The sequence below is a fragment of the Nelumbo nucifera genome, chromosome 2 (assembly GCF_055504915.1).
Source record: "Nelumbo nucifera cultivar China Antique chromosome 2, China Antique-T2T, whole genome shotgun sequence".
NCBI lineage: Eukaryota > Viridiplantae > Streptophyta > Magnoliopsida > Proteales > Nelumbonaceae > Nelumbo > Nelumbo nucifera.
In genome coordinates this window covers 112,979,813-113,051,901 of record NC_142650.1, presented here as the reverse complement: position 1 = coordinate 113,051,901, position 72,089 = coordinate 112,979,813, and the positions used below count along the sequence as shown (strand labels likewise).

At 36.8% G+C, this 72,089-nt stretch overlaps 1 protein-coding gene and 2 long non-coding RNA genes across 5 annotated transcripts in view; 2 read left to right on the top strand and 1 right to left on the bottom strand.

Annotated features, from left to right (window-relative positions):
• The first annotated feature begins 1,712 nt into the window (after positions 1 to 1,712).
• Positions 1,713 to 2,529, top strand: LOC148802827 (uncharacterized). The gene is made up of 2 exons (XR_016082781.1): positions 1,713 to 2,037; positions 2,169 to 2,529. It is a non-coding gene; the product is annotated as an uncharacterized LOC148802827 (long non-coding RNA).
• Positions 2,530 to 52,646: 50,117 nt separating this feature from the next.
• Positions 52,647 to 53,594, top strand: LOC148802826 (uncharacterized). The gene is made up of 2 exons (XR_016082725.1): positions 52,647 to 52,769; positions 52,895 to 53,594. It is a non-coding gene; the product is annotated as an uncharacterized LOC148802826 (long non-coding RNA).
• A 14,214-nt stretch (positions 53,595 to 67,808) lies between these two features.
• Positions 67,809 to 72,089, bottom strand: part of LOC104585924 (cycloartenol-C-24-methyltransferase-like) — a 7,898-nt gene continuing 3,617 nt past the window's right edge. For all 3 annotated transcript variants that reach the window (XM_088897387.1, XM_088897388.1, XM_088897389.1), the window contains exons 6-14: positions 71,999 to 72,054; positions 69,938 to 69,992; positions 69,551 to 69,598; positions 69,299 to 69,382; positions 69,046 to 69,162; positions 68,870 to 68,953; positions 68,615 to 68,740; positions 68,333 to 68,430; positions 67,809 to 68,153 (exon numbers count right to left, since the gene is read on the bottom strand). In XM_088897387.1, the coding sequence (XP_088753513.1) occupies positions 68,063 to 68,153; positions 68,333 to 68,430; positions 68,615 to 68,740; positions 68,870 to 68,953; positions 69,046 to 69,162; positions 69,299 to 69,382; positions 69,551 to 69,598; positions 69,938 to 69,992; positions 71,999 to 72,054 (759 nt within the window). In that variant the 3' untranslated portion in view covers positions 67,809 to 68,062. The remainder of the gene's footprint in view (positions 68,154 to 68,332; positions 68,431 to 68,614; positions 68,741 to 68,869; positions 68,954 to 69,045; positions 69,163 to 69,298; positions 69,383 to 69,550; positions 69,599 to 69,937; positions 69,993 to 71,998; positions 72,055 to 72,089) is intronic.

The window sequence follows — 72,089 nt, the reverse complement described above, 5'->3', positions numbered from 1 at the left end:
CAAAGTATAGGGAGTTTTATCACTGACCCCATAGTACAGGGGAGTCTTTGTAATTTACCCAAATAAAAAAAAAGGAGAAAAAAAGTGTTTTTGAGCCTTTGGTAAGAGTTGTTTTCAAAAACCTAATAATGTAAAGCTCAAACATTTCTAAGTCCCAAAGCACAAAACCTAAGAGCCCATTTGATAGGGCTGAGCTGCACATTAGCTAAGCTGGTTAGTTCAGCTGATTTGAAACACTCTAGACAAACCATTCAGAAAGGCTGAAACGGACAGCTCTTCAAATGACTGATTGACAGCTGGTTTGGGCTCTGTGGAGTTTTCAACAATTACAATTTATGGGTTGTCAACATGGAGCGTACTTTGCAAAGCAAAAAGCTGTTGTACTTTGAACATGCCAAACTGACAGTAAAATGAGAGAATGACTGATAACCCCAATGTCAGAATTTGTAGGTTTAAAATACATTTTGGGGTAGGTGTCAACTCGGAATTGGGTGCATAAGGTGTATTTTTTAGATGTTTTGAATGTTACAGTGGAAATCAGAAATCTGCATTGGATATGTATTCGTACTTCTCCGCATTAAAATTGGGGCTTGTGATTTTGGGCTTTAAAAACACAAATCCTAAAATTGATCTAAACACAATTTTAATTAATTTCTAAATATTCTTTAATAGAATTTTCAACCAATTTATTGTTATTATTATTATTATTATTATTATTATTATTATTATTATTATTATTATTATTATTATTATTATTATTGTTGTTGTTGTTCCTTGATATAAAGATAATCAGGTTTCCTCATTCATCTCTACTCCTTTCAAACATTATTGATAGCTACCAATGATTCAGTAAAAAAAGATTTACTTTTAAGAATTCACACCCGACAAATAATCATCACTTTTTATTGGATTGTTCAATAGCTAGATCAGGCACATGCCTAAGGATGTCAGTGGGTCGATCGGGTTAAGTGATCAGTTTGCATTTGCCTGACCCTATTGGGTTTGAATCCGCTTTGTGGCTTTGTAATCACAAAAAAGCAAATAAATAAATAAATATAGTTTTATATGTTAAATTCATCAAAAATCGGTTCTGCCCAAATTACTTGATGCAATACACAGTTTTCTAACGGAAATGCTTGAAGAATTTGATACATGACAAGGATAATTTGGGAAAGAAAAAAAAAAGAAAGGAAATTACTGCTTAGTGAGAAGTCATTTTTGGAAATGTGTTTGGTTAGGCGCTAGTATGGCTTCTCATGGATGGAGGCAGAGCAAGGTGCACGTTATAGTCTATGAGAATCTGGATGATGTTATAGGATATGCCGAGGAAACCATATATTTTGCCTCCCCCTAATATGGAAGTTTGTGGAAAAAGCCAATGAGAGCCAAATATCTAGTAATGTTAGGAATTACTTGTGACTTGTAAATGATATCTGAAAGAGCCCCACATCCGATAATGTATTTATCAGTTTTTATATCCGATCAGATTTAGATTTTGCAATCTGCATCTAATTAATAATATGGTCAGATTTAAATTAGATTATTTTGCAGAATCTGATCCCATTACAACCCTGGAGGTAATAGAAACTTGTTTGGCATGTATCAAAAATCACCGGATTATGATGTTTTTCTTGTATCAATCAATGGCCTAAATTGGGACAGAGAAGAGAGGATGGGCTATAAATAAGCCATTCACTTCCATCTCCCACTTAAGCCATTGTTTTCATCTCTCTCTCCCCTTTTCGTTTTTGTCATTCTTACTCTTCTCCTTCATCACCTCTCTTACCTTGTTTCTTTAGTTTCTCTGTCCGGAGAAGAAAAAGAAGAAACAGAAATGGGGAAGTATTTAGAGATGTTAAATGCAGGTGTGAGGATTGTTACAAGATTTCATTCAAACTGCCCCCAAACAGCCCGTAAGTACTATCATCCTCCATCTAATGCTGATGGCAACAACAACAACCATCTCCTCTATCACTCTCATAATGCTACTGTTCAAACAAATCAACCGCCATTGTCTCCACCCAGATGATGACTAAGGTACCAAGGCTGTGAGATTTCATACTTGATTCCCATTTTATGTATGTTTATGGACACCCATTTTGTGAAATTGTTTCAGGGAGTTTTATTTCATTGCTCTTATTAATACAAAAGTTTTCTGCTCCATACAGGATTACTTTTGGGTCAGTTCAAATTATCAACATTTTGGCTTTAGGAAATAAGAGGAGAAAAAGGGACTCTGTATTCAGAAAATAAATACATCTTCCACACATTCCTAACTGAAAAGATTGTTTCTTCCAAGGAATTGACATCTGCAGTTATCATGGTGGTACATGGGATGACAATTGGTGACCGAACCTAACAAGATCATGTTATATGTTGAATTGAAAACAAGAGGAAATTGAACACAATGTGATGTTCTGTAGTGTTGTCTGTAGGAGTTTTGAATTGATGAAAGACTGTAGTGTTGTTTGTTGTATTCAATTGAAAAGATTTTGAATCTACTCTTCTTTGAAGCCTTGTACCTTATAAGCAATTGGCATCTGCTGTCACCAGGGGATGATAATTAGTGATGGAACCTAACAAGATCATGTTATGCTTTTAATTGAAAACGAGTGGAAATTGAATACCTAAGGGAGTGTTCGGTAGTGTTGTTTGTATGGGATGTGGCATGTTTGAATCCATTGGGCCCCATTTTGGTGTGGTTAGAATTGCATAATTTAAACCACACCACACTTTATAAGCTGTTCTTTTGAAGACTTGTAACTTATACGTACGGAATTGGCTCTTCGGCTGTCACGACGGTGTTACATGGGATTAAAATTGGTGACTGAACCTATCAATATCATGTTAGGTTTTGAATTGGAAACGAGTGGAAATCGAATACTTGAGGCAATGTTTGGTTTTAGGGAAAAGGTAAGGGGTAGGGAAACCTTTACAAAACTGTAATGTTATTTTTGGTGTGAAGGAAAAGGTAGAGAAAGAACGAAAAAGGAAGGGAAACCTATAGAAGGTTTGTAAAGGTTTCCCTACCTTTTTCTTCCTTTCCTTACTTTTTCCTTCAAACCAAACACAGCGTAAAGGTTTCTCTATCTTTTCCTTCATTTCCCTACTTTTTCCTTTAAATCAAACACAGCCTAATGGTCAGAAATAGTGGGATGAGAAGGGATGAGATGAGAAAGGAAGAATTTATTTTCTCATCTTTTGGTCATGTGTTTGTTTGCTGAGACCTACTATCTTGCAGAATACGCTTCTAGCATTTGGTTGATGAGACAAATGGATGAAGAAATATTGTAGAACTGGAACAAATCCATGGAGCTAGGAACAGATTTCGAATAAATCCATGGGAAAAACTCTAGATGTGGAGCAAACACATGTCTCTGGCTAGATCTAGAGTGCCGAAGTTAAACTAGAGATCTGAAGACGAAGACAATAACCTGTCCTTACATTCGCCGGAGAAACACATGTCATTGAGAAACGAAACCACCAGAAACTTTACCTTCGCCGGAGAAGAAGAAGACAATAACTTGCCCTTGTTGTCTGAGATTTGAAGACAATAACCACCGAAAACAAAGACATAACTTGTCCTTCTTGTCCTAGCTGTCTTCGCCAGAGAAGACGAAGACAATAACCGCCGGAAATATTACCTTCGTTGGAGAAGATGAAGACAATAACTTGTCCTTGCTGTCTTCGCCGGAGAAGACGAAGATAATAACCACCGGAAATGTTACCTTCGCCAAAGATGAAGAATACGGGTGATTGGAGTTTGGACCACTATAGAGGTGGGAGATGAAAACAGTCCACCCCTCGATAAAATTTCCTCACTACCATCACACGACTTTCATTTCTTAGTGGGGTCGCACCTATTTGGTGAGACCCCACATCCCATATTTTGAGAATGATATTCTCATCCCATCGCAACATCTCTCCCAAAACAAACATGAGAAAATAAGAATATTCCTCGAAGAATATTCCTATTTTCGCATCTAGGTTGTGCGAACCAAACGTACCATAAGGGAATATTTGTTAATGTAATTTATATGAGGTGCGGTATGTTTGAATCAACTGCACTCCATTTTGGTGTGCATTTAAACCATGCCACACTTTATATGGAATTGGCATCTTTGTCACCATGGTGGTACACTAGTACATTACAGGGTAAATGAACCTAAGAGCATAATGTTATGTTTTGAAGTGAAAATGAGTAGAAATTGAATACTTAAAGCTCAGTTTGGAAGGAATAGAAATGCAAATATGTACAGTAAAAATGTATACAAAATAATATAAAATATAAGGTTTTGTACTTTACATATTTGTATTTGTACTTATTCCAAACTGAGCCTAAGGTTCTGTTTGTTTGCGATACAAACGCTGAACCGGGATATTTATGTACCCCGGTTTGCGTTTGCAAGCGTTTGTTTAATACGTAAAGAAGTAATAATTATCAGAGCAAAAACATATTTTCTGACACTTCTGTACTCTGAGAAAAGAGTATTACTATACGTATTCTTTTGGATACAATTTTGTGTTTAACTTTTTGATCAAAATTAAGGCATTGGAGCATAAGATAGTTAGAGCATTTAATGATGGACCTATACTTTGCACAAATTTCAAAGAAACAAGATGAATGCTAAAACGATTTAAAATGTAAACCATATTTACAATTATGAATTGAAAAATAGGTAAATATATAATATACACATTTACATTTGCATTGCATCCAAACGCAGCCTAAAAAAGTATATAGTAATGTAATTTGCATGAGGTGTGGTATGTTTGAATCTACTGGATGAATCATGCACAATAGTTCAATTGGTCACTCAACAACCCTCTATTTGATATGGTGCAGGTTCAAATTCGTGGGCCCACACATTCAAGTCTAGATGGGCTAGAAACAAAAATGCTAGGTAACTTATCAAATCAAAGACTGAACACACCAGTGTCCGGATGGGCCCACACATGCATCCTACAACTATAGCCCACTAGCCCCACTAACTAGGTCTTGTTTCATAGCCTTATTTTCCGATTTTTATTGGGGAAGCGTCAAAAGAAGTCTAAAATCTTTTGTCCATTTTCTTCTTTGTCTCGTGACATTTTAGCCTCAAGACTTGGTTTTTATCTTTTTGAGGAAAGATGAGATTTCTGCAAGATACTTGCAAACTTTTGATATTACCTTTGCCTAATGATGAAATACGACCAGGCAAAAAAATCAGTGTCTAAGTTGATTTTTGTTTGATATATTTTGTAAATCATAACCACAATTTGAGGGGTCCCCTTTGTATTTTCTTTTTAATCCCAAGAAGCCAGATAAAGGGTATTGTTACCCTACTACAATGAAATAGTTGGCAGTAATAAGACAGAAAGCATATTTCCTTTTCGTGGCTGCTTCTGTTTTCAAATCAATTAAGCTTTGTTCAAATCATTTTTCACCATTTTAACCGATATCCCTTTTACATTGCCCCTAGTTCTTGAACATCCAACTTGTCAGAGATCAATTCTTCTCATTGACAGTGTAGATAGGTAATTAAGCATTTTAATTACCTAAGCCTTGGGTTCATCAATTCTACCCAAGCTCTTTTAGCCTCTTTCAACTTGAAATTAATGAAAATTTTCGAACATGTGTCGTTTGTGGTCTTCTATGCACCTAACCAAACCATTTGAATATATTTTCTTGCATCTTACCACCTATTGGAGCTATTCCTAGGGTCTTTTTTATAATTACGTTTCGAGTTGGGTTTTCCTACACATCCTAATCTGCACATTTTTCTATACATCTTATCATAATGTGTCAGATCAGCATCACAATTAAATTCCTATGACTAGTTAATGGGATGTGAGAGAGCATCCGTTTGTATTGTTTCCTTACTTTTAAATATTAAAATATTAAAAAAATTAGGAAACCCTCTTCTTCTTCACGCCGTTTCCTTTTAAGAAGCTAAATCTATGTAAAAATTTCTAGCCCATGTTCTCTGTTTTTTGCTGTGATAAGGCATTTTAGCAAAGAGGAATGGCTGAAAGCGTTAAAAATGGAATGGGCAGAAGGAAATGTTTACAGTTTACTCAAGACACAACAACATGATTTAGACAAGTTTGGGAGCTTATCTTCTCCAACGTTTTGGAGAACAGTAAGCATTTTGAAAGATAGCCTTGGCCAAATTGGCCAAAATGGGAAGAAAGAGATGCTTTTAAAAAATAAAAAGCAAAGAAACGGAAGTTCTCCCAACATCCGTTAATCAGTTTGCACGTGTAAGAATTTAATAGTATGAGGCTGGCTTGGCACATTATAATAGGATGTGCAGGAAAATGTGCAAATTGGGATGTACAGGAAATCCGGACTCCTTCATCTCTATCCTTATCCTCAGTTTTACCACTAAAAATCCATTCTTAAGGATTCATATTTCTGTCACATTTTTTTGACATATTTTTTAATTATCTAACGCTCTGCTCCATACAACATAGCCTTACAACCATCTTATAAAGTTTTCCTTTTAGTTGAAATGGTATTCGGTTATCAAATAAGACTCTGAGATGCACCCCTTCATTATGCCTATCCTGCTCTAACTCTTCAGACAACATCTTCCTTAATCTCTCTTCTGTTATGAAATTATTCAACCAAGGTAACATAAGAGGTCACATTATTGTTAAGTTTATAACCATAAATATTTTATTTTATCACAACTGATTTATTTTAAAAATTAATCTTTCCAATGCATTTTTCCATAAACCTAATTTTGCTTTCACTTAATCCTTTACTAGTTTCATCAATTAACACCAAATGCCATGGGACCTCCTCTTGAATATAGATGAAATAATATCAAAGTTAGTATTAATAATAGAATTTAAAAATAAAATAACAGCTAATATGGTATTTAAAAACTAGCCTGATTCATTTAAACTATATTTTTTTATTCCTATAAACAAATTAAATTCCATAGCGGTTCCTATTCTTCTAACTATGTACTGTTTTCAACCAAAAGTTGACCCAGCCAGTGAAGCTGGTTGATTGGTCATCTGGTCAGGTTTTTGAGTCCATTTAGCCCCAAAATGCTTACTTGCAAAAAGAGGTTGACTCGGTCAATGGCCCGATTATTATTATTTTTTTTGTGTATTTTAACCAATTTTATAATTAATAATAATATTTTTAATTTTTTACACTTGTTTTTATTTAATATAATAAATATACACACTAGACATATGTCCAATTTTTAGCCAACTGACCGGCTGGTCACCCTGAAAGAAAAGTGGTTCCAATATTATTCCATTTAATTTACAGGTCATTTTTGGAAACATCATATTATGCATATGTGGCAAGGCCCCTAGAGTGTTCTAACTTCTAAGTGTGGTAATTTGTTATTTTCAACAAGAAAATACATTTAAACAGTCAGACATGAAAAGGCAACTGTGCCAAACCACATTCATGCAGAGGTATGGTGTCAAGAAAAATGAGACAATTATTAAAAAGGCACATGAATGTAATAAGTGCCACATTGAGTTGAGTAAGTTCCATATGACATAAGATTGGGAACTTGATAGTGCACTATCACCAACTGATGGTGGCTCAATTGATATGATCTCCGCACTCGATTGCAGATTCCTAACAGTTTTTTCTTTTGTCAGACCTCATAGATTGTGAGTTCACATCTCCGCCCCATCAGGAGCTGTCTCACAACGCCTCACATCACATCCCCGTCGTGTATTGTGAACATCTCCCTGGTACTACCCAACTAACATGTCAACTGAGCTACCACTTAGTTGGCACACCCCGACCCCATTAATATACTGATTTATTGTATTCCAACCAAAACATGCACTAATGACCTAGTTTCTCAGACAGTCAGTCGATCTAACTCGCATAACTAGAAGAAACTCTCCATGGTAAGGTTAGTGGACCTAATATGCACCTTGCTCTGTCGGTCTGTCCTTTCCCCTGAATCCCTTGATAAAGAATAAGGTAAAATACAAAAACCTTCCCTGAAGTTTCTAACAATAATAAAAGCCTTCCGTTTAATTTCATTTTAATAAAAATCATCTTAAATTTTTAAAAAATTCAACAAAAAACTCCCTTCTGTCACTGATTAAACAGAAAACGTATAAAATTACAGAACTATCCCTAATTAATCGTCAGGGAATTGGGTTCTTTTGTCGATGATACACTTCTAAACCCAGAAAGAAGAAAGAAGAACAAGAGCCAATAAATATCAACAACCATAGTCCATTAAACAAGGAAAAAAGTAGAAAATTAAAGAAAATTGATGCAATCTTTGTCTTCAAAAGAGAAATTGTAATCAATAAGCCAAGAAGCAACACCAAGCCAATACAGATGGGGCCTTTCACATTACAGACTAGTGGTGCAATTAAAGAGACAAAGAGAGAGGAATCAGAAATGACCCAGTCGATACTCAACAGTGTGTTTGAAAAAAGAGCACATTTGTTACTTTCGGGAAGACAGACAAATGGCAAGGGGCATTTTTTCAACTTATCATCTAAAATGCAGCGTTGGTCGGACTCTTCCTCTTTGTCTTTTCAAAACCTCGCAAAGCAAAGCCTATGAGAATAGAGAACATATGATATATAGCAAGTAGGCGTGGCCCACTTGGGGATTTTAGATAGGCTTTTTATCCTTGTATTGAAATGAAAGAGCTTCAGAGTTCAGACACACTGACTGCTTCCGTTTACCAAAACAAAATTCTACCAGCGGCCGACGGACGGAGGGAGATAGAGAGAGCGGGGGAGAGAGAAAGAGATGAGATGATCGAACTCATTCACATTTGCCATAACCATAGCCGCAGCGGTTCATTGACATGATCCTGTTTGCTTTATATTGAAACACCTAGCGATCTGTTTTTTCTTAATCATTTGCGTGTCTATTTTAAATTTTAGCAATTCTTGGTATTCCGAGAAATGGCGCCGCTGCAAGTGTTTACTGGTGTTATTTTCTTTTGCTCTGAAAAAGAACGGAAACCAATTGTGGAAGCGTTGTCACTCAAATGAAGGCAATTTTCGGGATTTTAAAAAATTTTAAATGATGCCGTGCAGATTAGTCAGGGGTAATTTCATAAGTTTATTACGTTTGTGGTCTGGGTAAATGATGGAAGGGAGCTTTTTGTTTAATTTTTTAAAAAATTTAGGCGAGGTTTTTATTAAAATGAAACTAAAGGGGAGGTTTTTATGATAACCAGAAAATTTAGGGGAGTTTTTTGTATTTTACTCTAAAGAATATTATGTAATACAAAAATAAAATGAAAAAAAAATCTGTTTAAAAAAAAATACCTTGATAAAGAATTCAGTTTCAAGAAATAAAATTATGATACAAAGGTTAATCAAACACAGAACTCCTGTGGCAAAAATTGTGTTTAATATGTTATAGTATTAAAATAATATGGGCTAAAAATTTTGGCATATATTAGATATAAATGTATGCATAATATATTAAGAATATTCATACTTACAGAAAATATTTATATTTTTGTAATATTTTGTATTATAAAAATTTTACAATAAAACATTCCCTTATATTTTTACCCCATATTCTTAAAGCACATATTGTGTTTTTTTATGGAAAAAAAAACCCACATTTGCTATATGTCTTAGTAATTTGGCATCTAATAATTTTTTGTCAAAATTTATAGATACACTTTTTAACATGTTTACGATATAATATGCCAATTTAGTAAGCTATGATCTAAACTAATATGCTTGAGCTAAAAAAAACTAATAATAAATGCACACCTATGAAGAAAAAGGTGTTTTCTTTTTTAATTTATGGGTTCACATGATATAAGAAAAGGGAGAATGATAGTTCAGCCCAGGGTCAGAATTCATAGGCACAAAGTACAGTTGGGGTAGGTGTCAGTTCGGAATTGATGCCAATTTACAAGCGGGCATTGGTGCATAGGGTGGGGGTAATTGACCTTTTGAAATCTTGTAGATCTGCAGTGGAAATCAGAATTCTGCAATGGGCTTGTCCATACTTCTCCGTAAAAAAAAAATCCTCTTTTTCATTGTGAATATTAATTAAGACCATACTTTCCATGTTTTGAAAATTCTTAAACTTTTAGGTCCCGTTTGCTTTTCGATAAGTTACTTAACCAGTATCTGAGTAAGTGCATTTATCCATGTTCTTTTATTTTTTAGGTAAGTAAAGGCAATGACCATTTTATTCATAAAAGTCTATTATTAAAATGGACATTTTTGTCCCATTCAAATGTTGGCAACTTCCCTTAGGTGTGAAAGTTATTTATCCACCTAGGAGATGGATATACTCAAGAAAATAAATTTTCCCTGATCCCCACATAAATCTGAAAGAAGAACATGAATTTCTTGATCAATATGAACCAAAATCTCATTGACCAACTTTTACCCCTCTCAAAATCCAAAAAAAAAAACGCCCTTTTATGGTTGCTAGAAAAAGATCTATCCAATACATTAATCAGTGTTGAAAAAGATGCCCACATTACATTCAGTTTCTTAGTTGAATTGGTTGTTGGTAGGCTTAAATACACCTATATTTAATTTTTTTATTTAAAAATTAAATATAACCACCAAAGTTATATGAGGAGTTTGATGTGAACAACTACACATTAGAATATAGAATAGACATGGGATGACATGGCTTTTAACATCAATTAGTCAAGATAACCATTCCCTCCGTTCTAGGAGCAAAAAAGTAAAATCAAGGGTAGGGCCCATTTGGGAGAGATGAAGTTGTGGTTGAGTTGCTTTCATCAAGCTGTTTAAACTTTAAAGAAGTCACTAGAAGAAGCTTCAATGGAAAGCCTTTTTCTATGACTGAATGATAGCAGATTTGGGTTTGGGTTTTCTACAAAACATTGCTTCCCGGCTTCCCAAGTAGGCCTACTTTGCAATAAATCCAAAACAGCAATAGGAAGGCCCTAAAGACAAAGCAGTAGGCCTTTCAGTTAGCCACTTCAGTCCCATTATGAAACAAAAACAAAGATTAAGGTCAACCCTAACCCAGCCCGTTGTTGAGCCCCCAACCTAAATCCAACCTGATGGCTTCAGGTTGACCCAAATTTAGGAATGATTTTTGCTGAAACAGTTTTATTCTTTAAGGCTCAGTTTGAAAATACTAGAGTCAAAATTATGTATTTTGTATGTATTTATATTGTATATATTTGTATTTGCACTCCTTAATACAAAATGTAAGGTTTTACACTTTATGTATTTGTATTTATACTTTAGAAGAAGTAAATACAACACAGCCATACAAAAAAAATACAATACAATACCTTGTATTTTGTATTTTTAAACATGTATTTGCACTATATATATTTGTATTTATACTTTTTCCAAATTGAGCCTAAGAGTCATGATTAGTGTCTGCCAATCCGACTATTTTGGGTTGGGTTTTGGATTCACCCGGTCCAAAAAAACTAAATAAAGAGTCTCCTAACCAAATTAAAATTAACTAGTCAAATCTCATGTGGATCATATGAAAGTCCAACGTCTGACTGCATACAATTCCATTTCCATCTAGAAGGGAGAAAATCCATGGGAACCGGAACAGAGGTACCTTGAGGATCACTTTTTATATTTTAATGAGAAAACACAAAACTTACTAAAAGGAATGTGTCCTGCTTCTAAGAGAAAAGTCTCAAGTCAGGTATACCCTTATACGAAATTAATGAAGTTTTGGGTTAGTTTGTAGTAATACAAGTGAAATTTACCTATTAGAGGTCATATACCTACATATCCTTCCTTATTTTGGCCACATAAAAAGTAAATTTTATCAAAACACATTGGCCACAAAGAGGAATGATATTAAAAGATTAATGAGAAAATTATCAAAAGAAACATAAATGTATTAATAATTATCTATTAGAGTAAGCTTGATAGCCATTGTTGATTTTCTTCATAAAATCTTACTCAATAGAATGTTTGTCTATGAAGATATTCCACTGTCCTCAGTTTAAGCTCGGCTAAGTGGGTTTGAGCTTGGGATGGGTTTTTATGAGAAAACCTGAGCCTAGCCCGAAAAAATGTTGGGCCCGATATTGAGCCGGCGTCCAATCTAATGGGCCTAAATTCATGTCCAATCCAGACTTAGAATGGGCTGGGCCCGAACAACCCATCAAGCTACATACCCCATTAACAGGTCTAATCCTAGGTAATTGGAACTAGGTAACCCATGACCACCGCAATTTAACATCCAACACCACTAGTGACTCTAAAAGTCGCAACATACCCAATAAAATAATGAGGAAGATCCTATGACAAAATTGGTTTTCCCTGTTCGTTATACTTAGGAATCCTCTAGTATGTGTTAAAATCCTTTTCACCCCCAAAATGAAACTCAACATTCAAAACGTTTTAGCTTTAACAATAGATAATTCAATTCTTTCACCAGGACCTTGATAGTCATTATTGATATTCCTAACAAAATCCTACTCAACAAAATCTTTATGTATGAAGATTTTCCACTATCCCCAAAATGTTCGGCTAAGTGGGTTCGGGCTCGGGTCGGGTGATTATGAGAAAGCTCAAGCCCAACCTGAAAAAAGACGGGCCTAGTATATTGCGCCTGCATTCAAGCTAGCGGGCCTAAATTCATGTCCAAGCCCAGCCTAGAATGGGCCAAACCGGGCCATCCTGTCGGGTTCCAAACCCAATATCTGGTTTAATCCCAGGTAATCGAAACTGGGTAACCCACGACCACAGCAATTTAACCCCCACTAGCACTAGTGTCTCAAGAAGTCGCAACATATTAGATAAAATCCTGAAGTAAAGGCTAGGACAAAATTGGTTTTCTGTATTCATTGTACTCAGAAATCCTCTGACATGTTTTAAAATCCTTTCCTACGCTAAAATGGAACTCAACATCCGAAATATTTATATTCAACAATGGATACATCAGTTATTTCACTAGGACCTTGATAGCCATTTTTGATGTTCTTGACACAATCCTGTTCAATAGAATCTATATCTATGAATATGTTCCACCGTCACCAACCCAAGGTCAGCTAAGTGGGCTCGGTTTCGAGTTGAGCGCTTATAAGAAAGTTTGAGCCCAACCTAAAACAAAAGTAAGGCCCAGTATATGGGGTTTGCGTCTGAGCTAGCGGGCCTAAATTCATGTCCAATCCCGGCGTAGAATAGGCCAGGCCATTCCGTTGGGCTATCCGACCCATTAACGGGTCTAGTCACAGGTAATTGGAACTGGGTAACCCATGACCACCGCAATTTTAACCCCACCAGCACTACCGTCTCTAAAAGTTGAAACATACCCAATAAAATATTGAGGTAAATGTTAGGACAAAATTTCTTTTTGTTGTCCGCTATACTTTGAAATCCTCTAGAATGTTTTAAAATCCTTTCTACACCTGGAATCAAACTCAATATTCAAAAAATTTTATCTTCAACAATAGATAATTCAATTCTTTCACGAAAAACATTGATAGCCATTATTGATGTTATTGATAAAATCCTACTCAACAAAATGTTTTATCTACGAATATGCTCCACCATCCCTAAACCAAGCTCGACTAAGTGGGTTCAGGCTTGGACTAGGTATTTCTAAGAAATCCTGAGCCCAACCTGAAAAAGACGGAGTTGGTATATTGGGCCTGTGTCCGAGCTAGCAGGCCTAAATTCATGTCCAAGCCTGACTTAGAACTGGTCGGACCGGGCTGGCTTGTCAGGCTCTTGATCCAATAACTGGTTTAATCCCAAGTAATCAAAATCGGGTAAAACCCACGACCACCGTAATTTAACCCCCACCAGCTCCAATGTCTCTAGAAGTCGCAATATACCAGATGAAATCTCGAAGTAAATGTTGGAACAAATTTGGTTTTCTCTATTCGTTTTACTTAGAAATCCTCTAATATGTTTTAAAATCCTTTCCATGCTAAAATGAAACTTAGCATCTGAAAATTTATATTTAACAATGGATATATCAGTTCCTTCACTAGGATCTTAATAGCAATTGTTGATGTTCTTGACACAATCCTGCTCTATAGAATCTATATCTATGAAGATGTTCCACCGCCACCAACCCCAGCTCGAATAAGTGCACTCGGTCTCAGGGCAAGCATTTATGAGAAAGCCAGAGACCGGCTTGAAAAAAGTGGGGCCCAGTATATTGTGTCTGCGTCTAAGATAATGGGCCTAAATTCATCTCCAATCCTGACTTAGCATGGACCAGGTCGTTGGGCTACCCAACCCATTAACGAGTCTAATCTAAGGTGATTGAAACTAGGCAACCTACGACCACTGCAATTTTACCCCCACCAGCACTAGCGACTCTACAAGTCACAACATACCCAAAAAAATAATGAGCTATATGCTGGGACAAAATTTGTTTTCCCTATTCGTTGTACTCAGGAATCCTCCAATATGTCTTAAAATCCTTTCCACCCTCAGAATGAAACTCAACATTTAAAAAGTTTTAGCATCAACAATAGATAATTCAATTATTTCACGCCAACCTAGATAGCCATTACTGATGTTCCTAACAAAATCCTACTCAACCAAATCTTTATCTACGAAGATGTTCCACCACCCCCAAACCAAGCTTGGCTAAGTGGGTTCGGGCTTGGGCCGGACATTTATGGGAAAGCCTGACCTTGACCTGAAAAAGATGGGCTCGATATATTAGGCCCATGTCTGAGCTAGCAGACCTAAATTCATGTCCAAGCCCAACTTAGAATGGGCCAGATCAGGCCAGCCCATCGAGTTTCTGACCCAATAACCGATTTAATTCTAGGTAATCGGAATCGAGTAACCCACGACCATCGCAATTTAGCCCCCACCAACACCAACATCTCCAGAAGTCACAACATACCAAATAAAATCCTAAAGTAAATGTTGGGACAAAATTGCTTCTCTATTCATTCTACATAGAAATCCTCTAATGTGTTTTAAAATCCTTTCCACCCTAAAATGAAACTCAACATTCAAAAAAATAATATTCAACAATTGATACATCAGTTCTTTCACTAGGACCTCGATAGCCATTGTTTTTGTTTGTGACACAATGCTACCCAACAGAATTTATATCTACGAAGATATTCCGCCATCACCAACCCAAGCTTGGCTAAGTGCGCTCAATCTTGAGTCGGGCATTTATGAAAAAGCCTAAGCCTGACCCAAAAATAAGAGGGGCCCATTATATTGCACCGACATTTGAGCTACTTGGCCTAAATTCATGTCCAATCAGGACTTAGAATGCATCGGGCAAGGCCTATCTATTGTGCTACCTAACCCATTAATGGGTCTAACATCAGGTGATTGGAATTGCGCAACCTATGACCCCTGCAATTTTACCCCCACCAACACTAGCGACTCTAGAAATCGTAACATACACAATAATTTACTAAAGTAGGTGTTGGGACAAAATTGATTTTCCCAGATCGTTATACATACCGAATAAAAATCCTGAAGTACAGGCTAGGGAAAAATTGGTTTTCTTTATTCATTGTACTCAAAAGTCCTCTAATATATTTTAAAATCCTTTCCACCCTAAAATGAAACTCAACACCCAAAAAATTTATATTCAACAATGGATACATCAGTTATTTCACTAGGACCTTGATAGCCACTGTTGATGTTCTTGACACAATCCTGTTCAATAGAATCTATATCGACGAATATGTTCCACTATCACCAACCCAAGCTCAGCTAAGTGGGTTCAGTCTCAGGCCGAGCGTTTATAAGAAAACCCGAGCCCAGCCTGAAAAAAAAAGTAAGGCCTAGTATATTGGGCCTATGTTTGATCTAGCATACCTAAATACATGTCCAATCCTAGCGTAGAATAGGTTGGGTTGTTCCGTCGAGCTACTCGACCCATTAACGGGTTTAATCCCAAGTAATCGGAACTGGGTAACCCACGGCCACCACAATTTAACCCCCACCTACACTAGCATCTCCGGAAGTTGCAACATTCCCAATAAAATACTAATGTAGATATTGGGACAAAATTGTTTTTCCCTGTTCATTGTACTCAGGAATCCTCCAGTATGTGTTAAAATCCTTTCTACACCAGAATGAAACTCAACACTCAAAAAGTTTTAGCTTCAACAATAGATAATTCAATTCTTACACGAGGACCTTGAAAGTTATTGTTTATGTTTGTGACAAAATCCTACACAACAGAATCTTTATCCATGAAGGCGTTCCACCTTCCCAACCCAAACTTAGCTAAGTTTGTTCGGGATTGGGCCAAAGCTGGGCTTGAAAAAAAGATGGGCCAGGTATATTGGGCCCACGTCTGAGCTAGCGTGCCTAAATTCATGTCCATGTCGGACTTAGAATGGGCCTAACTAAGCCGGGCCATCGGGCGCCTGACCAAATATTTAGTTTAATCCCAAGTAATCGGAATCGGGTAACCCACAACAATGCAATTGAACGCCTACCAGCACTAGCATCTCCAGAAGTCGCAACTTACCTAATTAAATCTTGAAGTAAATGCTGGGTCAAAATGGGTTTTCTCTATTCATTGTACTCAACAATCCTATCATATATTTTAAAATCCTTTCCACTCTAGAATGAAACTCAACATCTAAGAAATTTATATTCAACAATGGATAAATCAGTTCTATCACTAGGACCTTCACAACTATTGTTGATGTTGTTGACACAATCCTGCTCAACATAACCTATATCTACGAAGATGTTTTATCGTCACCAACCTGACTTGGTCTTGGTCTCGATACGGGCTTTTATGAGAAAATCCAAGCCTGACTTAAAAAAAAAAAGATGAGCACGATATATTGGGCCTGCATATGAGCTAGCGGGCCTAAATTCATATCCCAGCCCAACCTAGAATGGTCCAAATTAGGCTGGCCTATCAGGCTCCTGTCCCAAAACATGGTTTAGTCCTAGGTAATCGGATCCGGGTAACCCATGACCAACGCAATTGTACCCCCACTAGCACTAGCGTCTCCAAACGTCACAATAGACCCAATAAATCCTGCAGTACTTGCTAAGACAAAATTGGTTTTTTCTATTCGTTGTACTAAAAAATCCTCCAATACGTTTTAAAATTCTTTCCACCCTATGATGAAACTCAGCATCTGAAAAATTTTAGATTCATCAATGCATACAACTACTCTTTCACTATGACATTGATAGCAATTGTTGATTTTCTTGACAAAATCCTACTCAATAGAATCTATATCTAAGAAGATGTTCCACCATCACCAACCCAAGCTCGGCTTAATGGGCTCAGGCTCGGACTAGGCTTTTACAAGAAATGTCGAGTCCAGTCGAAATAAAAGACGGGCCCAGTATATTAGGCCAACGTCTATGCTAGTGGGCCTAAATTCATGTCCAATCCCGACATGGAATGGACCGGACTGGGTCGACCCACTGTGCTCCTGACTTAAATAACTTGTTTAATCCTAGGTAATTGAAATCAATTAGCCCACAACTATCGCAATTTAACCCCCACTAGCATTTGCATCTCTATAAAGCACAACATACTCAATAATATAATGAGGTAGATGTTGTAGAAAAATTGGTTTTCCCTATTTGTTGTACTAAGGAATCCTCTAGTATTTGTTAAAATCCTTTCCACCCACAGAATGAAACTCAACATTCGAAAAGTTTTAGCTTCATCAATAGATGATTCAACTTTTACACAAGGACCTTGATAACCATTGTTGATGTTCTTGACAAAATCTTATTCAACAGAATCTTTATCTATGAAGATGTTCCACCATCAACAACACATGCTCAACTAAGTGTGTTCGAACTCGGGGTAAGCTTGACCTGAAAAAAGACAGGCCTAGAATATTGGGCCTGTGTTTGAGCCAACGGACCTAAATTCATGTCCAAGCTAGACTTAGAACAGGCCTAGCTGGGCCGATCAGTCAAGCTCTTGACCTAAAAACTGGTTTAATCCCAAGTAATCAGAATCGAATAACCACAACCACTGCAATTGAACCCCCACCAACACTAGTGACTCTAAAATTCACAACATACCCAATAAAATCTTGAAGTAAACGCTAGGACAAAATTGGTTTTCTCTATTCATTGTACTCAGAAATCCTCTAATATGTTTTAAAATCCTTTCCACCCTAGAATAACACTCAACATCTGAAAAAATTATATTCAATAATAGATAAATCAACTCTTTCACTCAAACCTTCAAAGCCATTGTTGACATTCTTGACACAATCCTACTCAACATCTATATCTACGAAAATGTTCCACCGTCACCAACCCAAGCTCGGCAAAGTAGGCTTAGTCTGGGATGGGCGTTTATGACCTGAAAAAAAAAAATATAGGGCCTATTAGACAGTGTATGCCCTTAGCTCTAATCAGATTAATGTACTTATTGTCATTTATTGTAAATGAATAAAGTGCATAATTGATTCATGTTATTATGGTGTGTTTCTGTGTAATACCCTTAAACTCGACACTTATGAGACTCATATTAGTTTAGAATCTTCACAGTTGTTGGATAGATCTGGAGAGATTTATCTTACTAAGGCTAACACTAATGTGCTGCCAAGGGTGAAACCTGAGGTACATGCAGTGTGGGTTTTCTTGAAACCTTGAATCGGACCAAATTCCAATATTGCCCTTGACCTTGGAGATAGATGGGCAAAACTGGAGTGTTACACCTGACCCCTAGACTCAATTATGGTACTGTACTAGGTGTCAGATTAGGTCGTCTTTGATGTGCCAATCAGTGAGATCCTTGACCGGGTCAAAACCTGCGTATGTTGGAAAAATTCGAGAATTCACCTGAGTGGGTGATCATAGTGATAGGATCAGCTCCTTTATCAAACAAAGTGAATGATCGGGGAATGCACTCTCTCTGATGGAAACCTAAACTATCGTTAGTTGATTTCAAACTTGTTGAAATTTATTTTGCAAAATATATTTATATAGAAATATACTCATATGTTATAGTTTCAAAAAATGTTTGCAAAAGGTTTTAAGTCCTGTGATCCATGTGAGAGTGCAGTACTGTACCTTGCAGCCGAGGGAGAGATCCTCTCTTGCCGATAGGGTTGTCAATTGGACTGGATTTCGTCCAATCCAGTCCAATCCAACATTGGTCCATTTAAAAATGGATTGGACCAAATCCTATACAAACCGGATCCATTCCAGTCCAATTGAGATGCAAATAGACCGGATTAGACCCAATCCAGTCCAAATTAAATGTTTTCCTCAAAAAATGTTTTCCATACTTAAAAATCAACATAAAAGGATATGATTTCATTTCACACAAGCAGTTTACTGCGTCATCTAATCTGATTTGAAAGCCACTAACATCATCTGAAAGCCAGTAAAAGTCAACATAAAAGGATATGATTTCATTTCACACAAGCAGTTCACTGCATCATCTAATCTGATTTGAAAGCCATTAAAAGTCAACATAAAAGGATATGATTTCATTTCACACAAGCAGTTTACTGCATCATCTAATCTGATTTGAAAGCCACTAACATCATCTGAAAGCCATTAAAAGTCAACATAAAAGGATATGATTTCATTTCACACAAGCAGTTTACTGCATCATCTACCAGTTCAGTTGTGGGTCACTACCATTAACGTCTCAGTAAACCTTCTCATCTCTATGGCTCTATAGTAATCAATTATCAGGGATGATACCTGAATCTATTGGGAATTGTACTAAATTGGAAGAACTCTATCTTATTGAGAACCAGTTAGTTGGAGTTTTGCCTAAGAGCCTAAACAATCTTCATTTCCTTGCTTACTTGGATGTCAGTTCGAACAGACTTGAGGGCAAGATAAATTTGGGGGGTTCAGGTAGTTGCAGAAATTTGTAGAAGTTGGTCTTGACTTACAATCAATTTGATGGCCATCAGGCTTGGGCAATTGCAATGGCTTAAGATTCTTGGCAGCTCTGAGTAATAAATTAATAGGTCAGATCCCCTCTTCCTTTGGATTACTAACTAAATTGGAGCTACTTTGCCTCAATGATAACTCTTTGTCAGGGGTAATTCCACCAGAGAATGGGACCTGTAGTTCCTTGAAGGAATTACTCTTGTAGAAAAACCAACTCGAAGGCAAAATTCCAAGTGAGTTGGGATCTTTGAGTAAATTAGAGGAACTTGTGTTGTTTACAAATATTGACTGGAGAGATTCCAATAAGCATTTAGAAGATTCCAACCCTCAGATATCTCTATGTCTATCAGAACAATTTTTTTTGGGGAATTACCTTTAGAGATTCCAACCCTCAATGTTAGTGATGATGAGGCAGAAAAGGGCCCTAATGCCGCAGAGGCCTTGAGGGCTTAGGTGAATGTTGAAGAAAGAGATGAGCAGACTTCAAGTTCAAGTGGGAGCAGAGAGAACAACAATGAGAGTGGGAGTGGGAGTGGGAGCAGTAGTAGTGACAGTGAAGCAGGTGATGAAGATTTAGTCAATTCTATCTAAAATATCAAAGTAAGGTGGGGTTAACTTTTATTTAAACACCCCAAATAATAGGTCTTAAGATACAACAAAAACAAAAATGTGCTCTGCAATCGGTCAAAGGGAAAAATAGAAAAAACAAGTTAAATGTTCCTCAATGTTAGGGAGCATATTTGGATCATGCAGGAATATTTGTGCAGGGTGCTTTAGTGATTTTTACCTGCGTTTGTATGGTCTCCAAACTCGCATTAATATCTTTTCATATCTTTTATAACTCTGGCTTATAGAATTTGACATAGAGCAGTAGTCCATTGCAGCCAATTCCTCATATACCATCACATGGCTGATATCTACTTCCACAGGATCTCTAATGAGAGCAACCCTTCAGAGCTTTTTTCTATTCTATGTACTTGTCAACACATGAATTTACCTTAGAGATCAAGTGTGAGACACCGTATGCATAGACTTCACTTAAAATGAAAGAGTAAAATGCCCAAATTGAAAAAACAAATTTAACATCTAAAAGTAAAGGCATCAAAGGCCAGAATATAAACAGGAAAATCAATTATTTTAGGCAAAAAAAACTTAAAATCTAATCAGTGATGATATTTTTTTGTTAGGTATGTTAAAAAACAAATTTATTGTTCATGGTCCTATCAGTGAAGTGGGTTTTTCAATTACATATCCAACTTAACTTATTGTCCTAAAAGAAATAGAAAACCTAACCCAAATGATCAAAACCTGGTAATCCCAAACAATAGTTAAATATATGTACAGGGTCAAATAACTATGAACACAGTTGGGCAAATGTTCAAAATATCACAATGTATCAGTGAACCCCTCTCAACGTAACTGTCAGTACATACTAAACTGAACAAACAGAAAGAAAAAAATAAATAAAAAGCATTTCCCTTTGGAAACTCCCATTTTTCATATCATGAGTGTCTATACAATGAATCATGCATTTGGCTTTCTAAAACAGAAAAAGAAAATAAAAGAAAAAATCTGAATAAATCTATCACTCTTTAAACTGAATCATGAGTAGCACTACCGACACGTTTAATGGTGTAGGCCTTGCCACCGCCCGTCCATCGTGGAAGATTAATGGCATCATATAATCCTTTCTCGGCAAGGATGGGGCCTTCTCCTCCACCGGAACAAAGTATACTTCCTGCAAGTGGCAATGGCTCAAATGTAGGGGAGAGAGCGAGAGCGAGAGCGAAAGAGAGAGAGAGAGAGAAAGCACATGGCATCAGGCATGGTGAAATAACAAAATTAGGTGATCAAACAAAATATCGCCGTCCGCCGGTGAGACTGAGGATGGAGTGATGAAGGCGCAAAGGCATTGAACCCTAGCCTCCGAAAGCTTCCACACTTGATGCTTCAAAGTTCAAACGAAAATGAACATTGAACGGACCATTCGAACTAGTGGCTTTGTCTACTTTCGGTCCACTCTATGAATGGACTATTCATGTTCAGACCAATCCACATCCATATCATTTTTAGGACCGTCCAGTCCGCCCATATCACTTCCGATTCAGACGGTGTCCAACCTGAAACCGGTCCATTGACACCCCTACTTGTTGGGCAATGTATGTTCATTAAAGGCTGATAGGTTAAGTGTAAGACCATTGAGGGTAATATCTGATGGGTTAATCTTGCATCTGCCCACAGTCCTTGGGCCTTCACAAGATGGCTCGACCCAATGACCATTTAGTGTAAATGTTGAGCCCATTAAAATTCCATGGTGATGGACTCAGGGGTTTACTGTGACCTACAGTGAATTCGGCTAGGCCTTGTAACAAAAGTTGGGCTGAACCCTTGTGCCTAATGTGTAGATCAATTCTAGAGTCTCATGCCATACAAAGAGAACCAAACTAGCCAACATATAATGGGTTAAGTGAGCAATATGACTTAATGGGCCTAAGGCCCATTTTGAACTGGGCTTAAGTGATTTAATTAAAATGGGCCATTTTGGGTTTATAATCTGATTGGGATTAGCAGTTGTTTAAGATAGGTCTTATCAATTTGAGAGCCCATATCTAAATACAAGATTTATATTAGGAAATTTCATTCCTAATCAGATTAGGAAACTGATCCTGAAAGTATTATAAATAAGGGGGCGAATTTCATAGAAAGAACACATTCTTTTCTGCAGTTTTTTCTCTCCCTCAGCTCTTGGCACTATCCCAATTTGGTCTCCACCTCCTGGAGTGATCAAGAACCGTTCTTGATATTGTTTCTTGGTAAAAAAACAATCTGAAGTCGTTCTCACACCACCCTATTCAATTCTTGCTGAATAACCCTTCTTGTTGATCTTGCCTCAACAGATGCTGTGTCATCTTCAGCGGAGGCGGATTTGATATCCTCTTTGGGCATGAAAACCTATGTTGGGAGTTCCTTTTGATTCTGTATCAGGTATATCCCTCTTCCTCTTTTGGTTTCAGATCTGGTCCAGTTTTGTTTCAAGAACGAACCTTGAAAATGCAATTTTCTAAATTAGGGAATACGATTCCCGGATGGAAGAGAAAGAAAATTTTTGAAAATTTGCCCAACCTCCCTACAAGGTTTGGCCATCCATATGATGGATCTCCCATCCCTTCAGTGGTATTACAACTAGGTTCACATTCTTGAACCAGATCAGACTTGACGCGAACCTACACATATGCAAAATCGTTCTACCCTATTTGCGTAATTTATAGTTTCTCTAGGAATTGGTTCCCAACTTTTGGGTGAATGATCTGAAACTTAAATCTTTCTTTATCTACAATATTCATAGAACTGTTCTATTTATATTTCTTGATTTTTGGGTTGTTCGTATGGTGGAGATCGAAATTTGTATTGGCGCCAAGAAATTGCGCCCCTGCTATACTATTCTATTCATTCTTGGTTTGTAAATAATTTTTTTTTATTTTTAGACGGAATGTATAGGATTTATTCTTATGTAATTAATAGAATATTAGGTTTTTCTATTTTTTATTGGAAGAACTACTGGAAGCACATGGAGGAGAAGTTTTACATAATCGAGTTTAGCCATCTGCATTTTGCAGTTTTGGAACCTGCAATTTGCAAACTAATCTTTGTTTTGCAAGGTTGCAGCCTTAAGAACAGCCCTCTGATTGTTGTTTGCTGATTATTGATTGTCTTTTTTTTCAACCTTTTAATTTTCACATCATCTCCTTGAATTGATCTTGCAATAGACACCAAACCCTAAGCCCATTTTACACAGATTGGACCAAACTGGTTGGACCGAATATGTGGTTCAATAGGGACTGTTCTCAGCCCTAAATTTTGATTGTTGGCCAAGGGTTTGATGGCCCACTTCAAGATGCAATTCGACCCTCCCTGTAAAACCGCAGTTTAATTAAGTTAAATATGCATCAACCCTAATTTAGCATGAATGCTATATGGGCCAAACTACCTTTTGCAGTTCAGCCCATATACCTAGATAATGTTATATGATAATGTTATGGGCTTTAATGGGCTGACACTAATTTAACCTAAATAATTTCAGGTTTTACAGATGATTTAATTGATTGGATCAATTGTGTTATTATTTCATGCATGTGATGTATGATGTGTGATGTGCTACGTACATGGGTCATAAGCACTTGGCCCATGTTAATTCGACAGTGGCTCTTTCACACACCATGGCTGAATGCATATCATTGTCATAGTGTCCTTAAAATCATTGGATGATCTCCCTTCTTGATGGGCCCCACATCAGCTTCTTCCGCAAGAGGAATCATGCGGATCCCTAGCTGTTTAGGGCCATCTGAATCTGACTTTAAGTCAGTGGGAGCCACTTTGGTTTGACCTAAATAAGAACTAGGGCGTAATCACTCGTTCCATCCAACAAAATATAAGTGCATGTGATAGGGAGATTCATATGATAAACTCTCTAAAGGCCTTCCATCATTAACATGAAGATGGGTCCTTCAGTAATGAGGAGATGCACCATAAAATTGGGCTGTCCATTTGTTGTTGGGTCTGTTGGATTGTTTCATAAGATGATAGAGGCGTCATAGACCGATGTGGGAGGGGCCTATCCTTAAATGGAAGACTTTCTCACGGTACCTTGGTGTTCACGAATATGATGGGTAAAGACTTACTGGACAGAAAGGCTTAATCTAAAATGGCAATGAACCTTGTCTGACAGAGGCTAAAGGGAAAGCTCATAAGATGAGTGGATATGATCCTTTACAGAAGGTGGTGGGGTTATTTACCTAAAACAATTGGCTCCATGCACCGTATGTGATTTCCCACATTTCCAAAGACATACTTCGCAATCTCCGTCACTGAGATAGGAGGGAAATATTAGAGAAGAACAAATGGAATTGGAACATAGATTAAAAGCCATATCTATGTAGTAAACATGAATCAATTTAGGTTTTGGACTAATAATCTGCCTTGCCTTTTATCAAAAATGGAAAATGGATAATTCACCAAGTTGTTGGACGATAATAAGCTTAAGGGCCCAAACTATGCCGACTGGTTCCGTAACCTTATGTTGGTATTAACGTCCGAGAAATTGGACAAGGTTGCTAAGAACCCTACTCCGGATCGTCCCGGTGATAGGGCTTTTGAGGCACGTAGGAAAGACTATCAAGAATGGGAAGAAAAGAATTCTCTTGCCTAGTTCTACATCATAGCCACCCCCAACAATTCGATACAGAGACAATTCGATTAGATCGAAGTGTTCAATGATATCCTGGATAGTCTAAGGACCATGTACAAAGAGCGGAATCATTCTACTCGGCAAAAGGTCTTAAAGCTGTTTATGACCGCTAAAATGACCAAGAGTCAGATGGTTCATGACCATTGTCTTAAGATGATGGGTTACATTAATAAACTGGAGGCACTCGGGTCAGGGCTTGATCATGTCACCAAAGTTGATGCCATCTTAAGCTCTTTGCCTCCCTCCTTCAATCAGTTTATCATGAATTATAACATGAATAAGCTAAATGTTAGCCTTAAGGTGAAGGGAATAGAGATCAATCATATGGATGGCCGAACCCTGTAGGTAGGTTGGGTGAAATTTCAAAAATTTCCTTTCCTCTCATCTGGGAAGCTCATTCACTGTTTTAGAAAATCTGCATTTTTAAGGATCAATCTTGAACCATAAACCAAACCAGATCAGAAACTAGAAACAGGAGAGGGATATACCTGATACAAAGAAGTAGTATCTCCCAATGGAGGTGTTCACGCTCAAGGTAGGAACCAAAGACTGTTCCCACTAAAGATGGCACAGTATAGGATGGAGCAGAATCAACAATGTTCTTCCAAAAGAACCAAACCCTTCACAAGAATTTGCTGGAGGCAGTGAGCACACCTTTATATCATCCTTTTCTACAAAGACTGATTTCAAGATCCAATCTTGATCACTCCTGCTAGAAACAGAAAATCGAACTGGCATTAATGGCGGCGGCAAGAAGGAGGCGGCAAGGAGAAATCAGCTCAGTCTCACTGGTGTTGTGTTCTCTCTCTGAATTTCGAATGTGATTGATCTTCTATAGCTGTTGCCCCCTTCTCCATTTATAACCTTGAAGGGATCAGCTCCTAATCTCGTTAGGAGATGCCGATCCAAATCATATTTGGATCTGAATTCCCTTTAAGAGATAAGGATAGATCCTTATCTTATCTGTAGATTAGATCAGCCCTCTCCTAATCTGATTAGGAGGTTTCCAGATCTGAATCTGTATCCAGATTTGGACTCTCTGAGTGGATAGGGTAAGACCCTATCCTATCTGTTAATCTAATCCCAGATTCGCCCCATCTTTAACTGATCAAATCAGCCCAGTTCAAAATAGGATTTAGGCCCATTAATAGTATGTGCTCACTTAGCCTTCCAAATTGCTGCCCAGTTGGGCTTCCTTGTATAGCGTGGGACTCAAGCATTGATCTACACATCAGCCACAAGGGTTCGGCCCACCCTTTTTTACAAAGCCTAGCCGAATTCACTAGAAAGCCCAATGAACCCCCTGAGCCCATCACATGGACTCTATGGGCCCAACACTTACATTAAGTGGTCCTTGGGCCAAGCCACCTTGTAACACCCAGGGACTGTGGGCAGATGCTAGATTAGCCCATCAGGTATTACCCTCAATGGTCTTACACTTAACCTCTCAGCCCATAATGATCATACACTGCCCAACAAGAGAGGACCTCTCCCTCGGCTGCAAGGAACAGTGTTGCACTCTCTGCTCACATGGATCCCAGGAATTAAAACCTTTGCAAGCAATTTGAAACCGTAACATATATATACTTTTATATCTCATATACAATATATTTCGCAAAACAAATCTCAACGATTAAAATCGGTTGCCGGAAGTCTTAGTTTCCATAAGAGAGAGTGCATCCCCGATCATTACCTTTGTCCGACAAAGGGACTGATCCTGTCACTATGATCACCCACTTAGATGAATTCTCGGACTGTCCCAACATACCCAGGTTCTGACCCCCTCTAAGGATCTCACTGATTGACATATCAAAGACAGCCCAATCCGACACTTAGTGCAGTATCATAATCGAATCTAGGGGTCAGGTGTAACTTTCCAGTTTTGCCCACTAGTCTCCAAGGTCCAGGGCAATACTGGAAATCTGGTACAGTTCAATGCTTCAAGTGATCCTACACTGCATGTGCTTTGGGTCTCACCCTGGCAGCTGAGACAGGCCACCCCAACACTTGGCAGCACACCAGTGTCAGCCTTAGCAGCATAAATCTCTCCAGACTTATCCAACGGCTGTGAACATTCTAAACTAACACGAGTTTCATTAAGTGTACAGTTTAAGGGTATTACACAGAAACACACCACAAGAACATGAATCAAATATGCACTTTATTCAGTTACAATAAATATCATAAGTACATCAAACTGATTGGAGCTAAGGGCATACAACTGTCTAACATAAGGAACTCAACAATATGTTGCAGAGGGATGAAGAATTGATAAAAAATGATAACCCGATAGCCATGCTTGTTGAAGGTGGCAATTCGAGTAAGAAAAAGAGGTGGGCAAAGAAAAAGCCTTAGAAAAAGGTTAGTAAGCCTAAAAGGCAAAAGAAGGGCAAGACATCGGATGCTTGTCACTTTTGCAAATAGACTGACCATTGGAAGAGAAATTGTCCTTAGTACCTAGAGGCCAATAAGTAAGGTAATTTGGAATCTTTTGTCGTAGAGACCAATTTGTTAGTCATTTCTGCTTCCTAGTGTATTGACTCCGGGGCTTCAACTCATGCATGTAACTCATTGCAGGGGTTCAAGACAAGCATACGATTAAGTGATGGAGAAGTAACACTCTACTTGGGGACTTCTACAACAGTTGTAGCTATAGCCATAGGAACTATAGAATTAGTTTTCAGAGAATGAATCGTTGTACTTAAAGATTGTCTTTATGTACCTACTCTTAGAATAAATTTGATTTTACTTTCAAAATTGTGCATGGGTGGTTATTCTATTTTGTTCAGTAATGTAATTACTATTAAACGGAATAACAAGTTCCTCGCAAATAGAGAACTTGAGAATGGTCTCTATGTTCTCCATCATTCTCTAGAAACAAACATAATCGAAACTACATTGTAAATGATCCCCAAGAAGAGAACTCTTGATATAGTTAATCCCACGTGCCTGTGGCATTATCGACTTGGCAACATTAATATAGATCATATCACAAGGTTGGTAAAGGATGGTCCTTTGGATTTTCTAACTATAGAATATTTTTCAACTTATGAAACTTGTCTTCAGGGTAAGATAACGAAGAGACCATTTACGAGAAAACCTGGAAGATCTATAGGCACGCTTGACCTTATACATACTGATGTATGTGGTCCCATGAATGTTAGGACAGGTAACTAACACGTTTATTTTATAACATCCATCGATGATTTCTCACGGTATGGTTACGTGTACCTAATGAGACTTAAGTCTAAATCCTTTGAAAAGTTCAAAGAGTTCAGGCAAGAAATCGAGAAACAGTTAGGGAGACAAATTCAGAGACTACTTAAAGGACAATGTGATTGTTTCACAGTTAGCTCCTCCTACTACACCGCAATTAAATGGTGTGTTAGAGAGGAGGACCAGACTCTATTGGATATGGTCCGATCACTTCTTGTACACTCGGAACTACCTACATCCTTTTGGGGATACACATTAGAGACTACGATATACGTATTGAACCGGGTTTTAACCAAATCCGTTCCTAAGACTCCATATGATTTATGGATCGGTAAGAAACCAAGTGTAAGACACTTGAGGATTTGGGGTTGTCCGGTACATGTTAAAAGAAAAGTGTTGACAAATTCGAATCTAAGATCAGTTGTTGCCTATTTGTAGACTACCCTAAAGGCTCTGTAATATATTTTACTCTATGACCCAAAAGAGCAAAAGTGTTTTGTAGTTGAAATGCCCATTTCTTGGAAGAAAATTACATCCTGAACAATTATCATCATAAAGTTGTTCTTGATGAGGAAAACTTAGGAGTAGTAAGAGATGTCCCACATGCTCTAGATAATAACCAACCTATAAGGTCTATTCGGGTATCTAGGCCTCCAGTTCATTGCAGCTATGACCAAGAAAGTTACTTGGTGGAAGCCATGACCAGTGAGGAAGATCCCGTGACTTATATAGAAGCTATGTTGGACATAGATTTCTTGAAGTGGGTAGATGCCATGAAAGCCGAGATAGACTCGATAGAAACCAACAAGGTCTGGACTCTTGTAGACCCGCCCCCTAGGGTGAAAGCAATTGGTTGCAAGTGGATTTACAAGAGGAAGAAGGGCCTAGATGGTAACATTGAGACCTATAAAACTTGTCTTGTGACGAAAGGGTACACTCAGAAAGAGGGAATTGGCTATGAGATTCCTGTTAGCTGTAACAGCATACCATGACTATGAGATTTGGAAAATGGATGTCAAAACCACGTTCCTTAATGGAGATCTTACTAATGATATTATTTGCAGCAACTGCAAGGTTTTATAGTTGCAGGTCAGGAACACATGGTATGTAAACTTAATCGATCCATATATGGACTTAAGCAAGCTTCTACGAGCTGGAACATCTGGTCTCTACTTTCAAACTGTTTGATTTTGAGTAGAATCCAGATGAGCCTTGTGTTTACAGAAAGACAGTGGGAGATAAGGTTAAGTTCATGCTTCTGTATGTAGATGACATTCTACTCATTGGGAATGACGTAAGAATGTTAATTATGGTGAAAGTGTGGCTTTCACAACAATTCTCCATGAAATATCTTGGAGAAGCTTCCTACATCTTGTGTCTTCGACTTTATAGAGATAGATCGAAGAGGACAATAGGATTATCCCAATCTACTTACATTGACAAGATTGCCAAAAGATACAGTATGGAGAACTCAAAGAAAGGAAATGTTCCTTTCAGGCACGGAGTCACTCTCTCCAAGGGCATGTCTCCCAAGACACTCGAGGAGATTGAGGGCATGAGAGAGACTCCCTATGCTTCAGCCGTAGGGAGCATCATGTATGCCATGCTGTGCACTCGACCTAACGTTACTCAAGCAGTGAGTGTGATAAGTAGGTTTCAATCTAACCCAGGTCAAGAGCACTACATAGCAGTGAAACACATACTAAAATACCTTCGAAGGACAAAAGAGTTTTGTCTAGTATTCGATGGTAGTTCACTACAGATCCAGGGGTATACTAATGCTAATTTCCATTCAGACCCAGATGATAGAAAGTCTACATCTAGTTACATCTTTACGATGGGGTCCTGTGTAGTCAGCTGGAAGAGTAGCAAACAGGGGTCCACAACAGATTCCACAACCGAGGGTGAGTACATTGCTGCAAGTGAAGCTTCTAAGGAAGTCGTTTGGATGAAGAAGTTCATTCAAGAATTAGGAGTAATTTCACCCAGTTGATTTCAAACTTCTTGATTTTTGCTTTGCAAAATATATTTATATAGAGATATACTTATATGTTATGGTTTCACAAAATGTTTACAAAAGGTTTTAAATCCCGGGATCCATGTGAGTAGAGAGTGCAACACTGTACCTTGCAGTCGAGGGAGAGGTCATTTCTTGTCGGGCAATGTATAATCATTAAGGGCTAAGAGGTTAAGTGTAATACTTGATGGGATAATCTTGCATCTGCCCACTGTCCTTGGGTCTTCACAAGATGGCTTGACCCAATGATCATTTAGTGTAAATGTTGGACCCATTAAGAGCCCATGGTAATGGACTCAGGGGTTTACTATGACCTACAGTGAATTCAGCCAAGCCTTGTAACAAAGGTTGGGCTAAACCCATGTGGTTGATGTGTAGATCAATGCTAGGGTCATATGCCATACAAAGAGAACCAAACTAGCTATCATATAATGGGTTAAGTGAGCAATATGACTTAATGGGCCTAAGGCCCATTTCAAGCTGGGCTTAAGTGATTTAATTAAAATGGGCCATTTTGGGTTTATAATCTGATTGAGATTAGCAATTTGATAAGATAGGTCTTATTAACTTGAGAGTCCAAATCTAAATACAAGATTTAGATTAGGAAATCTCATTTCTAATCAGATTAGGAAGCTGTTCCTGAAAGGATTATAAATAAGGGGGTGAATTCCATAGAAAGAACACATTCTTTTTTGTAGTCTTTTCTCTCCATCTGCTCTTGGCGCCACCCCAGTTAGATCTCCACCTCCTGGAGTGATCAAGAACCGTTCTTTATATTGTTTCTTGGTGAAGAAACAATCTGAAGTCATGCTCACACCACCCTATTCGATTCCTGTTGAAGAATCTTAGGTTCTTGCTGAAGAACCCTTCTTGCTGAAGAACCCTTCTTGCTGATCCTGCCTCAACATACGTTGTGTTATCTTTAGTGAAGGCAGATTTGGTATCCTCTTTGGGCGTGAACACCTACGTTGGGAGTTCCTTTTGATTCCGTATCAAGTATATCCCTCTCCCTCTTTTGGTTTCAGATTTGGTCCTATTTTGTTTCAAGAACGAACCTTGGAAACGCAGTTTTCTAAATCAGGGAATATGATTCCCGGATGGGAAAGAGAAAATTTTTGAAATTTCGCCGAACCTCCCTGCAAGGTTCAGCCATTCATATGATGGATCTCCCATCCTTTAGGGCCCAGTATATTAGGCCCGTGTTTAAGCTGACGAGCCTAAATTTATGTCCCATCCCGACTTAAAATGGGTTTAGCCAAGCCAATTCATTGGGCTACCCAACCCATTAACAAGTCTAATCCAAGTAATTAAAACTAGGTAATCCATGACCATGGCAATTTTACCGCACCAACACTAGCATCTCAAAAAGATGGAACATGCCCAATAAAATACTAAGGTAAATGTTGGGACAAAACTGGTTTTCATTTTTTATTGTACACTGGAATCCTCCAAAATGTTTTAAAATCCTTTCCACATCCAGAATCAAGCTCAGCATTCCAACAATTTTAGCTTCAATCATAGATAATTAAATTCTCTCAAGAGGACCTTGATAGCGTTTGTTGATGTTCTTGACACAATCCTACTCAATAAAATCTTTATCTATGAAGATGTTCCACCATCCCCAACCCATGACCGGCCAAATGTGTTCATGATTAGGCAAGGCTTTTATGAGAAAGCATGAGCCCGACCTAAAAAAAAGATGGCCCCGGTATATTGGGACCATGTCCAAGCTAGTGTGCCTAATTTCATGTCAAAGCTTGACTTAGAACAGGCCAGCCCGTCGGGCTCCTGACCCAACAACTAGTTTAATCCCAGTTAATCGAAATTGGGTAACCCACAACCAATGCAATTTAACCCCCACTAGTACTAGCGTCTCCTATAAGTTGCAACATACCCAATAAAATCCTGAAGTAAATGCTAGGACAAAATTTGTTTCCCCTATTCGTTGTACTCAGGAATCCTCCAATATGTGTTAAAATCCTTTCCACATCAGAATGAAACTGAACATCCGAAAAGTTTTAGCTTCAACAATAGATAATTCAATTCTTACATGAGGAATTTGATAGTCATTGTTTATGTTCTTGACAAAATCCTAATTGACAAAATCTTTATCTATGAAGATGTTCCACCGTTCTCAATCCAAGCTCGGCTAAGTGTGTTCGGCTTAAAAGAAAAAAGATAGGCCAGGTATATTGGGTTGTCCGAGTTAGCATGCCTAAAATCTTATCCATGCAGGACTTATAATGGGCCTGATAGGGCCAACCCGTCGGGCTCCTGACCCAATATCTGGTCTAATCCCATGTAATTGGAATTGGATAACCACGACCAGTGCAATTAAACCCTCAATAGCATTAGCGTCTCCAGAAGTCACAACATACGTAATAAAATCTTAAAGTAAATGCTAGGACAAAATTGGTTTTCTCTATTCATTGTACTCAGCAATCTTATAATATGTTTTAAAATCCTTTCCACCCTAGAATGAAACTCAGTATCCAAAAGAATTATATTCAACAATGGATAAATCAGTTTTGACACAATATTGCTCATCAAAATCTATATCTACGAAGATGTTTTACCATTACCAACCCAAGCTCGGCTAAGTGGGCTTAGTCTTGGGATGGGCGTTTATGAAAAAGCCCAAGCCCGATATATTGGGCCCGCATTTGAGCTAGTGGTCCCAAATTCATGTCCAAGCCCGACTTAGAAAAGTGTGGACCAAGCCAACCCGTCGAGCTCCTAAAACAAAAATTGGTTTAGTCCAAGGTAATCATAATCGGGAAACCCATGACCAATGCAATTTTACTCAAAAATCCTCCAATATGTTTTAAAATTCTTTCCACCCTACAATGAAACTCAACATCTGAAAAAATTTTAGATTTATCAATGCAAACAATTATTCTTTCATTATGACTTTGATAGCCATTGTTTATGTTCTTAACAAAATCCCACTCAATAAAATCTATATCTAAGAAGATTTTCCATCATCACCAACCCATATTTGGCTGAGTGGGCTCAGGCTTGGACTGGGCTTTTATGAGAAAGCCCGAATCCAGCTTGAAGAAAAGACAGGCCTGGTATATCGGGTATGAGCCTGTTCTAGCGAGCCTAAATTCATGTCCAATCGTGACATGGAATGGGATCAGACCAGGTCGACCCATTGTGCTCTTTACCCAAATAACTTGTTTAATCCCAGGTAATCAGAATCGGGTAACCTATAACCATCACAATTTAACCCACACCAGTACTAGAGTCCCTAAAAGTCACATCATACCTAATAAAATACTGAGGAAGATGCTGGGACAAAATTGGTTTTCTCTATTCGTTGTACTCAGGAATCTTCTAGTATGTGTTAAAATCCTTTTCCACCCACAGAATGAAACTCAACATTTGAAAAGTTTTAGCTTCAACAGTAGATAATTCAATTCTTACATGAGAACCTTGATAGCCATTGTTGATGTTCTTGACAAAATCCTACTCAACGGAATCTTTACCTACGAAGATGTTCCACGGTCCCCAATCCAAGCTCAATTAAGTGTGTTCAAGCTTGGGCCCAAACTCGGCCCAAAAAAAGATGGGCCCACAATATTGGGCTCACGTCTGAGCCTGCATGCCTAAATTCATGTCCATGCTAGACTTAAAATGGGCATGACTGGGCCAGCCCGTCGGGCTCCTGACCCAATAACTAGTTTAATCCCAAGTAAATGGTATCGGTTTACCCACAACCCCTGCAATTGAACCCCCACCAGTACTTGTGTCCTTAGAAGTCGCAACATAACTAATAAAATCTTGAAGTATGCAGGCCAAATTTGGTTTTCTCTATTCGTTGTATTTAGAAATCCTTTAATATATTTTAAAATCCATTCCACCCTAGAATGAAATAGGAATCCAAAAAATTTATATTCATCAATGGATAAATCAATTCTTTCTCTAGGACCTTGATAGCTATTATGATGTTTTTGACACAATCTTGCTAAACAAAATCTGTATCTATAAAGATATTTCACAGTCACCAACCCAAACTCATCTAAGTGGGCTCGGTCTCAGGACGGGCGTTTATGAGAAATCCCAATCCCAGTCTGGAAAAAAGTAGGGCCTAGTATATTTGGCCCAAGTTCAAGCTAGTGGACCTAAATTCATGTCTAATCCCAACATGGAATGGGCAAGGCCAGACTGGTTGGTTGGGCTACCCAACCCATTAACGGGTTTAATCCCAAGTAATCGGAAGTGGGTAACCCACAACCACTGCAGTTTTACACCCACCAACACTAGTGTCTCTAGATGTTGCAACATACCCAATAAAATACTGAGGTAAACGCTGGGATAAAATTAGTTTTCATTTTTATTGTTCTCTGAAATCCTCCAGTATGCTTTCAAATCCTTTCCACACCCAGAATCATACTTAGCATATGAAAAATTTTAGCTTCAACAATAGATAATTCAATTCTTTCACGAGGACCTTGACCTTGATAGCTATTATTGATGTTCTTAACAAAATCCTACTCAATTGAATCTTTATCTACGAAGATGTTCCATCATTACCAACCCAAGCTCGGTTAAGTGTGTTCGTGCTTAGGCCGGGCTTTTATGAGAAAGCTCGATCTTGACCAAAAAAAAATGAGCCCTATATATTGGACCCACATATGAGCTAGCAGGCCTAAATTTCTGTCCAAGCCCAACTTAGAATGGTCCAGACCATGTCAGCCCGTCAGGCTCCTGACCCAATAACTGGTTTTGTCCTAGGTAATCGGAACTGGGTAACACAAGACCAACATAATTTTACCCCCACTAGCACTAGCATCTCTAGATATCACAATATACCCAATAAAATCTTGAAGTAAATATTGGGACAAAATTGGTTTTCTTTATTCATTGTACTCAAGAATCCTCCGATATGTTTTAAAATCCTTTCCGCCCTAGATTAAAATTCAACATCCGAAAAATTTTAGATTCAATAATGGATACATCAGTTCTTTCACTAGGACCTTGATAGCCATTGTTAATGTTCTTGACAAAATCCTATTCAATAGAATTCATATCTAAGAAGATGTTCCACTGTCACCAACCCAAGCTTGGCTAGGTGGGCTCGGGCTCAGACCATGCTTTTATGAGAAAGCCCAAGCCTAGCCTAAAAAAAATGGGCCTAGTATATTAGGCCTACGTTGAGCTAGCGGGCCTAAATTCATGTCCAAACCTGACTTAGAACGGGCTGGACCAGGCAAACCCATTGGGCTCCTGACCCAATAATTTGTTTAATCCCAGGTATTTAGAATCGGGTAATCCACGACAAATGCAATTTAACCCTCAGTAGCACTAGCGTCTCTAGAAGTTGCAATATACCTAATAAAATCCTGAAGTACATGCTGGAACAAATTTTTTTTTCTCTATTCCTTGTACTTAGAAATCCTCCAATATGTTTTAAAATTCTTTCCACCCTATAATGAATCTTAGCATCTGAAAAATTTTAGATTCAACAATGGATACAATAGTTCTTTCACTAGGAACTTGATTACCAATGTTGATGTTTTTAATATAATCCTGCTCAATAGAATTTATATCTATGAAGATATTCCACCATCACCAACCCATGCTCAACTAAGTGGGCTTGGCCTCGGGCCCAATGTTTATGAGAAAGCTCGAGCCCAGCTCAAAAAAAAAAAAAGTAGGGCCAAGTATCTGATCTATTGGGCTTCCCGACCCATTAGCCGGTCTAATCCTAGGTAATCAGAACTAGGTAACCCACTATCACCACAATTTTACCCCTACTAGCACTAGTGTATCTAGAATTCGCAACATACCCTATAAAATTCTGAGGTAAATATTGGGACAAAATTGGTTTTCAAAACCAGACCAGAAAAATCGGGAACTGGTTAAGTAACCGGTTTCGTTTTTCACCAAAACCGAATTTTTGCCAAAAAACGTTGATTTGGTCAACAAATCGCTGACCCGGGTGGTTGAACCTTTCAAACCGTTCAACAGTTTTGACCGTTTTTTAGTTTGTTTTGTCAAAATAGGTCGGCCGTTCGACCTGGGAACCGGACCCCTAACCGGTTTGTTATCCGGATCGTTTTTAAAAACCTTGGTTTTTGCTGCCCGTTGTACTCTGTAATCCTCTAGTATATTTTAAAATTCTTTTCACTCAGAATGAAACTCAACACTCAAAATATTTCAGCTTCAACAATAAATAATTCAATTCTTTCACAAGGACCTTGATAGCCATTGCTAATGTTCTTGACAAAATTCTATGTAACAGAATCTATATCTATAAAAATGTTCCACCGTCTCCAACCCAAGATCGACTAAGTGGGTTTGGGCTCGGGTCAAGATTTTATGAAAAAGCCTGAGCCTAGCCCAAAAGAAGTTGGGCCCGGTATATTGGGCCCACGTCCAAGCTAGCAGGCCTAAATTTATGTCCAATCTCAACTTATTATGGACCGGGCCTGAAAGGCCGTCAGGCTATGCGACTCATTAACAGGTCTATCCCAGGTAATCAGAACTGTGCAACCCACGACCACTGCAATTTATCCCCCACCAGCACTAATGTCTTCAAAAGTCACAACATACCTAATAATATAATAAGGTAGATGCTGCAGTAAAATTGGTTTTCCCTGTTTGTTGTACTGAGGAAACCTCTAATATTTGTTAAAATCCTTTCCACCCCATAATGAAACTCAACATTCAAAAAGTTTTAGCTTCAACAATAAATAATTCAATTTTTTCACGAGGACCTTGATGTTTTTAACAAAATCCTTTTCAATAGGATCTTTATCTGCAAAAATGTTCCATTGTCCCCAACCCAAAATTGGCTAAATGGGTTCGGGCTTGGACCGAGCTTTTATGAGAAAGCTTGAGCCTGGCCTAAAAAAGAAAAAGACAAGCCCGATATATTGGGCTCATGTCTGAACTAGCGGGGTGAAATTCATATGCAAGCCAGACTTTGAAATTATTATTATTATTATTATTATTATTATTATTAATGATTGAAGCTGTTATACAGCGATAGATGTACAGCTAGATTCTGAGCAAGCAAATACCCATACTTCACACCACAAGCTCCCATGTTTGCATTAAGTGCCATACCAGCTTGTCGAATTTCTTATGAAGAATGAATGAAAGAGACTGAATTAATAGCCACAGAATAAGGGGTCCTCCACCCTAATTGCTCTCTTCGTAGAATCATTATTGACAAGTGACCCTACATTTACAGCCTTCCTAATTTGACAAGTCACAACAATAATACCTCAAAAAATTCCTAAATTCTGGGTTTTATGGGTTTAATCATCTTATTTTAATATCATTTTTTGTTTAAAAGATTGGATTATTTAATTGGTTCTTTTCTTTTTTGGTGTCATTTTTTTCCAATTTGAAGAATTTCTCATGCGTTGGACTCAGGCTAAGGTTAGGTTCATTGAAAATTTAACAAATTTCCATTCACCCTAACCATATTGCATCCCTATTTTGTAGTTCGAATAAAAAAATTGCAAATGAAAAAGTGATTTTATGATTCACTTTTGCTTTAGGTTTTATGTTAATTATCTCTATTGTTAAAATGATACGATAAAAAAAATAAAGTAGAGGCTCAAGCGAAAGTCGAGATGTCACTGGGTCCGATTTGGCATGGGTCTCCAAACCCAACCTGAAAGGTTCCCAACTAGTACTCTCCATCCAAATCAGCTAACTAAGAGAGTGTTTGGTATCATGGTGTTGGACTCAAATTCACATTTCTGATGGGATTATCCAGTTAACGTACCAATTAGGGATGGCAATGAGCTGAGCTTTTCACGAGTTGCTCGAGCTCGATTCGTGAAAAGCTCAGCTCGGCTCGGTTTCAGTAGAGCTCGAGCCCAATTCAGTGGCTCGATTAATAAACGAGCCGAGTTCGAGCCTATTAGAGCTCGGCTCGTGAGGCTCGTGAGCCGGCTCAAATATATATGATATATATAATATATATATAATAAAAATATTATAATTCTTAATTTTTAAATATAAAATAAATTTTTTATATATAATTTTTATTTTATAAAATATATAATACATATTTTTATAAAATATAAAACGAGCCAAGCCAAACCGAGCTCCAGCTTCTGAACTTTTGACTCGAGCCGAGCTCAAGCTCAAGGTTCTGCCTCGAACTGAGCTCGAGCTCGAGCCTTATAGAATAGTCTCGAGCCGAGCTCAAGCCTGATACTATTCGGCTCGGTTCGGCTCGGCTCGGCTCGAATCCACCCCTAGTACCAACTCGAGCCTTCCTAATTTGAGGTTTTACATAGAAATAACAACTTAGGGGATGTTTGGAATCGTGGCCATTTTTCAAAAAAAAAAACAGTGCCACATCGGATCCACATAGGCATTTCAACAAAGACCCATATATATGAATGTTTGGTTCAGGCGCTTATTGAAAAATCGGGACCCCACCGATGCATGAAATGCCAAATAGCATATTGTTGACTGATGTGTATCCCCAAACGGTTGATTGATGTGTATCCTATGTGGTGTTTGCCTATCAGCACATACATGAAAAATGGTGATGAAAATCACCTTACTGAACAGCATAGTGTTGCTCTCTGCCTACGTGGTAGAAGCGTATTTTTGTGAAAAACGGGTCTTGGAAGCATGGGCATTTTTCTTGAAAATCGGTCCCAAAAAGCGCCCACGCTTCCAAACACCATTTTAGTGTTTAAACTCAAAAAGTCTTCAAACATTGCCTGAAGAAAAATTTGTATTGTACAACCCAATAGGCAATAGCAATACATAACCCTTGTACCAAACACCTCTTAAATAAATAAAAAGGGTATCAACCTACCCCACCCCATCCCATAAATACATGTGTACCTAGAGGTGTAAATCAGGTTGTCTTGCCCATGGCCCGGCCTGAATTTGGACAGGCCCGACCCAACACAACACGATGGCATGCGGGCCATGCCAGGCCCACCATGATGGTCTAGGCCGTGATGGGCCTAAGGTTCCAGGTCCACGGGCCCATAGCCCATGTGCTAGCACGACCTAACCTACAACACGGTATGCAGCACATCCCACGGGCCCGTAGCGGGCCACGCTTAGCCCACCTGATAAACTAGTCATTGGGGACCCCCCCAACGACTAGCTTTTAGGGTATTTTGGGCAATTGAATTATGTTATTTACTCCCAACTGAGCACTTATAACAATTCAGAAAGTGCCCATGAGTTATAAATAGTTTTGTCTTAGAGATATTGCCACGTGTGAATGCATATACACGTTTACTCGTTCCTATAAATAGCCTCATCCTCCACCATTTTCAATTCCTATAATGATCAAAGTCAAGAACAATAGGAGAAAGTGATGAAGTCAATATTTTTTGTATACTCAATAGTTGTATAACATTTTTTCAAATTATTGTAAATTTTGTTTTAATTTGATTTAATTTATTTGATATTTTTTAATAGCATAATTTTTTTATTTTCAATTTATAAGTATATTGTATTTTTTATATTTTATTAATTTATTCCATTTTTCAATTTTCATATTTCATTCATCTAACCATTGTATGCTTTGTATCATTCAAATTTAAATGAAATAAAATTCCTATTTTTCTTCTAATTTGTTATTCACTTTGAGTTTTTGTATTTTTGGCTTCTTATTCGGTTAAGTATTTTTTTTTCATTTCTTTGTTAAATTTCTTATTTTTTCAAATAGTTCTCAAGGGAAAGTTAAAGTTTGACTTTTACTTAACAAAGAAATAAAAAAATAAAAAAATGTCAAAAAATAACAAAAAACCAGTCTGGTCCAACATGGCCCATGCCCAAGGGCTGGCTTGTGGCCTAGCTCGGCATGGTCCAAGCCCACCGCACGACCTACAATCTATCCGACCCAAGCCCATGGCACGACATAACACAACATGGCACGGGCCCACGTGGGCTTGGACCATAATCCTTGTCGAGGCAACCCCAAATTATCCCCAAAGAGGATGACATGGCCCAAGACTAAGACGGCCCATGGGATGGCATGGCATGACCCTCTATGTGTAATTGTGTACTCAATCAAAACTAAAATATATAAATGGGTTCAACTATGATATAGAAAAGATATCATATCTGAAAAACTTCTGACCAGTCAGTTAGAATCATAAATAGTCAAAACTCTTTCCATATCATAGCTTTTCTGCATCATAGATTTTCTCTATATAAATATGAAATGGGAAATCATAAAAGATATTGGTATGAAAAGAGTTTTGACCGATCAAACGTCACCCATAAATTTTGATAAATAACACCATGTTCCCTACCACTTTTATAATTCTGGTTTATTGGTAAATTGTTTTTCGGATATCATATATTTTTCATATCAAGTCGAACTCATATAAAATATCTCAACGCTACAATGAATTTAACATGAATCTATCTAATCCCAAAATTCCATTAATCCGATTCTAACCTAATAACATTGAACCGGTGCACTTTACCATTTAAATCGACCCACTGACATCCCTATTTAAAAGTTAACGTAACCGCAAACAAAGCTCTAACAAAGTCCAAGAAGCAAAGGTTCATGAATCTCAAGTCTCTTTTGGAAAAAAGTCTAACCACCACAAATAGCGTGAGTGGACCGAAGATGATATTTGGAAGGGCATTTTCGTATTTAACCGATAAGCGAAGGACCTTCTTGACAAAGTGAGAAACCTCACCTCCGCGGCGAATATTAAAAGCGCCACAGAATTGACGCTGTCATTAGTCATTACTCCTTGGTCCTTCGTCATCATCTTTACTTTTCAGCGCCAACATATCAGGAACGCGTCCCAAATCGACGACACCCATTCCCAAGTCATGTCCATTCAAATCCGTCGGATTCGAATCTGATTACCACCTCACTTTAACTAAGTCAAAGTACTCCCTTTTTTGACCTGCCAATCAGCTTGCTGAAATTGGTTTGACAAAGCATCACATCATTTCCACAGGTAAAGAAGGTGGAAGGATATCGAGTCATGACTCATGAACCAGTGGAGGAGGGGAGGCCGGCTGGGCTATATATAGAACCTCCCTGTCTCCTCTCCTCTGCAACCTTTTTCCCATCTCCCGATTCATGGGCTCTTACATCTGGGACGTTTTCTAGTTTCTTGATCTCTTCTGTTCTTAATTTGGGTTCTTCGTTCTTCTGCTCTGTTTACCTGGGTTTAATTAGTTCTGTGTTTGGAGAAGAAAGCAGAGGAAGGAAGAAAGAGAGAAAGTAAGCAGTAGAAAGAGATGGGGAAGTACGTGGAGATATTGGATGCGTTCAGGATTGCAGCAAGGATTCACTCTCACTGCCCACAGACGGCTCGGATGTACTACCACCCTCCATCCAACTGCGACGACGGCGACAGCCACCACCACCTCCCCGGTCACCCTCACAACGGTACCGCCGGTGGCAGCAGCGCGGTCTCTGATGTCTCCGCCTGGATGGGTAGTTGCAGTTCCATGGCTATCACCTTCGATACCACATACTTGATTCTTTATTCCGTTGTATAACTAGATACATAGTTTGGAAGAAGTGAAAAAAAAAAGAAAAAAAAAATGATGAAATAACAATGGAAAGATGCCATTTTTGGGGAGAGTTCTATTTCATTCTGTTTTCCTCACCCTCGATCATAGTAGTTTTTTTTTTTTCCATCATTGTTGCTCTCCTTTGTTGAGAGAGTTGAGTTCTTGATTCCATTATTGGGTTTTTATTTTTCTTCTTTTTTCTATGAAATCATTCTGGGCTATGGAGTCTGCTTGATGGGTTGTTTCTGGGTTGAGCAATGAAGTCACCTCTTTGCTCCAGAAACATATATCTTTGATTCATTTGCTGTTACCCTCCATGACTGGTTTATCATTTGTCCACAGTTCAGTTGTTAAATGCAATCCAGAGATTCTTCCTTCTAATCTTTATCTTCCAAAACTCTCTCGCTATCTCTGTAACTTTTGGCTGTGTTTGGTTTCAAGGAAGAGGGAGGCCGGGAGGGAATCCACTCAACTCCGGAATTGGAATTGCTTGGTTCCCACGTTTGATGGAAGGAGAATTGGAGAAGTAAAAGATAATTTTCTAGGGTTTCTGTGCCGACCAAGTATTCTCATCTGTCATCTGCAGTCCCAGCCGTCCATTACATCAATTTGAAAAAAAGAATTAAAAATTAATTTCATTGTTATTTTGAATATATTATTTTGTTTTTTGAAGTCAGAAATACATTAGTTGTCGTAGTGTGAACGGAATCGTTGTAACCGAGAGACGTATATATTCCGTTCACACTATGGATTTGTTTCGTTGTTTTTACTTTATTTGGTAGCCGAAAGCGCGCGTCAGTGCTTGTTTCACAGAATTGTTTGTTTTCTTTTGTTTTTCTTCTTCCATATGCTTGGATTGGGCCCACGGCTCACGGACTCACGGTCACGGGTGAGGCTGGAGCGGCCGAGGGGGAGCTCTTGGTCCAGTCAGACTGGTCCGACCAGTGTTACATACGATACGAGAGTCTTACCCTCTTCCAGACTTACAGGTGCATTTGAGTCAAGCCGAGTTCAACTTTGGCATGTCTTGACTCGGTTTGACTAGAATACTATTAGGCTTTAGTTCGATTTGAATTATATTTTCTGTTTGAGTTTGGTTCAATTAAATATCCAATAAACTCGGATTTATTTCAAGTAAATATGTTTGCATATTTTATATATATGATATTTTTTATAACATATAGTATATTCTTATGTTATATAGAATATAGAGATATATTTTATATTCTATAATATATACATACATATGTATGTATGTGTCAATCGAGGCGAGCTTTCGAGCCAAAATTTTTATCGGTCAAACTCAAGTTCGAATAATTAGTTGAACTTACCCCAAGAATTAAATTCGATTCGAACTCAATTCTAATTGATCTCGAACTAAACATAATCGAATTCGAATCCCAACTGCTCGATTAGAGCTTGACTCAATTGCAGCATTAATTGCGCAAAAGTCACATTTGCATTTGGTTGTGGTTAGAAAGAAAATGTAGAAAAGCAAATATGTTCCTTTGTCTTGAAATGGTGTTCAATAGGAAAATAGGTAATGTAATTACGTTCCGTTAGATTTAGGGTAAGCTGGGGAGGAGGAAGTAGGAGTTGGTTAATAGGAAAATTGATCGACTTTTTAATCTTTTTCGCATGCTCTATTACATATAAGTTTTACGGCCATCTATCCGAAGAACTCTTTAAGAAGGGGATGCTAGAATTAACAAGACGAATATGTTCATTAAACAAGCTTTAAAAACAAATAAAAGAATTTATCTAGACAAAAAAAGAACATGTAAATTCGGGTAATATTTACCTAAGTAAGTGATTACCGAAAATAAATAGGGCTTTAGCCTCTGTTTGGAAATAATACAAATACAAATATGTATAATATAAATATATATACAAAATAATATGAAATAGAAAGTTTTGAGATCTACAAATTTGTATTTGTACTCATTTCAAACTGAGCCTAAGTGTGTTGGTAATTTGACAAATGGATGTCATGAGATTTGAATCAACAAGACAAACCTCATCACTCTAAGGAGTCATGGAAGATTAGAGAGATGCAATTTTACTGCAACTAGTTTTTTTTTTTTTTGGACAGTTTGTTTTCTTTAATCAATACAGTCAAACAGAAAAAAGTTGCATGTTTTTCATGGAAATCATTTTTCTTCATCTGTTTCACATACAATTCTCTCTCTCTCTCTAGAATGAAATGAAAATTCTAAGCCTGATCAAGTGGAGTTTGAGCCTTAGAAAATTTTGACTGAATATGATGAATCCCATAAAATCAGAGTCCAAAGTTATAAAAACAACATCATCTTTCAAAAAGAAATGATTGTCTAAGAGATCTACTTACCTTTGATGAAATAAAAAATAATTGTCTAAAAAAAATCAGTTCAGAAAGAGGCTTCAAGTTGCATTATATTAAATAGTTTGCCAAAACACATAGAGAGTATGTAGGGAAATATGATCCGTAACCTTATTGAGTGCTTATAACACGGAACTTTTATATTTAAGTTCATGACAAATGTACCATGTGTATTGTTGGGTATTTATACACATAATAGGACAGATTTTAGACTAAATACATATATGTAATGAATGGGACATCGATACATACCGAATGAAAGTGCAAGAAAAGAGTGCAGGATAGAGCGTAGGAGATGAATTAGCTGAATTTAATAATTGTTTTACCATACCATCTATAAATGCAAATGAGAAATTGAGTGGTTGTGGCTTGTGGGTCACTTACACTTTAACGGGACACCACTTTCCAAATTAAATGGAAGTGCAAGAGAAAAGGTAAGGATTTGGACACAAAAACCTTGTTGGGTAGCGTAGTTGGTGCATTGGATGAATTGTCTCAGTGGTGGTGCACAATTATTAAAGAAAAAGAGCTGTTGATGATATGATGTTCTATTAGATGAAGAGACCCATCCCATCCAATAAATTTATAGAAAAACCCTCATAAATTCAATATTGAGCTTTCAAAGGGTTAATGGTTCATATTTTTCAATGAATCATTCAACTTAAAGCTTAAGATTCCCTAAATAGAGTTCACATCTCCACCCCATAATGTCCCACAGTACATTCCCCTTGTGTATTGGAAATATTTTCCAATGATGATGATATCATCATCAAGAGATATTCACAATACACAGCAGGGATGTGCTGTGGGATGTTGTGGGGCAGCCCATTCCAGGGCAGAGATGTGATCTCCACTAAATAGATTTTTATTCTCCTTAAGACACACACAAAAATGAAACCTTATTGGGCTTGAAGCATTAACAAGCTTAGGTCACTCATTCCTTGGTCAAATGAGCTCTAGTATCATCTCAAACAACCATTAGACCTAAAAGCTTAAGCTGTTGAATCAGGTTCATGAATAGGTTTTTATTGATTTATTCCCTAACAATAATATTAAACAAGAGTTGTGTTCTTTTTCTCTTTATACATTCTTCATAACATATGTCTTAAAATTTGTCTGCATCAACCATCAAAAAGATTTTGTTTATACATAAAAAATCAATACACTGAATAGAATTATAGGCAAATACTGGAGTGCAGTCAAAACAAACGGCTGTATCTATATGGTAAAGCCAAAACCATACAACCAAATAACCAATCACCACCCTCAAATTTGATGAATCACCATCTTGGCAGGTCACAAAACAGTTGTGATCCATCATCCTTAAATATGATCAGTAAAATAGTGACCTACTGCAAACAGAAATGAATAAATCGGGTTATATGTAATCAATCAAAATTCTTTACACAAGCGTATAGAACACTGATATGTTTACTTGTGATTAGTTATATATATATATATATATATACCATGTATATTTAGGAAATTATTTAAATGTACCCTAATGTTTAAAATTTAGTTATATACCTTATTGATTTTTCGAAGACTAAATCTAACATATAAATTATAAAAAAAAAACAAAAATATCGTTAACTGTCATTAAATTTTCAAAACAGATCATTTCTTAATTGTTTGGCAACATTAAATGAACTTGTCAACATTTGAAAAACGGAAATTAAGCCCTTTGTTTGATTTTACTTCTAAAAAATACTTCTTTTAAGAACTGGGACTACACATTAAGTGGTTATTAAGTGTTTTTATGCGTTTGGTAAAAAAGTAGAGAAGAAGTACCTTTTGTTAAAAGAAGCACTTCTTAAAAAAGTGACCTGAAAGCCTATAGCATGGAAATAGTTGCTACCAGAGCTGACCAGACATTACCACTGGAGTTCGCAATCCCTTGGGAAGCTCTATTTTGCACATAACAACTCTGTTAAGAATTCGAGAAGGAATCGAGGAAACGAACATTGGCACAACTCTGTAGATTAAGAAGAAATCTTCGAATAAGGATAATGGCTCGACAGGTGCATCTTTGTCATAGGATTAGGGATGAAAATGGATCAGATCGAATTCAAATCAAGGTATATTCAAATTCGATCTGATCCAAAGAACCGATCGGATCTGATAGGACTTTATTTGAATTTGAATCCTTTCGATAAGTTGGATCTTCATATTTGATCCGATCTGACTTGTTTTCTTTAAAACTTAATAAATTATTAAAAGAAAAATAAAATATACTACTTTAGATAAAGTAAAAACAAAAAGACAAGTATTTTTTAATTATTTTCATCTTTTATATATACATGTTTTTTATAAAAAATAAATAATATAACAAATTTATAAAAGTATATAAATAAAAAATATATATGTATTATATATATTTATATTTATAAGTATATAACATATATCAGATTGGATCTTCTCGAATTAGATAAGGGGTGATCTGAATTTGATATGATCCGAATATCCAAACAAGAGTGATCCAAATTTGACCAAATAGAATTTGATCTCGGATCGGATCATGATCTGATCCATTTGCACCCCTACATAGGATGATTTTATTCATGATAGGGGATCTTTTGGAGATACTTTGCCTCAAAAGGTTACAAAATCCAACACTTCTCGAAGCATTGTACTTCGGGCTTGCACCATCACTTTTGGCTTGACAGTTGTGTTGGGTCAAGGCTTTTAAAACTGGACTGGATAGGGAACCGTTCGGGGTCTGGTTCCCAGGTCAAACGGTCCGAACGCCTAGTCCACTCTAAAAAAATAAAAAAGGTCAAAAACTGTTGTCTAAGTTGATGGTTTGACCGCTCGGCTTAGTAGTTCGTTGACTAAATCAATGGTTTTTGGCCAAAAATATCTGACTATTTGAGCTTGATTCAACCAAAAAGTATGAGGCTTGAGTTCGGGCTCGATCTCAATTCATGTTAGAACACTAAACTCAAATTCGGCTCCACTCAAGTTCATATGTTCAAGTTCCTCAACGCGAGGTTGACAGTATGCATGCCAAGCTTCATATAAAAACAAATAATTATATACACACACACATATATATATACACATACTAGTAGGGATCCGTGCGATGCACGGAAAAATTTAAAAGATTTAATAATTTTATTTTTCATTTAATGTTGATTTATAAAAATAATTATTGTTAATTAAATAGGAACAAATATTTTTTAATAAATTTAGTTTTATTAATAATTTGTAATAATTTTTATTTTTTTAAATGAAATTTTGATTAATTTTAAATAAATAAAAATAATTATAAAACCTGACATTTTTAATAATTCCACTAATAATTAATAGTTATATAGGAATGACAATGGGGTGGGTTCAGGGCAGGGCACCCCATCCCTTTCCCTACGCCATAGTCAAGACACTCTACCCCATGCCCGCCCCGTCCCCGGTGTCACGCGGGTTCAGGGCAAGGTAACCACTCCTCAATGTCGGGCAAGTTCAGGGGCAAGGCACCCCACTCCTCATCAAGGATTGAGAATCCTCGAATTTTCCTGCCCCGTCCCCAGTATTGGGTGGGTTCAAGTAGAGGTGTAAATTGGGTCGTGTTGGGTCAACACGACACGACCCGCATGTGGCCCGCACAAAGTGCGAGTCGTGTCGTGCAGGTCCATGAGGCATCCCGGGTTGTGCCCCCCTCCTCTAGGATAATTTGGGGGGTCGGTTCGGTACAGACAATAGCTGGAGCCCGCACGGGCCCATGCCGTATTGTGGGTCGGGCTAGTCCATGGGCTGGGCCTGAGGACAGGCCATGCCGCATACCAAGCCAAGCTCAAGGCAAGGCACCCACTCCATGTCCAAGGTTTTTAAAATTGGATCAGATAGGGAACCATTTTGGGGTTGAACGGTCTAATTGTTCAGTCCAAACAGATTACCCGCTCTGACAAAAAAAGTAAAAAAATTAGAAAAACAAAAAATGCCCAAAAACTATTGTTTGGGTTGATGGTTCGACTGTCCAGGTCAGCGGTTCACTAACCAAATAAACGGTTTTTAGAAAAAAAAAGTGGCGGTTTGGAGGTGAAACGGTGTCCGGTTCCCAATTTTTCTAGTCTAACCATCTGTTTTGATCCATTTTTGAAAGCATTGTCCCGTCAACCCAATATTCAATTTGATGATAGAAATGATCAAAATGATATATTGAGTATCAACCACATGGTAAATTTCTAAAAATACACTAAATTGTCTTTAATATTCAAAAATGTAATTTTATGAAAATTTTGGAAAATTTATTGTACTTGTGTAATTTTGAAAATTTATTTAAATTTTTATTGAATAATTTATTTTCTTTTCAAATGGTTTACTTATAGAATTATACTAATATATCTTATAATTTCTAATATAAACTAACCAATAATTTCCTTTTTCCAATATTATACTAATTTATCTTAATAATTTTTGTAATTATTTGTTCAAATTATAGTTTTCCATTTCCCATAGTCATTTATCTTTAATAATTTTCAATAATTTGCAATAAAAATTACATAATTTTTCAATGGCTTTCCAAAATCTATCAAATGTAATAAATTTTCCTAAAATTTCCAAAATATTCTAATAATTTTCAATAATTATTTAATGCATTTTAAATAAACTTTCAAATACTTTATATCTTTTAATTTCATAAATGTTATTTTATGAAAATGTAGTTTTATGAAAATTTTTGAAAATTTTATTACATTTGTGTAACTATGGGGATTTATTGAAAACTTTTTTTAAATTATTATTAAATATATTTTTTTATTTGGTAGTTTACTAACAAAATTACACTAATTTATCTTTTATTTTCAATATAAATTAATTAATAATTTCATTTTCTAACATTATAATATTTTGTTCCCCCAATTGTATTTGGTTATTAATTATAAAAATAACAATAACTAAAATTTTATACTTTTTGATAATTGTTAAATATAATTCTTAATTTTATAGAAATTAGTTAAAGAGTTTTCAATTTCTATAAAATGTTGTTAATGAGTTAACTAATAACACTATTTATTAATTTTTGGTAATTTACTAACCGTATTTCTTTACTTTTGGTAATAACACTATTTAATACTCATTGAATATGGGTAGGATTAAATATTAACCGTATTTAACTATTTATTAATCAATATGAATATTTGAAATGAGGGAGAGTGGATATAGATTGGGGGGATGCATTTGAGTAATTGATTAGGGAGTGGGGCAACATGATACTTTCCTATTGGTTTAAATGAGATACTTTACGAGACAAATTATAGGAATATTTTTAGGTAGTTAGGTGACATGGCTTAATGGGAGTGGTGGGAAGGGGAGAGGAGAGAAAGTCAAAGATAATGCAAGGTGGGGATAATGGAGAAAGGAGAGGCATGGTGACGGGCACCTGTGCTTTGTTAAGTGAAAGTTAAAAAATAGAAATACATAAGAGTATATAATTGTTTTATATTTTAACTTTTTAATAAACAATCCGATCAAACTCAACCTGAGTTGGTCGGTTTTCTAATATTTCAGATTGACTTTGTTTTAATAAATATATATTAATATTTTATATTTTAAATTTAATTTTTTAATATGAGAAAGTAGGAAAATTCCTATATTTGTTAGTCTAAAATATTTTATATCATATATTTAATTTTTGTTATTTATTTTTAAATAATATCATTGTAATTTATGAAATTTAAAGTTAATTTTTAAGTTTAAATATTTTGAACAAACAAACTAAACCAAAAATATACCCAAATTGATACAACCCGAGTTGGTGGGTTTTCGCTAATGGTTAATTGATTTCGAGTGACAAACTACGGACTTGACCAGATCGATTTGGTTGGCAAAACAACCTGCAACTGAACTGAACCAATCATTGAACACTCCTAATTTCAACTAATTAAATTCATAGTCTAATCTCTAATAAATAACAATAGTTTAATCTCCAATAATTATTGAAAATTTATAGCAAATGTACACAATCATTGAAAATAAGGTTATAATGAAAATATAATAGATATATAATAAAAATACAATAATTACAAAAATATAATAAATACGGAAAATATACTAAATTAGTCAATAAACAGTTTAATCTTAAATAATAGTTTAATCTCTAATAAGTATTAATCTATAAATTATAAAAAATATATAATTACTAAAAATAAATTTATAACAAAAATACAATAAATACGATAAATTAAATTTCAAAAGTTAAATAATAGTTGTTTAATCTCCAATAATTATTGATAATTTTCTATTAAACAAGAAAAATAAAAATACATTTATAAATAATTATTGAAAGCATATTTATAAAAAATAATAAATAATTACTAAAAATAAAATAAATATTAATTATACTATATATAAATATATAATGAATATACACTATTATTGTAAAATTATTACTAATAAATTTAATTTTGTTGATAGTTATTTTCTATAATTATTAATTGATATAAGTTAAATTAGTTATTTACAATATTATTTAGTTATTGAAATAATATTGTTATTTAAATTCTTAAAATATTAATTATTTATTGAATTTAATAATCCATAAAATTATAATTGTACTATTATTACATAATTCGTTATTAATTTTGTAAAATATTAAATTATTATTAATATGAATATTATGAATTCTATTATAATTATTTTTCTACTTTTAAGATTTTTTTTTTAATTTAGTACATAGTTTCTTTATTTTAACTATTTAAAAGTTTTTCATGTTAAATATTTTGTTATTTAAATATTTAAATAATATGTAAAATATTTTAAAATTTTCATTATTTGAATTTTATTTATTTTAATGTTATTACGTAATATTAAATATTTTGTTATATTATTTATCTATTTTTAATATTTTTTATTTAAGATTTTTAGTTATTCAAATATTTAAATAATGTTTTATTTTTTAATGTTAATTTTTTATTATTGAAATCATTTAAATTGAATAATTTGTAATTTTATAATATATATTGTTACTACATAATTTCATGATGAATTTTGTAAAAATATTGAATTATTAAGAATATGAATATTATTAAATCTATTAATTTTTTTGTGTTTTGAATAAATATTTTAAATTTAATATATAATTTTTTTATAATATTTAAATAGTTCTGAATTTTTTTAGTTGAAACTTTCTTTAGATTAGACGTGGCAAAAAGTTGACCTAACCCGCGAACCCGACCCAACCCAACCCAAAAAAAACTGGGTTGGGTTGGGTCATGGGTCAACCCGCTGACCCGATTGTCAAGTCTAATTGGGATTATTTATGCATTGTTAGAAGTTTCCACTCTTTAATTTTTTTCTATTTAGTCTTTACTTTTTATTGTTTACTCTTTAAATTGTTAAGTGTTCAAGTGTTTTATTTTATATTAGGAATTTTAAGGTCAATTCTTTTAATTTTGACATTTTTCATGTAATTTTTCTTTGTTTTTTTTTTTAATTTCAGTTATTTTTTGGGATGACCCAAATTGACCCATGGGTCAACCCTAACTCGAACATTTAGGGTTAGGGTCTAGCATTTGACAATCCAACCCGACTCGAAATCAACCCAAAGTACCTTGACCCAACCTGAACCCGACCCACCCAACCCAATTGCCAAGTATACTTTAGATAGATATAGATAAAAAGTGGGGGAGAGGATAAATAGGAATTAGAGATAGTTTAGGAGAGAATCTCTCTACTAAATTAGAGATAATTTAAGAGATAAATAAGATTTAGAGATCATTTAGGAGATAAATATGAATTAGAGACAATTTAGGAGGAAGTGGGGGAGAGTGGTGCCACTTGGGTAAACATTAGAAAATCAAATCTCTCTTTCTTAATGATTGTTAGAAATAATTAAGCACATGTGATTTCCTTATTGGTTTAATGGGTAATTATGTAGAATTAAAAAAATAAAAAATTCAAAAAACAAAAAATTAGGAAGGGAGGGTTTGAAGCAGGGAGAGGTATGGTGACATAGACAGACCAATTTTAATATATATATATATATATATATATATATATATATATATATATATATAATAATATAAACTTAATTAGGGTCATCATCAACTTTACGAATTGAGCTTCATTTGGCTGGAGCATTAGCAAATCAACCTATATATTGGGCTGAAGCTCACAGCTCATTTTAGACGGAATTGAATCAAATTTTTCCTGAGGCAAACTCGAATAAATAGTGAAAAAGCTTGATTGGTATTTATCCCCACATTTTACTTTTACCCATATCCTTTTTGCCCCTTCAAATGAAATTCTCCAGAAAATAAATGATGTGAAAAAAAAATTAAAAATCAGATTGGCAAATGGATTCGTCAAATTAAAGATGGCCTACATAGGCGAGAGCCAAATTAAGATGAGAATTGAGAAACACCCAACTTGGGCAATGAGAAGGATAAAGAAAACGTCAAACCCATATTTTGGGCTTTGCTTTTTTACGACTTCAGAAACTTAATTATCAACTTAGCCAAATATAGGGATTTGTGATAGTAAAAATTGGACAAATCACCTATTTTATTCCATTATTAAACCATAACCATCTTCTCCTCCGTCTTTGAGCGATCAAGAGCAAAGAGAAAGCTCTTCGTCTGGGAGAAACCAAGGGAAGAGGGAGGTTTCTGGGAGGATCACCAAACAGTGATCCTCTCCAAACGCCGACCTCCATCCCTTGTTCAAAGGTACGTCCCACACTTCTTCATCTTACAAAACTCTTGCTTCAATTTCAATCTAATTAAACATTCACATTTCTTTTGATGAGTTTAACTAATCCAAATGGAACACCTGTGATGTGATCGGATAGCAGATACTGAAACAATAACAACAACAACAAAAGAAGCATCAAACGAAGGCATCTGAATCAAAACATCATCAACATGGGCATCACCAGGAGAAGTATTGTGGTTCTTGTGTTGGTGCTGGCCATGGCTGAGTCCTTTGCAGAGGGCTTATTTTTGGGAAGAAAAACGGTATCAGTGGAAAGCGAATTGAAGGAGCCACTGAGTGTTCACTGCTGGTCCTCAGACGACGACCTGGGATTGCATGTACTAGAAGAAGGGCAAAGAATTTCATGGAGATTCTTCGACTCCTTCTTCACCCGGACACGCTTCTTCTGCTTCATGACGTACGGGGATGACAGGAAGGTAGTTGGAAGCTACCCGATTTATGATTCGGAGGTGGACATTGCTCCTTTCCCTTGTCAGAGAGTATGCAGATGGATGGTCAATAACTTTGGCTTGTATACGTACGATGTGTCAACAGACAAATGGGCATTTATATACTCTTGGCCCCATGACAACAAGCCCAGACTCTTTCCAACTCCAAGTCTTCCCTTTGAAACCTATCCCTAACCCTAAATGCTTACTACTCATAGTTGGGTTTTGGTTGATGTCTTCTTAGCTAGATGGGTGGTCTGACTCTCAGGCTGAGTAGTAATATTCAATTTGAGGGATTTGTTGTTTGTTGTTGTAATTTTGACTTTTCATTAATTCATTTCTATTTTTCAACTTTTGGTTCTCTCTGTTCTGCACTTTCACACACAATTAGTCTTCTTTTTTCATTTTTTTTCTATTATTATCTATCTTCTACAAAAAAGAAAATTTTATTTGGTTGTTTGCTTCTTTCAAAATGATCCTTTTATAGATAGAGAAACCGCTATTATTAGATTATATTGAATCCTATTTCCAGCTCTTACTTGGTTTGTGTTGGATTATTAAAGCATGAGATCTTGGTTACTGAGACACTTGTTTAATCAATAGGGCTTGAATTTCTTTAAGTATCCTATTCCCAACATGTAGGGGTGTTAATTGGACTGGGTTTGGTCCAATCCGATCTAGTCCAATGTGAGTCCATTATAAATGGATCAGGTCCAATCCAATCCAATAAATATTTTGGATCGGTCCAATTCAATGTCTGAATCATCCAATCTGTTAAAATTTGTTTTGACTCAAACCCGGTCCATTGACACCTATATTCTTATCATATATCAATGGACCAGATCAAACCACACCTTTATTCAATCCAAATCAATAAGATCCCTGATTAGTTAGACACTTGTTTAATCAAAAAGGACTTGAATTTCTAACATGCAAATTAATTATGTTTCTCACTGTTGATATGTGAAAAAAAAAGAGAGAAGACAAATTAATTAGAATTCACCGGGCCCACTAAGAAGAATTGGCCCGTTAGCCCAAAGAAGTGTTACACTACATGGGCTTAAACCTCAAATTTTTAGTGCATTGCTTAAAAAAAAATCCAAAGTTTAAATCTGTCATTCAATGGACAGATTTGCCAAATCTTAGATTGGTATATAGAGAATCCTGATTAAAAAGGAAATCACACGAGGGCTTGATTGATCAGCCAAGTTTGGAAGTCAAGTTAGGTCTAATAAATTAAGAGTTGCATGGACCCAACCCCTTTTGACAAGGAACACTTGGCTTTAAATAGGAGGAGGACAAATCCAATCCATTTCCTAATTAACTTTTAAATATAATCATAAATTGATCACTAAACCATCAATCTAGTGGGCCCCATATTAATTATACAAGCTGCCTGAATTCAAATGCTTGGCCAAATCTGTTATAAATAGGAGGAAGTAGGGCTGTTCACGGGTCGGGTTGGGTCAGTTTATTGTGGTTTTTCCAATCGATCCGACCTAATCAGGTTACTTGACATAGAAACCAAAACCGACCCAGTGTTAAGCAAAACCGACCTGGTCGTTTGAGTCAGGTTGGGTCGGTTTCGATCGGCTTCGGTTCTAAGTTCATCCCTGTGATAAAATCTTACTAATTTTAAAAACAGTCATAAATTAAACATCATTTCATCCATCTCCTATGATAAAATTTAAATGAAAAGTTAATCACAAAAGTTGTTCATTAATCACTATTCACTAATCCAAAGTTTCTTGCAACCATTCAAAAACTAGGTGGCCTAATGGGCTTTGGAACTTCATGTTTGAACTAGGAACTAAGTCGGTTCAGGTTTTCTTGTGTGAAAACTGAAACCGACCCGAATCATCGATTTATGAATTTGCACAACCCGAAACCGACCCGTGCTGATGAAAACCCGGCCGACTTGGATTGGATCGGTCCGGATTGGTCGGGTTAGACCTTCTTATGAACAGCCCCCTAGGAGGAAGAAGAGCAAAGCCACTTTGGTTCTTCCTTAGAACCCTTTCTATGGTTCTCACACTTCGGCTCTCTTCTTGGAGCTCTCCCCCCTCCGGTGGCCCTCTTCATTAGCACTTCAACCTTTTGTTTCTTTTTTATGCAAGAAAGAACAAGAAGCTTTGAAGTTGCAATGACGTCATGCCACATCAATTAAAATATTTGGTGTTCGTGCTACGGCAGCGCACGAAAAGGGGCCTTTATCAAATTACTGCAATTGGAAAAAATTTCTTGCAAGAATTGGTGCAGCCAACAAAGACTTCTACCAAGTTGCTACATCATAAAGAAAAGGAAAAACTTCGACAATCAAGGATATTCCTTTCAGCTGTTTATGTTCGAATGTTGATTGATCGCGAGTGGGGTATTTTGTTCACACAAAGTTAGTGGTTGCTTGCTTCACCGACTTTGGATTTTGTCAAAGAGAAGAGAATAAGAGGGTTTAAAAAAAAAATGAGTGTATTTCATTTACATTTCTACAAAAAAAATTAAATTAAATTTCTTTGAATTTGTCTACACTTTCTTTGTGCTCCAAATTTAGCACGAAATTTGTGTTGACAAATTTCTGGCACACCTTGTGGGATATCTTTTTCCTCTCATCTCTTAAGTCAACACATCAAGTTTGTTTTTGACAAACTGTTTGAACGCATGGCTGCAACGAAAATTGTTTGAAGTGTCATTGGAAACAAGAAAAACGCCACATATAGTTCAAGCTCATCTTAATCAAGTGCATTTTTAGCCTCCAACTATGAGAGGCCAACCACCAGCCTCATGATCAAGTTTGGGGATTCACAACTGGTTGTACCTCTCACCTTCTATGGAACTCAAGGGGTCCCTTCAAAATTCCGAAATGCCAAAAAGGGATCTTCAAGGTTTGCCGATGGCAAAGGACGCTAATATGAAGGGGTAGCTCCGACGAAAGAGTTTGTCTCAACAACTCCACTTGAGCATCCAAGTGAATAAATACCCGTGCCGGACGTGGAATCTAGTACCAGATTAAGGTCCAACTCTCATCCCAACTCCCCTAAGACTGGAGGGTCCGATTACATACAGACACACTCCTACACTTCAGTAGCATCCGTTATGATGACGGGAGCTACTACAGTTGAAGAACAATTTGCTGAGATGGCTATGGCCATCGCTAAGTTAACAAAGACAATTGGAAGAAAAGGACCTTCAAATTGCTTCTCTGATAAATCGAATGGAACAAATGCAAACAACGGCATCCAGTCAGGGACCTTCACACCCACCAGGGTTCACCCCGCAAGTAAACCCTCCCCAAGGGGAGTTTCTAGAACGTACTAACATACGGGATGCCCAACATGCTTCGGTCACCTTTCTCTTAGTACAATAACTCCAAAACATGATATCTGACACAATACATACTTAGTATGGGGGTGTTCCACAATCATCATTGGTGTATACTAAGCCATACACTAAGTACATTGATCATATGCCTATGTCGTTAGGGTACCAGCCCCCAAAGTTTTAACTATTTAACGGGAAAGGTAACCCCATAAAACATATTGTGCACTTTGTGGAGACGTGCAACAATTCCGGAACCTATGGTGATTTGATGGTAAAGCAATTTATACGATCTCTACGAGGAAATGCTTTTGACTGATACACTGAGTTCCCTTTTGGATCAATCGATAGTTGGGATCAATTAGATGGATAGTTCTTGGATCGCTTCTACAGTACTCGATGTACTGTAAGCGTGTATGAACTCACTACCACAAAACAAAAGAAAGATAAACCAGTCGTTGACTATATCGATAGGTGGAGAAACCTCTACCTTAACTGTGGAGACAAGCTCTTAGAAGCTTCAACTATTGATACTTGTATTCAAGGCATGCATTGGAGTTTGCATTACATCCTCAAGGGAATAAAACCACAAACATTTGAGGAATTGGCCACCTGCGCCCATGACATGAAACTTAGCTTGGCTACCTTCGGAGAATATCACCTGAATGATTTCCAAAGGGAAGAAAAAAAGAAATATGGTGAAAATGAGACGAAATTGTCTAGGCCAATGCAAGTTCTAGTAACCTCAATAGCCCCTTTCAAGGTTACCGGGAGGAAAAAAAGTAAGAAATAAATAAAATCAAATATTCAACAAGAGAAAGAAAATCGAAAACTCACTATTAAGGAATTGGAAGTGAAGGTGTATCCATTCCCCGACTTAGATGTCCCAGAAATGTTGGATGCCCTTCTAACTGAAAAGCTTATAGAGCTTTCTGATAGTAAACTCCCAAAAAAGGAAGGAAAAATTTATCATTCAAAGTATTGTCGTTATTATTGGGTAATTAGCCACCTAGTTAAGAAATGTTTTGTCCTCAAAAACAAGATAATGCAATTGGCCAAGTCATAAGTAATCGAACTAGATCCAAGTAAGGACATAGTGATCACCAACATGACAACCGTTACATTTGGATCCTTTGAACCTAAAGCTCTCCAATACCCTCATCGTCTTGTCATCTATGAACTTACACCGAGGGCATCATTAAATCAAACACAAATCCCCAGTGACCCTTCTACTTATTGCCAAACACTAGGAGCTGTACTAAATCGAACACAAGCACATGCCTTTAAGTCCTAAGGAAATTCCTTCACTTCGGTCCACCATGTCACTTTCAAAAGATTACTAGACCATCATTACATGTCAGGAGAGTCATGCGACAAACCAATCCACTCTACCTTGTTGTCAACACTAGATTTTTGCTCAGTCCACTACATGAACCTCCAATTCACCCCAAACACCCGATCAGACCCTTCCAACCTCTTCAAAACACCTAAAAACCTAAAAAAACCCAAATTTCACCCTGAGAGCCCTCAGATCCACCGTTAAACCTACTTGATACCTATCCGATGGCCTCGATCGACCCTCACTTACATCTCAACCATTAGATCAAACACAACTATCAGACTCGGGACATCCCAAAATAACTACCCATGAAATTTGAACTCAAGATTCCTTTGTTCACCCATCCGTCAAACAAAGATTTCATTTTGACCATTCTCGCACCCACAACCCATATCCACTTGATCCGAACACATCTAAATCAATCAAACTATTCTAATCACCCCAGAATACCAAAAAACCTCTACATATGAAATTCCAGCCCAAAACACCTCCATTTACCCCCTTAATCATACAAAGATTCCATTTCAATGTTTCAGATTGACTAGATTACAAATCTGCCCGATCCGGACCTAGTTGGCTCAATCTGACTTTACCAATCATCTCAAACTACCCAAAAACCCTACTTTGAGAAATTTCACCCAAAACTGCCTTTATTTTCCCCCTTATTACACAAAGATTCCATTTCGAGCCCCCAGATTAACCAAATCGAACCCTTTCCAGATCTGTCCAATCTGGGCCCAGTCGGGCCAATCTGACCTCTCCAATCAACCCAAAATATCCAAAAACCCCGCCCCATGAAATTTCATTCAAACCACCCACATTTATCCTTCCATCTAAAAGATTTCGTTTCGGCCAATTTCATTGGTCCGCACGCATTAAAACCCTTCTCAACCATCAGACCCATCTCAGCCCTCCAGCTTTCTGACCTGGAACCACCCATCATTGAACCAGTACCCCGGTCTAAGCCCTTGGACCGGTTTAACCCATTTTCCCAAAATTACAAAAATACCCCTCCTACCAAATTACCGAAATGCCCTTGACCAAAGTTACCTAAATTTCCCAAATGACCTCTTTGACTAAAATTACCCTAATACCCCTCCCAAAATCACCAAAATCCCCTTGACCAAAATTACCCAAATTACCCTCTTTAACTAAAATTACCAAAATACCCCTCCCAAAATCACCAAAATCCCCTTTACCATAATTACCGAAATTATCGATTTAACCTTATTCCCAAAACACCCTTTGACTTAATACCCCCTCTTACCAAAATTACCAAAATACCCCTCCTTTCAAATTCCCAAAATACCCCTCACACCAAATTACCAATTTATCCCCAAATTACCATAAATTACCCTCTGGACCCCAAATATTGAACCCTCCTCCTATCCCTTTAAACCCTGACTTACCTAAACCCCGCTTTCTGTTTTTGACAATTGATAGAACCTTCCCTTGTCGAGTTCAAAAACCGGGCACCCCCACAAACACCCCACACAATCGGAAGGCGCCAAGTGTCCTCTCGCACGATTTCCTCCCTCAGCCTGCGTGGAGCTAACGGAACGGCTGTTAGCTCCAAATTCCCGCTACTCTCGAGTCTCGACTCTCGACCTGGCCTCCTGTATCTAACTTTGACCCACCTCTGCACTCCTACATCCGAGCTAACGGCAATAACTCCGGTGACGAAGACCGTTCCAGCAGACACACCGTAGGTATTCCCCTGTTTGCCAGTACTCTACTTCTCTCCTTCAACTTTACATTCATCAGCTGCTCTTTTTCTTCTTCTGCTCCAGGGAAGAACTTTTTGTTTTCGATGGCCTTGCCGGACGGGGCCAAGAAGCTACAGACGTCGAACTATCTCCGGTATGTTGAATCTTTGGCAGTTCTACTATCCAGCATCGGGAAGATCTCGCATTCACATGCTGTAATCCTCGGGGAAGCACTTGCTTTGGAGGAGAATGATTTGGTGTTCCTTAGTGAGAGTTCTCTCGCGACTCTCGCCAGGCTCTGGTTCCATCGCCAATGTAGGTGAGCGTCAATTGATCTACGCAATTCGGAGTATTGGATCACTAGAAATCAATATTTTGGTGCGTTACTTGAATAGAATAGGGGTCTTCTTCTTCTTCTTCTTTTCGCACAAAATAGGATTCATCTTATTTTAACAGTAGAAAAAGAACAAAATTTGAGGCATTCATTGAATATGGATATTCTTAATTTTGAATGTGGGTGTTTTTACATAGAATTCACTTTTTCTATTTTTATTAGAACATTCAAGTTTTGATGCAATAAAAAATAGGTGAGAATGAATAGGGAAAATCTGAACCTGTATAATGGTCGGGTGGTCGCCGGTGATCTCCCTTCCCTTCTGTGTTTTGTATTGAAAAAAATAAGATAAAAAATAACTCAGCAAAACATGTAAAGGATGTTAGAGAGGGATGCGATGAGAGAGACGGGGAGTACCTTTGGTGTATTTGTCGGAATGAACGTCTTTGCCGGAATTCTCGCCATTAGTAGCGGGAATTTGGAACTAATGGGACGAGTTAACGTCCGTCATATTAGCTCCACACGCGTTAATGGGGAAACGTGTGGAAGGACACTTGGCACCTTCCGATTGTGTGGGGCGCAGATTTGAACTCCCCCTTGCCCTCCATTATAAATGGAGACACCATTCCCAAGGTACGAGGGGGAGTTTTGAAGAGAATAGGAGAGGCTCTCGAGGTTTTCCTCTTTGAGGAGCTGCCGGGTTGGGAAGAGAGAGAAAGAGAGGTGCGAGAGAGAAAGGTTTCTTCAATAGTTAAGGAGAAAGAGGGTGGAGGGGAAGAACACCTCGAGGGTATGTGAAAACCCCCTAATTGAGAAGGTGAGACGGTGAAAGGGAGCTCGGGTGAAAGAAGAAAACAGAGTGAAAATGATAGAGAGAAAGGGAGAGCCGAGAGTACCAGAGAAAGAAAAAACGGTAGAGAGAGAGCTGAGAGAAACAAAGAAATGAAGGAGAGAGATTAGAGAGACGAGAGAGAGATTAGAGAGACAAAGGGAGGAGACACAAACTAACACATCAGCCATTCTTACCATCGCCGCTGGATTTCAGTGTCACCGCAAGTGCCCACGATCTGCTTCCTCTGTCACCTCCGAGCCGAATTTTCCCCAATTTCATCAAGTTATTCTAAACCTGTGCATTCGAATTTAGTAGCATCGATTTCTTCGAAGGTTACAAGAGGTGGGATTCGTACCTCATCTCCCTTGCAGTTTCATTCTTTTTTACTGCTTTTATTTTTGGGTTTTCTTAAAAGCCAGAGGTTGTCTGCATCTTCTTGCAATCGAAGGAAGAAATTCGAGGGCTCTCTCCTCCTTCCAGCTAATCGAACCGTAAGATAGCGGGGGTCCTGATAGAAAAGGGGTGGGAATGTATTCTCACCCCTTTGCTCAGGCCCCTGTACCTAAAAGGAGATTAAATGGGAAGGAAGAGATAGCCGGTTACAGGAGCTCCCTTCCATTGCAGGTGGACGACAAATTCTTCTTCTGTCGCCTTCTTCTTATGTGATTTCAAGGAATGGAATATTTCTTATGTGATTTCAAGGAATGGAATATTTCTTATATGATTTCAAGGAATGGAATTAATATTTGCACCGATCAGAGAGAGAGAGGGGTGCCTAACCCCTTCCCTCTCTCTCTCGTTCAGCTTACCTACATATTCGGTGACAAGGCCTGGAGTCCTTTTTTTTTGTTTAATTGCATATTCTGGAGACCCATCACTCCCTATTTCGTGATTTTGGTGGGTGGCGACTCTAAACAATCAGCCAGTAAGTGAACTGCCGGTTTATTCCGACGTTCACAGAATGGCGACTCCACTGGGGAGTCCTTGAGTGCTGTGCAAAGGTTAATTCCATTTCCCTTTTTTTTTCGAAGGAGGAGCTGTTTTGTTCGATCCTTGTTAGTTCAGTTACTCTATTTCTCTGTGTTTGAAGGAAAAACAAAGAAAATAAATATAGATTTGTCTGTTTTTTTCTCTGCCTTTAGTTTTAGATAATTGGATCTGTATGTTGTAGTATCTGCATTGGTTTTTCCTAGAGATTGTCGTGCATTGTTTTTTCCTAGAGAGAGATTGCCGTTTAAATTTGGCACAAGAGGATTCTTGGAGTAATTGTGATTACTGCACTTGCCTTGACTACAGTGAGGCACATTTACAGAACAGGTATGGCGTTAAGCTGGCTTTGCCAATCATATGTTGATCGAATTTGAAAATAACCTCTGGTATTACATTTGGTTCTTGAGAAGCTGGCCTATATTGTACACATCATTCAGGCATATCTTCTTATTTCTGCATATGATTTTGATGCCCTGTTGCTGAATTCTAATATAACCAAAAGGCAACTGTGGAAATTCTTTGGACTGGACAGTGTTTCCTTGGTTGCTCTTCAAGCTTGGATCATCGAATCGGTAGTCACCTGTATCGATTCTCAGCTCCAAGACACCGTCGGTTAGTCTTCAATCTCCCACTTAGTCCCCTGCCTACATTGACATCACTTGTTGGCACACGGGCTGGATGACCTACTCTGTCTCAGATATATCTCCATACCAGCAATTGGTATTATAGTCCCAGAGGTTTGGGATTATGTTAATGCTACACAGGTTTTTATTTTCTTCTCATCTGTCCGGGTATGGAGTTTCTCTTATAGCATTGTGGGTTGTTCCTCAAGACAGCAAACTATGCTGCTAGCCTTTGTTCCTTTTGGTAACAAGTGGTAATAGGCCATGTGCATGTTGAAAACATGGTTAGTGGTAAGCCTCCCTTGGTGACACGCCAGTAGTAGACTAGTAGTATATAATAAGCAAGTGTTCCTCCAGCTATAACAAATGGCTTAGCTATTTCAATCCTTTCCATCAATGGAATTAGGGGGCAGGCCTTAGTGGCCTTCTGATGCATCATGCAAGTGTCATTCAACTCTCTCGACCATCATCCCTCCTAGTGGACTGTGTTCCAGCTAGTTGAATTCTTACATTGACAGATGAAAGGCAACCCTGAAGTATGTCCCAGAAGTTGTAACCTTAAGCAACTAGCAAGAAATGGTGGAGAAACTTTAATCTGCACTAGTTTCAGCTTACTAGGCCACTTCTCTCGAGGTTTTGTCTTGACAGCCGAGTGCTAGTATATTGTGGTTACACGTATTTCCATCGAGTCTCTGGCACCATCTGTGGACCTATTGGACTGATCAGATCCTAGCCGAAGTAGTTGGTGTGAAACATATGCTTTTGGTTGCAGCTGATTTCTTTCATTTCACTACTTGTTTAAGTGTTGATTTGGATTGGATAATTGACTATTTGCTTTTTTTTTTACAAGTAGAAATAGAAAATAATGGAGTCATTTCATGATCGATAGCGATACTTCTTAATATCATGTATAGACCAGGCATGTATCTTGAATGATTATTTATATTCATTTTTATGTTTTTTAAGCTATGCCTTGTACTGATTGTTATAAATGAGCATCCGCATATTGTATATCATCATTGGAATTCTAGAGCCCACTATCCTATTAGGAGAGAGTCCGGTACACTTGGGCCATCCGGACTAGGCACCCAATGAGAACGGTGGAAAGCTCTCAGTCAGTCACCAACCTAAGAAGCCCCTATGAGTGGAGGTTTAAAGACTGGTGGCCGTTAACCATGATTTAGATATCACACCCCGAACCCATGCGCATCAGTTGTGTGATACCTTTGCATTTTCAATCTTAGAGGGCCAATTAAGAAAAAATTTAAAAAATATAAAAAGTGTAAATCCGAAAAAGGAAAAAAATATAAAAATCCAAAGTTCAAAAAAAAAAAAAACAAAATACAGAAAAGGATAAAATCCAAAAATTAAAAATAAGAAAAGAGAAAAGCAAAAAGAAAAAAAAAGAAAACTACAAAAATATAAAAAAAAAAGAGAAAAACCAAAAAAATAAAAATAAAAAATCCAATGTGCAAAAAAGGGGGAAAATACAAAATAAAAAAAAATCAAAAGAGGGAAAAATCCGGAATACAAAGAAAAGGAGAAAAAAAACAAAATAGAAAATCAAATAAAGAAAGGGAAAATTCCAAAATCAATCAAAAAATTAAAGAAAAAAAAAGAGGTAAATGCAAAAATGGAAATACATAAAATAACAAATGGGAAAATACAAAAGCAAAAAGAAAGAAAATTAAAAATGCAAAAAAAATAAAAAACAAATAAAAAAAAGGGAAAATTCCAAAATCAATAAGAAAAAAAATCCAAAATACAAAAAAATGGGAATATGGAAAACAAAAAATGGGAAAATACAAAATTGAGAAAAATCCAAAATTCAAAATATAAAAAGGGAAAGAAAATCCAAAAAAAGAAAGAAACCAAACAAATGGAAAATCTGAAATAAAGAATGGAAGAAAATTCCAAAGGATTAGAACATTCAAAAACAAAATAGAAGGGGGGAAAAGGAAAGGAAAATCCAAAATAGTCCATAAAAAAGGAGAAAAGTCAAAAAAAGGGGGAAAGAAAGAAAAATCCAAACTAAAAAAGGTGGATCAAAGGGAGGAGAATTGAAAAATATAGAAACACTTGAATATGATAAGGAAATGCATATAAATCACATAAATACATTAACAATTCTAAACCAAAAGTGAATTATCTATAAATAAGATATAAACACATGAAAAATGCATACTTCAACAGGTTATATGAAGAGAAATAATAAACAATACTGAGACTCTAGAACATCCAAACATCATACAATAATTATCACTCTTTCAATTTTTATAATTATAATTTTCAATTTTATTAATTTTTGGGAATATTTATTAATTTAGTGTTTTTATTTAAATGGTAGCTCTTTTTTTAAATAATAAATATGTTTCCATTTTTAATATATAATGCTTTTATTTTATATATAATTGTAAAATAAAACAAATAAATCATTTTAGGTAGATAAAATAAATTATTTATAATTTTCAGTTTTTATTAAATTTTTTGGGGAAATTAAATCTTAAATTATTCATTTCAGTTTATAATTATAATTTTCTGTTTTCCATTAATTTTGTTGGGCAAATTTATTTAGTTAGTATTTTTATATAATTACTATTTTTTCAAACAATAACTATGTATTCATTTTTAACATATAATTATGTGTAAAATAAATTATATAAATCATCTAAGGTAGATGAAATATATTATTTTTATAATTTTTAGTTTTTATTAAAATTTTTGAAAAATATTAAATTTTAGATTATTTATTTCAGTTTTCATAATACTATTTTTAATTTTTATTAAAGATGAAAAACAATCCAAAAGTAGTCAATATACAGTTTTGTCAAACTAGGCATGAATGCACCTTCATATCGGTGTGAATCTAGTTGTGGTGTATCCCGTATCCATGACCATAGATACAGATACAATATGCCCCATATCGAGAGTATCATATCGATACCTTAATCCTTGAAAACTGTATATTGACTACTTTTGGATTGTTTTTCGTCTTTAATAAATATTAAAAATAGTATTATATATTGAAATAAATAATATAAGATTTATTTCTTAAAAAAATTTTAATAAAAACTAAAATTTATAAAAGTAATATATTTCATATACTTAAAAATGATTTATATATTTGATTTTACACAATTATGTTAAAATTCTACCCTATTTGCAGTGTAAAATTCTATATTTCATCTACGAGTGTAAAATTCTAATTCAGGCCAACCCGAGTTCACCCCTATTTGCAAAAGCTGGGCATGTTCATGCTTTATCGAGGGTGGTACAGGGGGAGTGCTATGACCACGGTCGCAGCACCAGAAGTGAACTCCAACGAACCAAATGCTTATTAGTTTTGCGGTTTAATTAGGGTTTTAATGGGCTGAAATTTGCTCAATAAAATAAAAATCATGAACAAAAGCCAATATAGCATCTCTTTAAATTTCAAATAATTCGTGCACCTCAGATGAGATTAACCTACTTCAGCCATGTGGACAAATGATGTGACCAATTTAGACAGTGCAATAGAGGGTAGATTCTGTAGGCTGTAGAGAATGTCTTGCGTCTGAGTGTGAGCAGATGCATGACCAGAGAAAACGGCTCTGGGGCCCCATAATCTGCCACCCGTTGCATTTTTCAAAAACCGAAACGGATCATTGAATCAGTTTAAACTGAACCTTTAAACGGATCACATGTAAATGACATTTTCATTTGGTATATATTCATGTCACTAATGTGCAAACCAATAACGTTGTGATAGTTGCTTCTTTTGAGAAATCACCTCATTGACATTACTTCTACCAAACACGTTCTATTGAAGAAACCAATGATTCCTTAAACAGTAAAACCAAGGTTTTAAAAATTGACGACCCGGAAATGGAATCGTTTGAGTTACCAGTTTTTGGGTCAGCGATTTGACCGTTCGGGTCAAATGGTTTGGGCGGTTTGTATTAGGGCAAGATAACAAATAGTATATGAGAAACAGAAAGGAGTGGAGAAGAGTCTTTTGTAGGCTAAGAAAGAAGAGAAGGAAAGAAAGAAAAGAGAAAGAAATGAAAGGAAAAAAAGAGGGAAGGAGGGAAGAAGAGGAGAATGGATTCGATGCTCATTGGCAACGGCGACAACGAGATGGTGACAGCAGTAACAGCGCAGATGACAGATCTGAGATCTGAGATACGAGTTCTCAGATCTCAGATCTGAGATTGATTTTTCGTTTTTTCTCAGATAACTGCAACTTCTTCTTTCTCTCAGTCTCTGTGTTTCAGACTTGGAGTTTCTCCTCTGCAATTTCTCAAACCGCAAACCACTGTCCGGGTCAAATGAATCAATGGTTTGACTGCCCGGATCAGCTGTTTTTTGACAAAGTCAACAGTTTTTGACCCAAGAACGGGTCAGAGGTAAAACAGAATCGTTTGCTTGGATGATTTTTGAGCCAAACGGTCCGACCGTCCATGTCTAGGTTAATGATGGTTCAAAAACATTGAGTAAAACCCTTCAAAACCACTGATTCTTGGGGAAATGAGTTTAATCTTGCGACTTTTAACCATCTGACCAAGAATTATTTGTAAAACTTTGTGCAAAACTCTTCTCCAGACTCCAGGGTTCTTTTAAATGAATTGGAAAATAAGAGGGTTGAAAGTAGGACCAATTTCATGGTGCCATGGTAGGTTCTAAGCTTCTAAATTCTAATGCTCCAAATATGGGGTAGGTGCCAATTATAGGGACCGAGAATCAGGCGATGACGAGATGGTGACGGTGGTAACAGCGTAGATGACAGATCTGAGATCTGAGATACGAGTTCTCGGATCTCAGATCTGAGATTGATTTTTCGTTTTTTTAGATCTAGATCTGAGAAAACTGCAACTTCTTCTTTCTCTCAGTCTCTGAATATCAGATCTGAGTTTGTGTTTCAGACTCAGAGTTTCTCCTGTGCAATTTCTCAAACCACAAACCACTGTCCGGGTCAAACAAATTGACGGTTGGACCACCCAGATCAGCTGTTTTCTGACAAAGTCGACAGTTTTTGACCCAAGAGTGAGTCAGAGGTGAGACAGAACCGTTTGCTTGGATAGTTTTTGGGCCAAACGATCTGACCGTCTGCGTCCAGGTCAACGACGGTTCAAAAACATTGAGTAAAACCCTTCAAAGCCACTGATTCTTGGGGAAATGAGTTTAATCTTGGGACTTTTAACCATCTGACCAAGGATTATTTGTAAAACTTTGTGCAAAACTCTTCTCCAGGGTTCTTTTAAATGAATTGGAAAATAAGAGGGTTTACAGTAGGACCGATTTCATAGTGCCATGGTAGGTTCTAAGCTTCTAAATTCTAATGCTCCAAATATGGGGTAGGTGCCAATTATAGGGGACCGAGAATCATATATGGGTCTGTTTCCCGGGCTGCACCTTTGAATTCGGTTTTATCACCCAACTAGCTTATGATATAGCCCTATATCTCTTTAGCAACTACAAAATAACAACATTACAAGTTTACAACTACAAGCATTAAGAGCAAAACTTGAAGGTAACACTGAATGCAAAACCCTAACTGAAATCTAAACTGGTCTGCATTTAGCCTGAACCTAAGAAAATTTAAAGAGCAAAACTAACACAAAGTGATGAATTAGTTCTCCTAGTTTCACTTGCCGGTTCTTGGAAGGAAAGCGAGGCAACTGAAAATTTACAAACGTTACAAAGTTCAAGAAGTTTCTATAGCACTGCCAGATTCTTGACCGTTCTGGTGAGGTTTGCGAGCCAAGAAGAAGTACATTGGGGTAAAGATCTCCTTCCTGTATGGTATGAACCAGTTACTAGTACATGAGTATCTGGTATTATTAGCCCATTCAAAAGCAAAAAACTTCTTTTAGACACAAACAATAAGAGCCACCAGTTTTCATTTTAAATGTTGTCTTCATTGAGAGAGAAAGAAGAGAAATGTAGACAAGCATGCAAAGTTAAAATGTCTTACCTTCCACCATCCACTAGCGCATCTGCAGCTTTCTCCAAGAAAGCCTGAACTCTTTGACTTCCTTCTGGAGCGAGATGCATTAATTCTAAGAACTTGACCTACAAAAGCAATGACTCTGTCACTTATACATTGCTTCTAAGATAGTGAAAAAGGAACAAAAGAATAAAACAGAGGGAAAAGTTGCACTTGTGTATACCAAACTAGAAAAGCAGTAGCAATAGATTGTTCTTCAAATTCTGAGTTAAATATGCATGTGAATCAGAAAATAAAAAAGTACATTACCAGGTTTCTAGTGATGTAACGGCCCAGAGCAGTTAGACGAAAGCTACTTAGGGAGATATGTCTTGTATCCAAAGGCAAGTACCAAGGAAGAGGTGAGTCCACAGCAAGATCCTTGTCCCATATCACCTTTAGGTAACAAATCCAGATCATATCCAAGTCAGATCAATTTTGGTGTCCTTTCTTCTTTCTTTTTCATTCATTTTTCTTTTCTAACTTTAGATAAATAGTACAAATTGCAATGTCCAAGCTACTCGCCTCAAAGCCTGCAAGTTTCAGAGCCTCAAGGCACTGTGCCATTGACCTGATGTCTGGAAGCCCATCACCAAGTTCAACTTCAGCCTGCATCATTAGTCAAGGCAAGTTTATACAATCATAAAAGAAGGAAATGGAGTTAACAGATGACGGTTACTATGTATCTAGCAATGTATGACCTTGATTTTTCGGTGTACTTCATTCTTGGGATCATAAGAATCAGTCATGCACCACTCATATGCAGCAAAACATTGACCAGGCTTCAATACTCTGTAAATCTCTTTGTAGCATCCAAGCTTTTCCACCCAGAGAGGAAAGGTTAGACAATTTTGAAACAAAAGACATTTAAGAAGTGGACATGGATATTCCAGCTGAACGAAGACACTAATTACTGACAATGTGAATTCAATGAGTTATCTTAAGAAGACATACCGCATCTGGTGCATGGCAGGTAGCTTCTATTGCATATATTGCGTCAAAAGTATTGTCAGGAAATGGCATTTTCATGAAGTCAGCCTGAACAAAGTGGTCTAGAATTGATGAAACTGTTCAGCCATATATAGAACCAACTAACAGGACAAAAGATAGACTAGGGAAAAAAAAGTATGTGGATGAAAAAAGGTTTCACTTTCACCAGAAGAAAATGACCACAAATGGTTCAGTGTGAAACAAAGAAATTCTGACCTTTACAAAGTTGCAGGTTTTATTCACTCCTTCTATGCGGTTCAATTCCTGAAGAGCAACCAAAACTCATTAATATAAATGCTACAAAGATTACAAATCAATTCGGTGGTCAGAGAAATAAATTTGGACTAGGAACCTCAAAACAGACCAAAACATAAAAATTAATCATGAAACAATAAAACTTTGGGATGACAAGCATGAGAAAGCAAGTTTGAGTCTGAAGGTGGCCACTTCGTTCAAAAAACCCCAAACAAGGCAAAGATTAGGTACACATCCAATCCAACCCTCAAGACCCCAGATAGTTGGGACCAATGTCGGGTAATGCCCTTTTTTATAGCTGCATTGTAAGGGGGATCTTATATTGCACAGAAACAAGTTAATACATACTGTTCCTCTTGATATCTGGTAATCATTGTTGTTCAACCCTGTAATGGATGTTGAGCTGCAACAGATAACAATACAAATTTGTGATTCTCTGAATATGGAAATAATCAAGTTAGATAATCAACTTAACTTTCAAATTTCTGAAAAGATTAAAGTCAAATAGGTAGTCAGTACTGCAGTATTCTGTTATTACCACACCATCTTTTGGGAGAAAAAGTGAGATAGATGCCAACAACTTATTTCCATCAGAGAAAGTAAAATAAGAAAGAGAAGAAAAGGACAAGCTAGGGGAAGCTTTTCACCAGTCACATGTAGTGAAGTAATTTAGATGGATATTAAATGGGAAATCCAGTCCCTTCCAACACTGGATGAGTTCAGGGAGGGGAGGAATAAGATTTAAGGAAAGCCAAATACTTGGCGTCTTTGCAAGGGCTTGGAACCAGACTTTTTTTTTTTTTTTTTGATAATTGGCTTGGAATCAGACATTCCCATGGATATGATAGAACAAGTAAGGATTTACTACAGCAAGATAGAGAAATGATTGTTAGACATGAATTTTTCAAGACTTCCTCCAACAAGCAGCTATAAGTTGTTTCCATTAGTTTGATGTAGGCCATTTGGCCAGGAGACAAGGAATACGAACTGATCACACCCTACTACATAGTCTGGTCTATGACTGGTCCTAGTTGTGACGGCTTGTTTTTGCATCCAACTTGCGAAAGTATCAGATTCAAGTTGGATATACCTACACCCAAATTTTATCCACTAATATTTGGATTCAGATAAAATCTCACATGCCAGATTCAGATATTGTATACTAATAAAAATTAAACTAAAAGTGATCAGAACATTATTTTTTAATAAGGTACAGATATTATATATTATTAATAAATGAACTAGAATTAAAATGAGAGGAAGTAGACTAAGATAGTTTGGTAACATGCAGCACCCGTAAGAAGTGATGTTTTTTTTTTCAAGTTGAAGGGACTAGAAGGGCTAAGGGTAGACAAAAAGGGCATGGATAGTTGTATGAAATGACTAAAGCGCTAATTATTTAACAATGGATATTGCTTTAAACAGAATGGAATGGAAAAATAAAGGATCCATGTAGCCAACACCATATAGTTGGTATAAGGATAGGATGATGTTGATGATTGAAAACATTTATATCATGAATAAAATAGCTTAAAAGTAATTTCTATGAGACTTGAAATTATGACTCTTCAGTAAACATACAACATCAAAACCAACTTTACTAATAGACACATTTATTTTTATGTAGATATAAGCAGATACATTTAAATACCAGTGGTTCAGAATTCAGATCATATCAGATTGGATTAGGGTGGATGAATGGATCCATATTCAATCCAATTATGAATTAGTTGAATTAGGACCCCATTGATTGGATCAGATATAAATTCAAAACTTGGACAAATGGATACAATTTGCAGACACATCTGAGGTCAAATAATAACTGGTCAGTGATGGATTTATATGAAGGTTATTTATATAATTTTAAACCATATTATCAAAATTTTTATTAGAAAATATGACATACCCTGATGCTTTTCTCGTTAGCTATGATCAGGTGTTATGGGATCAGAATTGACAACCCAATCAACAAAGGGGTTGGTTCAGGACCTGTTACCCCCAGAAACTATGGTCAGTACCAGGTCTGTGGTTTTTCTGAGAGCTATTGTCAGGCTTAGGCCCTTGTTTGACGATTAAGTGGTTGTTAAAAGAAGTACTTGTTGCACAAGTACTTCTTAGAAGTTCTCAATGTCAAGAACTAATCATTGATCCAAAAAGAAAAAAGAAGAATTTTTGAATTAAAACCATGTGAGCGAGAGTAGTCAGTAGGGAATAAGTCAGTGTGCCCAAACTAAATTCCCAACACAAAAAAGTTTCAAGAACAGGGATATAAATAAATTGATTAATATTTTTCTATTGGCTTTCTTTGGATGACCATTGCTAGAATTATTTAACCAAATATTTGGAAGCAAAGGTTACAATTTTTCTAGTATAACAAGAATGCTCTACATGTATCATGAAATAGGTTACCTGAATCTAGCAATTTCTCTTAGCGGCCCACCAATGCCACATCCTACATCCAATACCTGCGGTAGCAAGAAAAGGTTCAACTTTCCTGATA